At 41.3% G+C, this 72,089-nt stretch overlaps 3 protein-coding genes and 2 long non-coding RNA genes across 8 annotated transcripts in view; 2 read left to right on the top strand and 3 right to left on the bottom strand.

Annotated features, from left to right (window-relative positions):
- Positions 1-2,851: 2,851 nt before the first annotated feature.
- On the bottom strand, positions 2,852-8,542 carry LOC125301753. Of its 2 annotated transcripts, XM_048254472.1 has the most exons (3): positions 4,750-6,266; positions 4,361-4,503; positions 2,852-3,853 (listed from the first exon to the last, which is right to left on the bottom strand). In XM_048254472.1, exons 1-3 carry the CDS (start codon positions 4,884-4,886, stop codon positions 3,105-3,107), a joined length of 1,029 nt encoding a protein of 342 aa, XP_048110429.1. In that variant the 5' UTR covers positions 4,887-6,266; the 3' UTR covers positions 2,852-3,104. The 2 variants fall into 2 exon arrangements, 1 of the variants encoding a protein (XP_048110429.1); XR_007194796.1 differs by lacking the exons at positions 4,361-4,503; positions 4,750-6,266 and adding an exon at positions 8,506-8,542.
- A 24,041-nt stretch (positions 8,543-32,583) lies between these two features.
- Positions 32,584-42,516, bottom strand: LOC125304314. Its single transcript, XR_007195221.1, has 3 exons — positions 42,440-42,516; positions 33,014-33,120; positions 32,584-32,729 (listed from the first exon to the last, which is right to left on the bottom strand). It is a non-coding gene; the product is annotated as an uncharacterized LOC125304314 (long non-coding RNA).
- LOC125304306 (SLAM family member 7-like) lies at positions 40,524-51,459 on the top strand. 2 transcript variants are annotated; one of them, XM_048258451.1, is made up of 6 exons: positions 40,524-40,580; positions 41,760-41,839; positions 43,417-43,728; positions 44,258-44,509; positions 50,636-50,766; positions 51,104-51,459. In XM_048258451.1, the coding sequence occupies exons 2-5, from the start codon at positions 41,791-41,793 to the stop codon at positions 50,740-50,742; spliced, it is 720 nt and encodes a 239-aa protein (XP_048114408.1). In that variant the 5' UTR covers positions 40,524-40,580; positions 41,760-41,790; the 3' UTR covers positions 50,743-50,766; positions 51,104-51,459. The 2 variants fall into 2 exon arrangements, with proteins under 2 accessions (XP_048114408.1, XP_048114417.1); XM_048258460.1 differs by having other exon boundaries at positions 51,107-51,459.
- Positions 51,460-54,095: 2,636 nt separating this feature from the next.
- LOC125304341 lies at positions 54,096-56,909 on the bottom strand. 2 transcript variants are annotated; one of them, XR_007195226.1, is made up of 5 exons: positions 56,870-56,909; positions 55,855-55,949; positions 55,111-55,256; positions 54,519-54,649; positions 54,096-54,285 (listed from the first exon to the last, which is right to left on the bottom strand). It is a non-coding gene; the product is annotated as an uncharacterized LOC125304341 (long non-coding RNA). The 2 variants fall into 2 exon arrangements; XR_007195225.1 differs by having other exon boundaries at positions 54,096-54,339.
- A 4,838-nt stretch (positions 56,910-61,747) lies between these two features.
- pcm1 (pericentriolar material 1) overlaps positions 61,748-72,089 on the top strand; it is a 33,089-nt gene continuing 22,747 nt past the window's right edge. The window contains 8 exon segments of the mRNA XM_048252785.1: positions 61,748-61,935; positions 63,728-63,848; positions 64,503-64,748; positions 65,776-66,069; positions 66,707-66,877; positions 69,764-69,886; positions 70,948-71,125; positions 71,911-72,020. Of these exon segments, the coding sequence (XP_048108742.1) occupies positions 63,747-63,848; positions 64,503-64,748; positions 65,776-66,069; positions 66,707-66,877; positions 69,764-69,886; positions 70,948-71,125; positions 71,911-72,020 (1,224 nt within the window). The 5' untranslated portion in view covers positions 61,748-61,935; positions 63,728-63,746.

Genomic DNA, 72,089 nt, shown 5'->3' on the forward strand with positions numbered 1-72,089 from the left:
GGACGGGCACAAAGATGAAGCAAAGCAGGCTGCAGAAAAACAAGAGGAGAAAGAACAAACATTTGTGTTCAAAGTCAGCCAAACATTTCTACCAGACAATATCACGAGAAATGGACTAATGGTAGACTGCGGAGCAACATCCCACATCTTAACGGAGAAGAACGATTTCACGAAACTTGATGAGAGTTTCGACCCAAAGTCACACTACATGGAGCTGGCGGATGGAGCCAGGATGAACAACGTGGCATTAAAGCGGGGTGACGCAGAGGTGTTGCTGCTGGATGTGGAAGGGAAATGTGTCAGGATCACTCTAAAGAAGGCCTTGTTCATACCATCATACCCACAGAGCATAATCTCCGTTCAGGCTGCTACAACAGATGGGGCCAAGGTGATCTTCCAGGAAGGACAGAATGAACTGATAAGCAAGGATGGAGCTGTGTTCCGCATAGAAGAGCATGAGAGACTGTACTATCTGAAAAACGGTAAATAACCACAAACAATGTGTTGATGCATCAGTTACTGATATGATGTCCAGGGACAAAGTGAGTCTAACTTGTGATGTTAAAACATGGCATGAGATCATGGGACATTGTAATGTTAGTGATGTGTTGAAATAACCTGAAGTGGTAGAGGGTATGGAAATCAAAGGTAATACCAAACTAGACTGTAATGTTTGTACTGAGGGAAAGTTCATCAACAGCAGAAATAGGAAAACCGACACAAAAGCTGGTGAGGCCCTAGAGTTGGTACACACTGACTTAGCAGGTCCCATTGAACCAACTTCTCAAGATGGCTATAAGTACGCAATTTCATTCACAGATGATTTTTCAGGGGCAGTATCTGTTTACTTCCTTAAGAACAAGAGTGACACTACTCTAGCGACAGAGAAGTTCCTTGCAGACAGTGCACCATACGGTAGAGTCAAATGCATAAGATCAGACAATGGCACAGAATACACAGGCAATGCATTTCAGTCACTTTTACGAAAAAGGGTATAAGACATGACACATCATCTCCGTACTCTCCTCATCAAAATGGTACAGCTGAGAGACAATGGCGAACCATCTTTGAAATGGGAAGGTGTCTGTTAATTGAGAAGGGATTACCAAAGGTTCTGTGGCCTTATGCTGTTCAAACTGCAACTCACATCCGAAACAGATGCTATAATGACAGAATTAAGAATACTCCATACTTCATGTTGACAGGAAGAAAGCCAGACCTTTCTAAAATGTGGGTTTTTGGATCAAAATGCTATGCGTACAAACACAAACATAGCCGCTCAGATCAACTTCTTGGTTCATCAGATGGACGTAAAAACAGCATATTTACATGCTCCAATAGAGGAAGACATATACTTAGAACAACCAGAGGGTTTTGAAGAGACATCTGATACAGGAAACAAGTTAGTATGCAAGTTGAGGAAATCTCTGTATGGCTTAAAACAGTCTGGAAGAAACTGGTACGAACTTTTAAATGATCATTTGGAACAAAACAACTTTGAGAGAAATCAGTCTGATCACTGTGTGTATAGAAAGCAGATTGAAAATGAGACAATCATAGTGATCATCTGGGTAGATGATTTGATAATTGCAGCAAGCAGTGAGGATCAGCTCAACAGCTTTAAAGAAATAATGAAGTCTAAATTTAACATGAAGGATCTAGGGAAAATATCTTATTTTTTGGGGATTCAGTTTGAGCAAAAAGAGGGAGAAATTAAAATGAATCAGAAAAGGTACATTCTCAAAATGCTTGAAAGGTTTGGAATGTCAAACTGTAAACCAAAAGCTATCCCATGTGAGTTAAAAGTGGAGTGTAATAGAAATGAGGAAGAAAACAATAACGAGATTGAGAACCCCAAAGAATACCGTGAACTTGTTGGAAGCTTGATCTATGCAAGGACCTGTACCAGACCAGACATTAGCTGGATAGTCAGTAAACTGTCACAAACCCTTGCAAAGCCTAAAACACATGACTTAGTAGCTGCTAAACATGTTCTGAGATACCTAAAAGGTACGGCTGACTATGAGCTGTGTTTCAAGCAAACAGACAAGACTTTAAGTCTAATAGCATTCAGTGATTCTGACTGGGCATCTTCTGTAGAAGATAGGCGTAGCACTTCAGGATACTGTTTCAGCCTGACAGAACAAGGCCCTGCTATTTCATGGAAGTCTAAGAAACAGCCAACAGTGGCACTGTCAACCTGCGAAGCTGAATACATTGGTCTAGCAAACACTACTCAGGAAAGCATGTACCTGACTCAACTGCTAAATGGCATGGACAGTAGTGTTTACACTTGCACCACGATGTATGGTGATAATCAGGGGGCCATTGCACTGAGTAGAAATCCAGTGAATAGATCAAGATCTAAGCACATTGATGTGAAATATCACTTTATCCGTGATGCTGTCAGTGAGGGAAGAATACATATTGTGTACTGCCCAACAGAAGACATGGTGGCAGACATTTTGACAAAATCTATCAAAAATTAAAATTGTAAAGTTCAAAGGTTTTCTGTTTGGGAACTAAATATTGGTGATGACATTGTACATGGCTTAAGATGATGAGAACAAGTGGGGGTGTTGAGTTATATGTTCTCATTAATCATAAAAATGTATATTATGTTATGTTGCTTATTATTATTTTGTATTTTATATTATGCTACTGCCTGTTGTATGCCAAAATGTGCAAGAGTTCGTTGTGCGCATGTGTGAACAAATGGGACTTTTATTTTGACTTGAGTTAAGTGAATGTAAGAACTTCGTACTTGGAAATGTGTTACCGCTCCCTCGGGTACTGATGTTATGCCAGTGCTGTGAGATGTAGGCTAAACCAACAAATAAATATAAAGATATACTTGAATTATTCTTTAATGGATGGATTACAACAATATATTGAACATCATGGCGGATAGAAATGAAACCTTAACAGAGGTAGAAACAAAAACATAACATCAGAATAACAAGGTCAAAAAGAACTCACGAAAACCAGACTTGATCAGCATTTTCACCCGAGTGACAACTCAAGACTGAGCAAAGAACAAAGGAAAACCAGTGGCTTAAATAGTGAAGTTAACAAGCACAGGTGAACACACTAATGACTAATTATCAAACATGGAAGGTGAACAGCAACAGAAAAACCCAACAGTGACCCCTCATGGACAAAACTGGAATTACAGGCACAAACTCATAACAGGACCCCCCCCCTCTATGAACGTCTCCTGACGTTCCCTCTGGGGCAACTTGGGTGATCCCGATGAAAGTCTTTAATGAGGCCAGGATCCAGAATATCCCGAGCCGGAACCCAGGAGCGCTCCTCTGGACCATATCCCTGCCAGTCCACAAGGTATTGGAGACCCCTTCCGACTCGACGGGAGTCCAGAAGGCGATGTATAGTGTAGACCGGTTTCCCGTCAACGATCCTAGGAGGGGTGATGGTTTAGTGGCAGGTACCAATGGACTGGTGGAGACTGGGCGAAGGCGGGAGACATGAAAGGTGGGATTAATGTGCATAGTCCGTGGAAGCTGAAGCCAATAGCAGACAGGATTAACCCTCTTCAAAATCTTGAAAGGCCCTACAAACCATGGGGCCAGTTTGCGGGACTCCACCCGCAAGGGAAGGTCACGTGCTGAGAGCAAAACCCTTTGCCCAGGACGCAATGATGGAGCAGATCTGCGTCGACGATTGGCCTGGAGTTGGGAGCGGCGAGCAGACCTCTTCAGAGCCAATGGAACCTTGTGCCAGACACACCTGCACCGTCTGACATAGTGATGGGCAGAGGGAACACTGACATCTGCTTCTTGGTCAGGGAACAGGGGAGGCTGAAACCCAAACTGGCACTCAAAAGGGGAGAGACCTGTAGAAGAACAAGAGAGAGTATTATGTGCAAATTCAGCCCATAGGACAAACTGACTCCAGGAAGAGGGATTAGAGGAAGCCAGGCAACGGAGAGTGGACTCCAGGTCTTGATCAACCCTCTCAGTTTGCCCATTGGACTCCGGATGAAAACCAGAGGAGAGGCTGGCTGTGGCCCCTACCAGCTTGCAAAAGGCCTTCCAAAATCGAGAGGTGAATTGGGGCCCCCGATCAGACACAACATCCAGAGGCAGGCCAAAAACCCTGAAAACATGGTGGCACACAATTTCTGCAGTCTCTCTGGCAGAGGGGAGTTTGGGCAGTGGAATAAAGCGACAAGCCTTGGAAAAGCGATCCACCACCACTAAAATGACTGTGTTACCCTGAGAGGGGGGGAGGCCAGTGATAAAGTCCATGGAAATGTAGGAACAGGGGCGCTTGGGTATAGGCAGGGGGTGGAGGAGGCCAAGAGGAGCAGTATGGGGGTTCTTGTTTCTGGCACACACACCGGACAAGCAGCAACAAAAGCCTTTACATCTGTGGTCATCCCTGGCCACAAGAACCGCCTCTTCAGAAACTCCAGCGTTCTTCCAGTGCCAGGATGACTTGTCAGCTGTGAAGAATGCCCCCACTGCAGGACCCGGGAGAGTACTGAGGAGGGAACAAAGAGACAGTTAGGAGGCACATTACCTGGACTCGGCTCCTTCTGCTGAGCCTGGCGGACCACAGTCTCAATTCCCCAGCACACAGGAGCCACAATCTTAGAGCTTGGGAGAATAGGTGATGGCATACTCCCCTTCTCTGACTTATAAAAGAGTCTGGACAAGGCATCTGGTTTTTGATTCTTGGAACCAGGTCGATATGATAAAATCAAAACGATTAAAGTAAAGAGCCCACCTAGCCTGCCTGGAGTTGAGACGGTTTTTGTGGTCTGTCCACACAACAAAAGGGTGTGCCCCCTCGAGCCAATGCCGCCACTCATCTAAGGCCAACTTGATAGCTAGGAGTTCCCGGTCACCCACATCGTAATTCATCTCAGCATCAGAGAGGCGGGAAGAGAAGAAGGCACATGGGTGGAGCTTGCCATCTGTAGGACACTGGGAGAGGACCGCACCAACTGCAACATCCGAGGCATCTACTTCAACAATAAACGGAAGAGATGGATCAGGCAGTGTCAAGATGGGAGCTGAAGTAAACCTCACCTTGAGATCTTGGAAGGCTCGTTCTGCCTCTGGAGTCCAGATGAATGGGCCAGGCTTCTTCCTAGTGAGGTTGGACAGAGGAGCAGCCACAGACCTGAAGTTCCTGATGAATTTCCTATAGAAATTAGCAAAAGCCAGAAAACGCTGAACCTCCTTGACAGAGGTAGGTTGAGGCCAGTCTCAAACAACTTGAGTCTTCTTGGGATCCATGCGAAGGCCTCCACTAGACAGGATAAACCCCAGGAATGAGACTTCGGAGACATGAAACTCACATTTCTCTGGTTTGACAAAGAGGTGGTTGTCAAACAGAAGCTGCAGGACCATTCTGACATGGTGAACATGTTCAATCAATATATCATCCAAGTAGACAAAGACACAGCGATTCAACAACTCTCTGAGGAAATCATTTATGAGCGCTTGAAAAACAGCCGGTGCGTCCACTCATCGCCTTCGAATCCGGATGGGAACGGCCTTTTCCCGTAAGCTCAGGACAGGAGGAACGGAAGTGGTCAGGTTTACCACAATATAGGCAGCACTTCTCCCTCATTCTACGATCCTGTTCAGCTTGAGAGAGACGGGCTCCACCTAGCTGCATAGGTTCTTCTGTAGCAGGAGGTGTGGTTGGGACCTCATGGGACCACTGCTTAGAACTCTGGGTGGAAGGACTGGCTCCAGAGGTTGGGCGAAATTCAGGCTGTCGTTCTTGATTCCTCTCCCGGAGTCTGTTAAGCCGGATGGTCTGATCGATCAAAGTCTCTAGGTCAGGAGGTGGATCTTTAGCGGTCATCTCATCCTTGATACCACTGGAAAGACCATATCGGAAAGCTGCCATGAGAGCCTCCATGTTCCACTTGCTCTCTGCTGCAAGGGTGCGGAACTGAACAGCATAACACTGGAGGCACCTTGACGCAACTGGAGCAGTCTGTTGGCAACATCCCTGCCCCCTACTGGATGGTCGAACACCCGACGCATCTCGTCTGTGAAGCTTCTGTAATCACTACAGGAGACCCCCTGCTGTTCCCAGAGGGCCGTTGCCCATGCCCGGGCTTTCCCGATAAGTTGGGAGATGATGTAGGCGATCCAGGACCGATCAGTAGGGAAGGAGGAGGGTTGGAGCTCGAAAGTCAGAGAACACTGGGTAAGAAATGCTCAACAATCCTTATGATTACCGTCATAGCTCTCAGGAGAAGAGAGTCAAAAAATACAATTCCACAGCAGCAAAAAAACAAGTTTTGAGGTAGAAACAAAAACATAACATCAGAATAACAAGGTCAAAAAGAACTCACGAAAACCAGACTTGATCAGCATTTCCACCCAAGTGACAAATCAAGACTGAGCAATAAACAAAGGAAAACCAGTGGCTTAAATAGTGAAGTTAACAAGCACAGGTGAACACACTAATGACTAATTATCAAACATGGAAGGTGAACAGCAACAGAAAAACCCAACAGTGACCCCTCATGGACAAAACTGGAATTACAGGCACAAACTCATAACAGGCATACATTTCCGTCAGTCCACAGTCTTTTAGCCCATCTTCACCAAGATAACCCAGATAGAACTCACCGCTCTACTTTGAGAGACCAACCAGCACTCATGCCATCGATGTTGAATTTTGGGCGTCTGACGGAAACTGATGAATCTGACCGACAATTAACGTCGATTTGACACTCTTTGCTGTCCGGGTTTGCAAATCATTCATTTAGAAAATTTAAGTTGCACTATTTGTTATTATAATCACAGCACAACCTTACTATAATTAGGCCTACCATTACAATATCACAATTAATAAGTCATCATAATCATCATCGTCAGCATGGCATGTCATAGGCCTACCTACCTGCTCCATCACTGAATTGTTATCATGTTGCTCTACACTCCACCACCTGCTCAATGTCCCTCTGCTCTATATGCTTGCTTAGCCTACATCTCCTCGTTCAAACTCAACGAACTTCATCATGTTGCTGACATATGCTAGCCTACTTGCAATATTGTATTTTTTATATGATATTGTAGCTTCTACATTGGTGTTATTTTGCACAATTGGCACTACTGGCACCCGCCGCAATTTCGTGTAGGCTACTTCGATTAACTTTAGATGCGCTCACAGAATCCTGGCTCTGAGCCAAAATGGGAGGGGCCTGACGTGAGCTGTTATTGGATCAGTCCAGTGTCAATATGGAAATGTAACCAATGGGCCGCTGATTGTCCTTCTTTTGGGCCGATCGTTGGCCAAAATAATTAAATTATAGCTATCGGCCCAAAAGGTGCGTCAGCCCACCGGGAAAATGCCCGGTATGCCAGATGGCCAGTCTGCCCATGTATCGAACCGTGGGTCAAAAATTGTGATACAAACCGAATCGTGAGTTTGGTGTATCCTTAGTAGTTTTGTTTAGTAGATTAATAGTTTACACGTCCATGCTGAACATCAAAATTGTTCCACACATGAGCAAAATTTTGGAATTGGGTCACAATTAACTGATGTTGCAAACATAACATCAGACAAAAAAAAAACGGGAAGTAAGCAACCACAGGATAAAAACAGAAATATAGTTAGGGGGAAAACATGTTTCGTTTTTCACACTCTTTTGTATTTGACAAGACACACAGAGAGACATTTATTCATGTCCTCTTCATAGCTTGTGAATTAATGATTAATAAATTAAGAATTCAGTACCAAAATCTTTCAGGCTCCTCATTATCTCATTTTTGACTGAGGTGGCCTTTAGAGACTTTTGCATCTAAACTCTTCAAATGCTGAAATGCATGTGAAAGGGATATATCTTCTCATCTCCTTACCTCTCACAGGTATGACTACTTTCTTTGTAATGTCTTTGTCAACCTTTTTAAAGTTTGAAGTTTTTTTAAAGACTTTTATATTGAAAAAATCAACTGTTGTGAAAGGTAGCAGCAAAAGTAATGACATCAACTAGCAACACTCATTCATTAGAGCTACAACCCCATTTTTCTCCATATCTCAGAAACTAGCGAAGATACCTAAACTGTTGCATGGTTGTTGTTAGGTACAATAAGATTATTAACATAAAGAAAACACAGGCCATAGCATGAAAAGCTTTACATAATTGAATGGTGTGACTTATTTGCTGGCATTTACAATCCAATTAGAAAGTACATTTGTAATAGTAAAGGGTCATTCCATGCCAAATCAACAGATTTCAGAAAATGTTCACACCTGACCATCTTGGATTTGCTTAATTTACATTAGGTTTCACTTTAACTTTAAGTTTAAGTTTCACTTTAAGTTTCTACATGAGAGTGACATGACACTGTCATGACACTAACCCTAACCCTAACTTGTCATGACAAAAACCGAATGACACTTGTCAGAAGCAGGTGACAGAAGTGTTGTCATAAATGTTTATGACTTGTTTATAATGTTTGACACATTCATGACAGTGTCATGTCACTCTTATGTAAATAGGCTACGTACCTTGTTTCGCCCTGAAGGGACTTATTTTCCCATAATGACCGGCGTTCTATACATTATCCCGCTTATTATACGGCTATATTATATTGCCAAAACGAAATAATAAACTCCCCACGATATGACTAGCCTACATAGCCTAGCCTATTTGTTACCGTTCATCGTGGCATTTGCTGAGAAACAAATAGTTCGCAACACACGCTGCTGAACTTGAATCAAACATTCTTTAGAACACAGCTGATCAACCGTCTGCTTTCACATTTAAATGAAGTTCCAGTCCTTGCGTAGTGATATGAAAGACGTTTCAGAAGCAAAACCCGTTGCCATTGACAACGGTAATTATATTTTTGCAGCGGTTTATTTTACCGTAGAACGTTGGGAAATCCCATTCAAGTCAATAGACAGAGCGTTCTACTAAACAGAGCGTTCTACTAGCATTGTGAAGAGCCGTAGCCTATAATAACTTCAAGTAAAGTGTACAGTAACCCAATAATGTTATTATACCCTGTGCAAAACTTTAAGTTTCTATCTACTTTGTATCCATTCTGAGATATGGATGTTTAAAAAACAGGGTTTTTTATGTTCATTGGGTAATTACTTTTTCAAGGAGTATTCAACTTGTAAAATAATAGGCCTAAAGTTATATATTTGCCAAGCTATGATTTTTTTGACTGAAATTTGCAATAAATTGCATTCATGAAAAATTTATGTTTTGTCCACAATATCTTCACAATGAATCCCATCAGATCTTTTTAATTTATTAATACTATTGTTTTAGTACTTTCTTATCAGGGCAGTTCCAGCATTATGGATGTGACAATTGGACTCATATTGGTAAACAAAATGCCTTAGAGTGGGGGCAAAATTAGTATCAGTGAATTAATTTGCATAACTTTTAATGCAACCTCTGTCCTCTGAATACTGAGAAATCCTCAAATTTCATATAATCAATTAAATTTCATCCTAAGAATACAAGGCATTTTATCAGCGTTATGGATGTGACATGAAATGGACACACTTTTGTGAGATTACAGGTTTTCTACAAACTCTGTGAATTTTGAAGGAAACTGCCGAAACTATGATATATGTACCATGAAGGAGACTTGAATGAACACAAAAAAGTGTGTTTTGAAACTATCGTCATTTTCGTAATGCATTATGTAGGAAAAACTGGCGTTATGGATGTGATGGTTTCACGTTATGGATGTGACGTGTCTGAACCAGTCCTCGACAAACTACATAAAATACATAATTAAGTAGTGAATTTTGATATGAAACAATTGAAATAGTAATCATGAAAAACTAGCGATGAAATTATTGCTTCCTCAGTGCCCACTAAGATCCACAGGAAGAATCAGGACAACAAGTCATTTAAAATATAAATTTTTTTTTTCTTTTTTTCTTTTTACTGTCATCAATTTTGGTCAGTGATTCCTGGGTTACTGAAACACCAGGAAACATGAAAATTGGTGGCCACTCCCCTAAATAACTAGCCCTACCTGAACCGTTGCACCCAAGATGACAAAATATTTATGGTATGTTAGTCTCAAGAGCCCGCATGAACCTAACCCATACCTACTCATTTGTGATTTGTACACATAAAGTACATGCACGCGCACGTGCACACGCACACACACGCACACACACACACACACACACGCACGTACACACATACAGACAGACAAGCACACACACACATAAACACATACAGACACATTAAAAATTAAACTGTGTTAAGCAGACGTGAACGGCAGGCTGAACAGATCTGCAACAGAAGGAGGTTGCTATGTTAACTCCAGCTGCAAAGTCAGGCATCTTCACCAGCTAACACGATAATCAAGTTACTGCACAACATTAGTATGACAGTTACAGGAAGATAATCGCTCAGATTTTCGTTATTAGGCCACTTGAAAATAGGCTATGGCTTGGCTAATCACTGGAGGTATTTTAATATTATGTTTGTTTTGCTAATGGTTAGGCAAAGGCCTCCTGTGGTTTTGATCAACCTAATAATCTTTGAAATGTCAATTGTAAACACTAAGTTGAAATCGTTGAAACTGACATGCCACCAGAACAGACGTTTTATCGGCTTTGAGGTATAATAAAGTCCCCAGTCTTGTAAATTCACATTATGTAACATCCATAACGTCACATCCATAACGCATCATTAAAGGTTTTAAAAGTAAGAAAGGGGCACAATTTGGTCATCACACTTTACATTGATATAAATCAGCTTTGCACAGACACTATGGACATTGTCGCATCAACACTGTATGTGTAGCATAAACATTTCCTATAAAACGTTATGGATGTGACATGGCCATGGAACTTGCTGACTTAAAAACAAAAGCCTTACAAATGTAAGGAGTTGTGCTCTTTGAGCATAGACATTACTTTACCATTCCCTTGTCAATCTAGAATATGTCAAATGATACAATTGGTTTGAACATTGGGTCCATTTATCCACTTTTGAAATATGTATAATATTACCATGTGAAATATGTTGTTTCTGTATGGTTGCACACCATATTTATGATGTAAAAAGAGTGTCATTCTCCATCAAATTTAATCAGATCAGTTACAAACAATAAAATATAGACCTAAATGAAAATTTTAACAACAGTTCTATTTGCGTATGCACAACTTTTTTTTTCCATGGTAAGGATGACCTTTGCATGGAATTGCCCATCAACTAAGTTGCATGTCTGAAAGAAATTAAAATATCTAATTTATAGAGCATTTCCTCAAACTATATCAATTAAGGTATCAAACATGGCTTTCATGGCTGAGTGTTATTGTTATTTTTCCTGGTTTCCTATGGACATTTGTTTACTTTGTTTACTGTGCTGTTTTGTTCATATAGTCACTAAAACCTAGCAGAGTATAACCTACACGCATTTACACTCGTCTATTATTTAAATTCATTGGCAAAGGGAAACTAACTTCACCGTGGTGTCAGTCAACGTCAAAACAAAATACACAGTTAATTACTTTTACTATTGACTGACAATGGGTTACCATCGAAAACATAGACTGGAAAAAGCAACACTTTCCCCAATAATGTTTGAATAACTGAATAAACCATGTTTATGCTGCAGAGGTGTTGCTTACATCTCGTGACAGTGCATCTTTAGCTGTGCTTCATATTTGCCTCTCTGTCATTACCAATTTGCAAATGATGGGGAATAACTTACTCATTGTGAAATGTATTTTTATAATATCTTTATTTTAATTATGTTTCCCATTGTAATCGTGTAATATTTATACAGAGGCTATACTCTGCTAGGATTTAATAAAGCATGGTTTAGTGGGTTAACTGTTCCATACGGTCTAGCGTGCAAGCACAGATTCCTTCAAATGCGCCACTGACGCATGAAATACCGATGTGCTTTTTAAAGTTGCACTGCTCGCTGTTAAAGGGAATGACAGATGTCATTATCATTGGTTTGAATGATGTTACGCCCAAAACACACCCATTACTGATTAAGAAACCTAGGAACACCTTGTTACGCCATCGGGCCGACGTTTGATAATGAAAACATGCCCAATGTGGACTAGACATCCACTTTTTTGTTACAACAACCATGTTTTTCTGACTAAAGGTATACAGTTGATGCTATTAATACAGAGCTTTCATTACTTCATTCAATTCAGAAAATGTAAATTAACTTATTTATTTTATTGAAACATATTGATCATTTGAATTCACTCACTTTTCAAAATTTCCTGCCACAGTCCATACAAGGTATAGCCTCACTAACCTTGGTAACCTCAGACCAATCAGATCAGTCAAAACACATCAAGTATCATTGTGGCAATAATTTAAATGTCTTGAACTGTGACTGGTTGTTAAAACTGAAAGAGATATGACACTCCAACCTTATCTGGCCCAAATAGCTGATGGCCCAATTTCCCCCCGTGTGACACAAACAATGTTAATGATTGTGGACTAGTCACTTATAGACTATGAATAGAGCTGGCAAAAAATCCTTATGAGAATGTGTAGACTAGAAACTCTGTCACTTTATGGGTGCACCATTTATAAATGAGTTAACCAACATCAAATTATATTTTAAAATAAATTATGTCAAAATTTAAAAAATAGATACTTAGGTTAATGAGTTATTTGTTTAATCGTTTGACCTAATGACCCAAGGAACTTAGTCATTTTAGAAAATGTAATTTTATTGACTTGACCCTGGTGTAAAATAACATTATTTTGACAGTTGTTAATAACATTATTGAAGCAAATCCAAGATGGTCAGGAGGCATCTGTTGATTTCACATGATTTGTTGGGATTTTCCCTAAATAAACTCAACTGAATGTCTGCTGAATAACCCACCACGCTACCTAGCTCTTGGTACAGACCATGGTTAAATCTCACATTGAGGCACATTACCCCCGCTGTTCATTGAGCTCCACTGGCTACCCATACCAGAATCAAATTCAAATCACTACATGCCTACAAAGTGATTGATGGGTTTGCTCCATTTATATTTATTAATTAACCACACACTTTTATCCAAAGTCAAGTTTATTTATACAGCGCATTTCATACACAGAGGTCATTTAATGTGCTTTACATACATAAAAGCAAACAGTAATAACAAATAAACGCATACAAGGGCAATATAGTCAAAGAATAGTTCAAAAGGTAAAGATCATAATAAAAAGAAAACACACAAGATAAACTCCCTCCCTCCCGAGAGCAGCTGCTGTTAGAACTGGAGATCAGAGACGCATCGCGTGCTGAGCAGTTTACAGTCACACTACAGGAATCACTGCTGGACCAGTTAGACACCACAGTCAGAGAGGGGGACACTACAGCCTCTGTAATGAAAGTGACTAACAATAATAGGTACTGCTCCCACTTACTTTAGTGCACTTATAAAGAATTATGTTACCTCTCGGTGCTGCAGTCCTCCAAGGAACATTATCTTGCACTGCACCCCTACACATATATTCTAATGGCTGACTGTCTCTTTCTCTAAATGTGTGATTGTCTGTCTCTACAGTAATTTCATATGAGGTGTTGGAGGTGCTGAACAGAGAATCAGTGACCCTGAAGATAACAGGACGTGTGGATGAGGAAAAATTAAGAGCAATTGAATGGAGCACTAACAAAACAACTATTGTAGAATACATGTATGTTGGCAAGACTGTTCATGTTTCTACACGTTACAAAAGCAGAGTAGATTTTGATGTGGACACCTTCTCTCTGCGGCTGAGAAACCTGATGAAGAAAGACTCTGGAATATACATGGCTATGAAGAATGTAGAAGGCAGACCCAAAGAGACTGTTGCTGAATATCACATTTCCGTCCTAGGTGAATGAATCACAAGTTGTCTATTAGCAATATTGTTTACAGGGTTAGAGGGGTTATTGAACATATCCACATTCTTCCAGGAGACTCTGTGTGTGTGTTCTGTCAATCCATCCTCAAATGTGTGTGTGTGTGTGTGTGTGTGTTTATTACAGAGGCTGTTGATCCCTCTTTGACTGTGGTGTCTAACTGGTCCAGCAGTGATTCCTGTAGCGTGACTGTAAACTGCTCAGCAGGCGATGCGTCTCTGATCTCCAGTTCTAACAGCAGCTGCTCTCTGGAGGGAGGGAGGAGTCTCTTATCCCTCTCTTTCAACCACAATACTGTCTCCTGTACCCATAGCAACCCTGTTCGCTGGAGGCAGGACACCATGGAACTTAAACCACTCTGTCCATTGAATAAGGGTAAGTCTGGGATCACACCTGTTTCCAATGAGGTATTCAAGAATAAATATTCAATTTGCCTTTCATGTGTTTGTAGGAAATCAAAACCAAGAGTCGCGAGCCCAGTGTTGGGTGTGGCTACCCATTGCATTGGTTTTGTCATTAATTATTCATGTTGATGTGTGGAAGAGAAGAGAATGGTAAGAGAACTGTTTGCATCACCTCTTTTACAAGTCAACATGTGTCCATTGTCCAGCTAAAGTCCAGTTGGTTACACTGATTGGGTTTTAATATCCTCTTGCAAACTTTCAAAATGAATACATGTAAATGTAAATGCAAACATCTGCCTGCATTGTCCTGACCAGCAGATGCTGCAACTGGCTAGGCTGATTGATTATAGTGGGTGAAGACCAGGAAGTGGAAGAACATGGGGTCCAGTGGTGGATTTAGATATAGGCGACATGAGCAGTCGCCCAGGGTGACAAGTGGCAACCTTCCTTGCTGCCTCTTTATTTAGGCGCAAGATGTGACATCACCGGAGCACCAGACCCATGTTTACTGGCAAGAGGAGCAGGGATGTAATGGAGGCTAAACACACGTAAACACCGGTTACGCACCTCCTGAACTTCGGAAATAGCGTTTATGCACCTCTAACTTGTGTTGATCTATCTTTAAATAGCATACCGTTCTTAAAGGGACATTTTATCCATTTGCATTTTGAAAATTTCCATATGAAGAACAGGACCTTCAATATATGGCGACAAAATTTAGTGTAACATAAAACAATGATCGTTTTAATTTTAGAATCCTTATTAATTCCAAAATGTTACAGTAATGAGTCCCTCTGTGTGCTTGTAGCTAGGCCATGGCTACTTTCTGGGGGAGTGGCTTGGTAGGGCAGCAAAGAGCAGTGAAAGGCAGCTTTCAGCAAGCACACTAATGATAGAGGGGAGTCTTTGCGAAATGCTACTGGCACAGACGTGTACTGTATTAGGTCAATTAACTTAAAGGTGTAGGTAGGCTATACCATTCAGACTAGACTCCTACACATTTAATGCATGCTAAATACATTGTTATATATTACTTATTACTCTTACTTTGGTGGTGATTAGGTCATTTTGACATACTGACTACATCCTGACATTTTTGTTCTCTCTTTATTCTGATTTAAAAAAGCTTTATAGACTTCAACCATATTTATTCCTTCTGGAGTGAGCTTAGATTAATGTAGGAATTAAATAGTGATTGTGTGGCCTATGAGGGAACACCCAGTTAATGGTAGCCTATAGCGGTGTGGTCAGGTGTTTTTCCATGATTCAAAGGATGCATTCATGGTTTCATAAGTTTTAATATTGGGTAATGCTATTTGCACCCCAGGTACAAGCAGTGTATGCTATTCGTACCCTGGTGCAATTAGAAGTGAATTCTATTCGTACCCCGGTGCACATAGCAATGTGTTCTATTAATACCCCATCTGGTACAAATATCAGTGTGTGCTATTTGCACCCCTGTGCATATACTCAGGCATATTGATCACATAATGTAATAATAAAATAAAAACGAGCAACATGTTTTTGTTTGTTGACGTCACAGGGTGTGAATAGCTCAGCTGTGTAATAGACACTCTGAATAAGGTATGCTGTTTGCATCAATGTATAGTTAGAAGTGGATGCTATTCATACCCTGGTGTATATAGTAATGTATGCTATTTACACCCTGGTGCGTGAACTAGCTAATTGTTGCAAATCAAAACTTCCGTTTGAGAACCGATTTCTTGTTCAAATTTCGTGCCTTCTCTCCAGAGACATTAGTACACATGCACACTCATTCTGCCAAAACACATCATGCAGGAATCAAACCCCAGTCTCCCACGTACTAAACTGTGTCTGTGACCACTGCACTATCTACTTCCACAACTGAGGGGTCTTTGCAGGTAAGCTTATGGTTTATAGGCCTGAGCGTCATATTCACGAAATGTCTGTTAACTAACAAACTGACAGTTGTATGTGTTCACTAAACGAAGATTATGAAAATAAAACACGACTTTTCAATCTAAAACTTAATTTGAACAGATATTAGTGCAGAAACCTTTCAGAATTCTTCACTTTGTGCTGACGAAAAAACGAATGTCCGCCATGTTTTTTGTGCACGTGAGCAACGTCTTTTTGTTATGTCATAGGGTGTGAATAGCTCAGCTGTGTGGCCAAGGCTATTCGTACCAGGGGTGTAAATAGATACTCTGTTTAATATTACTGCATTTATTGTAAGCGTCTCAAGGTTATTACATATCTTGAGCAGACCAGACCAACAGTCAGAGGAATGGGGTGTGGGAAGGTACTGCAGACATCAGGAGAAGACATCCTTTCATTAGATGGTCAAGGGAGAGGTGATGGTATCAGCTGGTGGGGACAGAGCAAGGACAAGTACCAGGTGGATACTGTCTGCTATGAACTAAACAAGATAAGAAAACTCTTCTTACATCCAACTGGAGAGAACCAGAAAAACCCAAGGTTACACAGTTTTGCATATATTTTTATGCATGATAGGAAGATGGTTTCCACCAATATAATTGATCCTGCTCGACGCTGATTGGCTAACAGGTGTTTTTGGGGATGGCGCGAGAAGGGGGCACTTCTTGAGGGCCGAGGGGTATAAAAGATAGGCCGCAGCCATCCATAGGGTCAGATCTCATCGGGGGCGCCAGCTGATGACATCTCACCTTCGCCCTATTGCTTGATATTTGGTCTGGACATTGTTTGGGCTTCACCATCAATGCAATACGGTGAATAAAGATCAGCAGTCTTCAGAGATCTCCTGTCTGCATTGTCTCCTTCGGACACCTTGTTCCAGAGTGCTAATTAGTAAATAGCCAAGTGTTTTTGAAACTGGACATTTTCCACGACACCAGCCTTACTGCGTCGTGGTCCACCTGATCACAGAATTTATAGTTTACCCACTACCATATGTGTAGAAGACTGCCATGTTTGTGTTACAAATTAACCCCATACATTTCAACGGGAGATTCTTTGACTGCTATGTTTCCTCATTAGAAAGCGGACTTTACCGACTCCACACCGTCGAAGGAAAGAATTCAAAGAAACGGACCAGCTGACAGTGCCTGCCCCGAACACACCAGCTGCAGTCTACCTGATGTGACTCAGGAGAGATATCGCAGAATTTTGTTTACAATAGTTTAAATTTCCTTCTTATTCATAAAAATGAACATGATGATTAACAAATTTCTATGACGTAGTTTTAATAAACATTTGTTGTCATACATTTAACAGGCCTGCATTGTATTTGTAGCACATAAATGCAGTATTAAGTGTTATTTGTGTGTCATCTATTTAACCAACAGCATAAAATAACAGAATATCAAAAAGTTTTCAATACTACTGTTGCAGACGTCACATATGAAACTTGTCATGTTCGTCAAGGGAGATTCCATCCAACCAGTTTGTGGAGATTGAAGGCGTCTTTCTCCCTCGAGATCTTAATGTCATGTGACATGGTGACATCATGGTAACTTCCTGTCCCTCAGGTGGAAGTTGGACAACATTTTTAACCAATATGCATCACGTCAAGTCAGACCTGCGTGACGCTGCATAAAGTTGAATGAGCCTATTAACTTCTCAGACTGAATATTCAAACTTCATGACTGTACAGTTTACAAATTAGCTCCAATTCTACCACAAACCACTTACCCTCTGATCCCTATTTTTCATCTTTCTGTTTTCCAAATAACTTATCTTGATTATTTTACTTCTTTCATTCACATTATGCTAGTTAAATAATAATAATAAAAAAAAGTTTTGTATTTCCTTGTCTATATTATTGTCTGTATTTCCTTGTCCTTGTCCGCCAGGGATGTAGTGGAGGCTAAACGCAAGTAAACACAGTTTATCCACCTCTGAAATGTCAGATAGAGTTTACTCACCTCTTATTAGAGTTTATCCACCTCTCAAAAAAGTTTATTCACTTTTAACATTCAAAAATCACACTGTATTATCCAATATCATCCTTTATTCCCAATATGTAGGCTACACTCATCAACACTCTAGGAATCATTTAATACCACTAGTATTGTTATAAACATTGTACAACAACCTCCACCATCATCAAACATGTCCTGAATGCCTTTTTTAAAAATTTGATACGGCATGGCGCAGTCCACCTCACCGAGATCGCAGAATTCATAGTTCACCCACCTCTTATTTTACCACTACATCTCTTCCCCCCGAGAACGGAATTCCACAAAACTTGGCATGCATTCTGAGGTTGTCATGATCCTACTCTTCAAATTTCGTGCAGTTTTGAACCTGTCAGCCAAAGATACCTGCGATTATAACGGCATGTTTTTGCCTTTTCATATTTAACTATGTTAATGTGTTAACATGGGCAAAGAGATGTGTTAACATTGGCAAAAATAATTTGGTCATCCTAGGCCCTACAGTTCTCGAGATATTCACAGAAAACTGTCTGGCCATCTACAGGCCGATTGGTGTACACCCCCCCTAAACGGAATTCCACAAAACTTGGCATGCATTGAGAGGGTGTCATAATGATCCTGATGATGGGTTGACATGGCCCCTTGAGACCAACAAACAAAACAAAGTTGGTCATCCTAGGCCCTCGACACATGCCCACCAAGTTTCGTTCAGCCCGGTCTTTCAGTGTCATGGTAATCGTTGACAAAATTACTGAAGGAACAAAAAAACACACACACAAATCATTTGCCCTTGGTGTTATCTTAACTTCTATTCTTTTGTTCAAGCAACTTAGAAATCTGTGTTATTGCCTGTAAACTAGTGGCACAGTTAATACAAAATAGAATTTGTTGTTATTTCCACTCTGTAAAATCATAGATAGCTAGAACATGTTTGAAATGATTTCCCTCTTCTGTTATTGTTTGTAATGAGAAAAGTTTATTCTTTTATGGATTTCACAAATTTCAGCATGAAACAGACGCGTCCACCTTGCTTGCAGCCGGATCCCTTGGCGTTATGCCATAAACCGTTTCAATCTGAGCATGTGCAAGTCCCAACTGCACTCGACTCATATTGGGTAGCGACAGCGCTGACTGATGGGAGGCCTGCACACTACTGTATATGCTGGCTTCTAGATCAGGGGATCATGGAACTGAGGACTTCTACACACAGATACAGAGATACATCAGTGATGTGGGTGAGAAGCCATTTTGTTTAAATTGCTAGGTGACCCCTTACTGACAAAGACCTAAACCTTCAAACAAGGTAGCTCAGAGTCTCCTTTTTTTTGTAATAGCATCATGTGTGTTAATTTACCTAGATTTACTTTTTTTTTGTTAACATAGCCATTATCCAACCACTCAAAGTTACATTACACCTTTCAGTTTAAAAATTAAATGTATACATATAATCTGATCCCAATTGGAAGAGTGTTTTGAAATGTAATGTAATATTCATAACAAACACAAACAGGGCTGGACACTGTGTAGCATTCACAAATCAGTCCTATGGAGTAGTTCAAGCCCTAGTAAGAGTTACAGTTAAGGTAGTTACAGTTTTTTAGCTATATCTTTATAGTTATATCTTTCTTTAGCTATAGTTATATCTTTAGCTATAGTTACAGTTACTCATATGTAAATGGTTATGTGCAGCTGTGCAGTGGATTACCGTGACTTCAGCATATTCTGTTTGTACATCTCCTGTAAGTACATTGGAAGTGTGATCAGTTATTTTTTTAAACTTTGGAGATGCTACAGCCAGGCTACACTGACCGTGCAACTGTAGCATTTTGTCTACTGAGTCTGTGCTAAAACAGTTAAAGGGGTATTCCATCATTTGGGAATTACACTCATTTTCCACCTCCCCTTGAGTTAAACAATCGATTTTTACCTTTCTCCAGTTCATCCAGCCTAGCATAGATCATTAAATGGAATTAGACCATTAGCATCTCGCCTGCTAGCATCACGTTTAAAAGTGACTAATATTTCCGGTAATTTTTCTAGTTAAAACTTTTCTCCTCTCAAGTTAGAAAGTGTAATAAGACCAACGGAATATCAAATGAAGCTATTTTCTAGGCTGACATGGAACTATACTTCAGGGGTAATAATCCAGTCACTAACCAATTTGTCTGCTGCAGCTCAACCTTGTTGCTGGAAGTTAGCCTGCAGGGACTATTTTCAGGTGCTGCATGATATCATTGTGCTGCTGCGTCCATGGTGTGCCTTCAGTGTTTCCCACTGAATTGGATTCAATTTGTGGCGATAGCTGACTTTGACAACGGGAGGGTAATTGAGTGCCTGTCACTTTAAGACGTTTGAGGGAACCCTTGCAATTGTAACCAAGTTGAAAGGCTGCTGATGTGTGGATGCAATTCATAACGTTTTCTACATAGTTAAAATAAAGGTTCGTAGGCTAGTTCTCCTTGGGACAAGCACTTTTGAATTTTGGAAAACACTTTTCCATTTACATCAGGATTTTAAATAAAGGTTCGTACTTCTCCTTGGGACAAGCACTTTTGAATTTTGGAAAACACTTTTCCATTTACATCAGGATTTTGCAAACATTCAGTGTCAGAGTCAATAAAATGAGCCCTTCAACGAAATTGACAAGCAGCTGTAAGTAGGCTAAGCATGCTAAATTCGACATCCAAACAGTATTCTAACGTTAGCTTTGAGATACTGCTTGATTTCATAATAATCAGACCTCTCAAGTCTCACTCATTGAGCGTGAGACACACGCATTTAAATGACTTCACACGCTCACACGCCACACATGGCATTTCTCACTCCGAGAAATTATTAACTTGCCCGCACAGAAATTTCTAAGGGCTATATTTTACAAACGTGTCACACAACTTTGCTGTCTGTGCGCTCATTCAGCTCAGCTGCTGTTCAGTTACAATCAGAAAATAGGATTTCTCAACCAATCATGAAATAGTTTTGTTTTGATGTGGGTCCGCAACGTGGAGACTGCTGGTCCGCGGAATCGTGGAGTGAAATTAGGCCCGGTGCTTCGTCTGATAATTTGGTGCGCAGTTGATCAAGATACCGCGGACCGACAAAAAAAGAAAACAAACGTTTGTGCTATCGATTAAACATGGAGCCATACAATAAAGTGGTGGTATGAGCGTTCATTCAATGCAGGCGTCTGCGCGAGAGAAACTGAAACTAATCGATAACGTTGGTATCAAAGCTCCGCTTCAACCTGTTGAATGCTATTTAATTGTTTAACGACACTTAATAAAACAACGTTGATTTGTGGAACTTCCATAGAAACAGAGCAGAGACTGTATAATACACTGTATAGCACTGAGTATTGTATAGTCAAATTTGAATATAACGTGGCCAAACGTGGCGCCACGAGTAGTTCAAGCAGGCGTAGGACTTTCATGTATTTCGATCGGGGGGAGGGGGCGTGGCACTGTGCCAATGCCACGCCCCTCCCCCCTGAGAAACAAAAGGCGTGTTCGACTTGGACTGAGTCTGACTTGGTCTGGCTTTCTAGGTAAACGTGATCTTCACTTAGCTCGTGCAGCTTGTGGAAGGCAACTGCAAGATCTGACTGCAGGCTAAGACTCCCGCGATATTTTAAGGTCATGTGACATGGTGTCACGGTGGTAAGTCCCCTCCCGGCTGACAGAAGTCGGACAGAATTTCTAACCAGCAAGCATTGCGTCCATCCCAGTATGCATTGTGTTCAACCCAGCATGCATCACATCAAGTCAGATCTGCACAGATCTGCCTCAAGTCGAACACGCCTAAAGTCTCACTCCTTGCAAACTTCAAAACTTGAGAGCCCTGTTTCATAACTTAACTTAGTTTAGTCTCTTCAATGTAGCCTATTATGTTGTGATAAGACCTTAGCAGAGTTCACTTCAATGCAGCAGTTTTGAACAAATTTGCGCAGCATGGTCACGATGCTTAGCGGATTTAATAGCAATTTAGCCAGACGTCTAGGAAAGGCTGCGTGTGTAAAAAGCGCAGCTCAATGGCAATGCAAGGATTTGACCTTATATTGAATTTAAATTAAATTAAATTAAACATAGAATATTCATCTGTGGCGGCCGATTTTTATTTCGTGGTGCCCCGCCACAGATTAGTCAATGTATGGGAAATACTGTCCTTGATTATTACGCTGGAATGAGAGTATAGTTCCATGTCAAATCAGCCTAGAAAATCGCCACGTTTCATTTTCCGTTGGTCTTATTACATCTTATTAAATCTTTCAAACGTCACTTTCAAACGTGATGCTAGCAGGTGAGAAGCTAATGGTCTAATCAGATGTAGTTGGCTGTAATCCGCCAATAAACAAGAAGAATGGCTGAAGCCAGAGCGGTAGAGATACAGCTAATCAAGCTAGAATGCTACGATGAAGCAAAGAGAATATAGCGACGGTGAGACGTAAGGAAAAGTTCATGAACTGCAGGCAGCTACACCTATAGCTAACACTCGAACAGAGTCGCACATACACACACACACACACACATACAACGCGAGTAGTGTCGCGCCATCATTGAAAACAACCCAAACCAGGGAGAGGTGCAATGTAAAGTCAAAAAACAATCAGAGAGAGTAGCACAAAAGAGGCCAATCAGAGAGAGTAGCACAAAAGAGGCCAATCAGAGAGAGTAGCACAAAATACAAGAAACAAGCAAAAAACATTTCTTTTCACGAAAAGCTTGATTTCTCCATTTTTGGTCAAAAACAGGTGTTTTCGGTGAAATCAACATATATTCCACTGCCAATGGTCTTGGAAAATCAGTCAAAATGCTGTAAAACACTCTGCAGTATGGGGTTTTCTGCAGTGAAAATGGCTGGCAGCGTGAGTTAAATGGGTTGACTTCTAGAGCTGGTTACATCAGAAGTGAGAGCACTGCACACAATTGAAAAAGTTAGACCAATCTTCTGAACCTACTTTTACGCTCCACGAACGGAACGCTGCAGTGGCACTCCCGGCTGTTAGAATGTCACGTTGTGGTGAATGTCACATGATGATGATGTGACAAAGACTCGTACCTGTTGTTTCCCTCATTGATCTCTTTTTCCTGACGAGCAGAGCTATGGCAACACACACCACAGACACAGAGGCCACCACCAGAGCCCAGTACAATCCAAACTGTGTTCCCCAAAAGAGTCACCTTCAGCTCTGTGAGGGCAAAAAAATAAACCTCATTATCATACACAGATGGAAAGCCAAGTGAAAGCCTGTACAGCATTGCGGTACAAAAAAAGACCGCCGCTCAGTCCTCTGCATCCGTTCCTTGAAAAAAAAAATCACACTAAACAATTTGTCTCCATCTTCTACTCCATCCCCCACTCTTGAAACATTTGTGTATGCTTGTTTGGCATGCCTGTGTGTGTGTGTGTGCGGGCTGCACAGAAAGTAGCCTACTGGCGCTGTAAAGTTGAATAGATTTGTAGCACTAGCCAAAACAATTTGTAGCATTGTTATAAAACCTTTAAAATCTCTAGACAATCACAAGTAGGGCAGTTCATCCATTGCAACTGGACTGATGAAAGGTCATGTACACCTGTAGGCTACATTGATTTTGGGAAAAGCAGAAGGTATCAGCATTATGTTTTATTTTTATTTATTTATTACAATAAACAAAACAATCCCTGTCAGTTCCATGCAGTTTTCAACAGCTATCAAGAAGAGAGGTCATGCCATGGATTTTTGTGAATGTTTCTTCTTCTGTAAGATTTTAGTCATCTTTAGTTTGTATGATATTCAACTTTATTGTCAATACACAAATTACCAGTAGTCTAAAACCAAATTTTATGTGTATGATTAACCTGACATTCTCTGGGGGTATGCCAAGTTTCGTAGAATTTCATCCATGGGGGGGTCTAAAAAAAAAAGTTATGTGTACATTTAGTGACTGTACACTCATTGGCCTGTAGATGGTGGTGTTTAGCGAAGGGTTGCTGGTAGAGGATATTGTTTCACAAGCAATCTTTCTCGCAAACACACATACATACATCAACACACACATAAACACACACACACACACTCATGCACACACACTCACATCCACAGGCACAGAAACACGCATCCACATACACACACACACACACACACATGTATGCACGCACACATACACACACTTTCACGCCACACCATATGACATTTGAGTCACTAACACAACAAATTAGTGAATAAATATGAATTCCAATACAAAATCTAAAAGGCCATACATATTTATGGGAATGGGTCAGTACAACAGGACTAAGTGATTTCCAAGCCTAATATCTGATTTTTTCCCCGGCCTAAAACATCAACCACCCACACACCCAGACACAAGGAAACAGGAAGAGAAGGTAACCACACGCTCACATAGTGAGAGGAGGCTGTCGTGGTAACATGCTCATATGTCGAAAGTCCAGGCTACACAACAATATACAATGAAAACTGTTTTTACTGATATGAAACTTTGTGTTTAGCCCAGGGTGTGTGTGTCTGTGTGTATGTGTTACTGCAATGTATTGAATGTTTGAAGGTGCTGGTTGAGAGTATTGGTTTAGAACATATGATTTTTATATTCATGGTTTATGTCCTGATGTTTCTGTTATGTGTTTTTCCACATATGAGATGACTGTTGTTATTTAATTCTGTTCCTAGTGTCCCTGTGTATATCTGTATGTGTTTAGAGATAAGCAGGAATATTATGACTGCAATGTTTCACTTTTCTGCATGGCTGCGTCAGTAGCTATCTGCTCTGGATTGCCAGGTTACCACTAATCAGAGTCTGATTCAGTGGGATGACCACCGCCATCCCCTGTCAGCCTGGAAGGATACTTAAACCCTAACTATTTCCTTGTCTAGTTAGAGCAGCTGGTGGATCTTTAGGTGAAGTCTTACTGTCTCTCATTTGATGCACATCATTGTAAATAAAACTCTGTTCCTGATTTTTCCTACCATTGGTCTGACTGGGTATTCATTCATCTGTGGCATCAAAATTACCATCGCCATACAGCAAAAGCAAGTTTTGCCTTTAAACAACACATATTGTTGTCAATTCACTGTGTGATTTCAAACAATCATTACACACTGGACAACACAATGCAAAACACAGTTCTCAAAATGAGAAGTTTAAGCTTTTATTTATACTATGGCTGTGCCATTTCTTTCTCATTTATCTGGTATCAGAAAACTGAAAAGAAAATTCATTGTATTAATTCCTCCCAAGATGTAACTGTCATTGACATGTAAGACCTACAGCAAGCACCTAGACAAGACAAATGTCATTGAACTACAACTTTTTTTCATTGAAATAGACCTACAGTAACCACCTGGACTTGTCAGCTTTTGTACTGTTTAGATCCATACTTGCAAATAGCAAGACAGAACAGACATGGTATCTTTTATAAATAATGAATGATTGCTGATTGAAGAATTGTGCAAAGGAGATCAGAGAGTATCAGATATTCAGATTTTTGCAAGGAATCTCTACCACCTGTGAATAAATGTTTTCTGTTTTTGTTTAGCACAGGGAAACCAACAGAGTTTGGGGTGTTTGAATGACATCTGTGTGAACTGTTTTGCAAAAGGGTGGGTGAAATGTGTGAACCCAATGAAAACGCGTGAGCCCATTTGCAAAAGGTGACGAACTGCTGTGCAAAGAAGGTGTTATTGTTTTCACAAGTGCATCACAATGCAAAATGTGTCCTATTGCATGAGAAAGTGTTTGGAGTTTTGCCAAAAGAGTCAATGAGATCTGGATATTGTGTTTTATGTGAAAACTCTTTAAGGTTTTGCCAAAAGGGGGGTCACTTCAAGAAATGTGTTCGGGCAACTAATAATTTGGCTAGAAAATTGAGTTTACTTTTTTAGCAATTGTGAAAAATTGTAATGTGAAATTCCCTTTACTGGAGACTACGAAAACAGGCATAGAACAAATATTCACATACATACTTGAATGAATGAACAAATTAATTAACATTGAAGAAAAACACAAAAACATTTTCATATTTGTTACTTAATAAATTAACATTAGGTAACAAAGCACAGGATGATAATTAGAAAAGGACACTAAGGCAGTCGGGGAATGTGTTCACAATATTTTGCAGGGCATCTGTGGCCTAATGGTTAGGGAATCAGATGTGTGACCAGTTGCGACCAAGGGTGGCCAGTTCAATCCCTGACTGGTAGAGAAAATGTGGGTGGGGGTAGTGATTAAAACAGCTCTCCTACATCCACATCCATGGATGAGGTGACCTTGAGCAAGGCACCTAATCCCCAAATGCTCCCCGGGTGCAGTCATATTAAGGGCTGTCCACTGATCTTGATGTGTAGGTGTACTCGTCGTGTGTGTGGACACCCAGCTCACTGCTCCAAGTGTGTGTGTGTGTATGAATGTGTGCACACTATATGGGTTAAATGCAGAGAACAAATTTCCTCACAGGACAACCCCCTTCCCCTATTTTAGCAGTGCTAAGCACCCCCTAAAGGACCAACCTTGCAACTACTAGTACAATTTAAATCGTTTGGTTGATAAATCAGACAGACAAACAACACACAACATAAAGTTACAACAAACAACTGCATAACTATGTGCATGTGCAGACATATAATAACAGTTTATCACCCAGAGAGAAGAAATAGCCTCAGCAGGCTTTGCAACAATGGAATCAACTCTAAACAAGCTAACTGTCCATGCTGTTAGGGTCTAGTCCGCTTCTTTTTAAACGGAACCACTTGTTTCCTTTGCATGCTATAAAGGCATGACTATTGCCTATAGTGGCAACCGGTGATAAGCGGGATAACGGCCTGCGAGGTGTCCTGTTATAGGGAATTAATGGACTCAGGCAGAGGAAACTCTGGGAGTTCTTTGCCTCCCCCTTCGTCCATTAATTCTGTATAACAGTTCACCTCAGCGGCCGTTATCCCTCACAGTATGGTCCATGTCAACCTGCCGAGAGTGACATCAATGCAGCCCTGATTGACATGCTGGTCAAAGCACAGGCGAGTCCCAGAGCAGAGGTAGCTATTGTACAAATATGAGTCATATTTCATTCAAAACTGATAAAAACATCATTGGTCGACAAAATTAAATGAGAATTTTGAGCCTTACTTTATCTGATGTTAACATTTCTATCAATAGATAATGCAATATTCTAGAAATTGTCCAAAGCAGAACATACAATTGACTACTACACTGTAAAAAATAACAATACATCTTACTGCAGTAACACAAGTATACTTTACTTACTATAGGCTGACCTAGTGTTCTTACTAGAGTAACATTAGTAATGTGCCGAACTTGCAACAATGGGGTCTAAAACTTGAGATACACGAGTAAGCTTCACAACTCAGACCTGAGTAAACTGGACTCACGCAGTGCACACGCGCACAGTTGCAGAGGGAGCATTCTGGATTCCACAGCCAACGGTCGGCAGTGTTACGGTGTGGCTGACTTTTGGGATGGGAGTGTAACAGCTTCACCAGTGACTTGCTCTGTCCGGTAAGTTTACAGTATGTATTAATGTGTCAAATGTTTACAGTATAGGTTGAACTAACAGCATTTGTGCAAAACTGTACATTCGTTTCATTAACAACTGGGGTAATGTTAAGTTCAACTTGCTAAGTGGCCGATATATGCGCTAGCTGCTAACAGTTTGCAGCTAACTGATAGCAGCTATGCGAGTTAACACCAAAGATCTTTGTTAACACTGCCTCAGACCATGTTGAGCAGAAAACAAATATTCTAGGTATTCAAGCCCTTTGATATTTTTTGTTATCGAAGTTATGAGGAAGTGGTGGCGCCTGGGGTCTAAAACTAGGCTGTATAAATTTGCCAATAGCAGTTGTCTTCATGAGCTCTCTTAATGAAGTTTAGTTCTAACGTTAGCCATTTCTCATGAGAAACGCTTGCTAGCATGCTAAGTTGATTCAAAACGTGTAAAGATTAAACTGTGTATGGTTTACGTCGATATTCCTACTGTATTGATAAAACAATTAGGATAATTGGACTCATAACCTTACTGACTGAGAAAGCCATGGTCTTTTATCTAAAATCTTTAGATTTGTGATTTAGCAAGAGGACTTAGGTTGCAGTGTGTGGAATTTGAACGAATGTGCCGTTATTGAGGTGCAAAATGGCATCATATAATTCCAACGTATGATTGATATTTTAAATTCTATTGTGATAAATGTACTAGGCCTGAAGCAATAGAGAAAATTAAGTTGCCAAATCATAATATTTTTTAACAGTATTAATTAGGTCTCTGGAGAAATAATTTAAATTAACATTTAATGTGATAAACTTAATCAGCTGTTTTAGTTAAACATGGCCAATAGATGCATATTGATAATAATTTTTCCCTCTTTTTCAGTTGGAAAACTGAAAATGCAGAGCAATGAACTGGACATGTACGTTGTGCTTGTTTGGATGTGAAGTCAGAGGTCAGTTGCTCAAACACTACTGATTGAAACATGGAGGTTACACCAGAAGAACGACCGAAAAAAACTGCAGAGGGTGGTGAAAACTGGCCAACGCATCACGGTTCCTCTCCCCTCCATCAAGGCCATCCAGGGCAAGTGATGCTTATGTAAAGGCGCAGCAGCATCATCAAAGACTGTTCTCACCTCAACCACAGACTGTTCACCCCACTCCCCTCTGGGAGGCGTTACAGGTCTCTCTGCACCCAAACCAGCAGGTTCAGAGGAAGCTCCTTCCCTGCGGCTGTCACCCTACTGAACTCTAGCTGTGCATCCCGGTGACAACCAACCAACTAAGCCCCCGCCCGATGCCTCCTTGCCTGTGCCTGTTGAGGTGTCCACCATGACCATGGAAACCTTGACGGGGACACCCACCCCGCTGGGACAATTGCACTACCCTATCCCACCCATAGTGTTCTATTTATTTACAAATGTACATACTGTAATTACACATATAGCCATTCCATTTTCTACTGCTCTTCATACTATTCATCCTGCACATACACGTATTCTTACTACTGTTATAATGTTACTGTTTCTGCACTACAGTACTGTTACCACACTGCACATAGCTGTATACTGTACATATATGTCTATATGGTTCATACCAAATATATCCATATTTATTCTGCTAATACACTGCACATATTTATACCTAATTTATATTACTCTAAACCACCTTCTGTAAACCAACTGTATACTACTGTTTACACCGCATATTTCCTATCCTGTCTATGCACCACCTGTCTTTGTATATCACATTGCATTTTTCTGCTTTTTGCACTTCTGGTTAGATGCAAACTGCATTTTGTTGTCTTTGTACTTGTACTCTGCAAAATGACAATAAAGTTATCTAATCTAATAGTGCCAACTATTTGTGTATATTCTGCAAGTAAACTTTACTATCCAACATAAAGTACCCTTTACAACTCAAAGTAAGGGTAACTCATTTAACAGTAGTAAATACAACTTTGTTTCAAGTAAGCTTTACTTGAGGGCATGAAGTAAACTTTACTAGTTGGAAGTAAGTAACCAGAACTTTAAAGTCTTAAGTAAGGATAACTTCTAAGTAAGCATTACTTGTAGACATCAAGTAAACATAACTTGAAAGAGAAAAGTTTTGTTTACTTAACTTATTTAAGGCAACGAGTTTCCACCCTTTTTTCAAGTAACCATTACTTATTATTTTTTACAGTGTAGGGCATTGTCATGGTTATATCTGGGGAGGTTCCACAGTTCTTTTTCATCCTATTCACCTATAGTACCGGCAGGCATATCATATGGTGACACACAAAAGGCTATTCATCTCTAGTACCGGCAGGCATATCATATTCACCTCTAGTACAGGCAGGCATATCATATGGTGACACACAAAAGGCTGCCACCAGTGCCATTCCAGCATTTATTCTAGGGTTGTGTACCTGGCCCAAAACAAAGTCCTTTTAGGCAAGTCCCTCCACTCGGCGGCCATATAGCAACGCTTTTTGGGCACTCATCGGGCATCCTATTCAGCAGAAATGCATGTGTGCAAGGCTTCACGACACCAATCTTGCTCCAGCGGCAAGTTCACAACACATAATTTGGGAAGATGTCTTCACAACACACCATATGATTGGCTCAATGTATTCACATCACACCACATGATTGGCTCAATGTATTCACATGTCAACGTTTTGCCGAGGAAGGGGTGGGATATGTGTAAACTAACCCCATGCATTTCTATGGAGGATTTTTTTGAGTGCTGTGTCTCCTCATTAGAAAGTCTCTGCCCAAAATCACTAAGCTAATGATTACCCCCAGATGGTCCCAAGTAACAGCACTGGCTCATGGACTATGCAGGTGAATGTACAGTGAACGGGCTCATGGACTATGCAGGTGAATGTACAGTGAACGGGCACACCATCATTTTGAAACATTTGTTTCATATAACTCCCCTGAACAGTGGTTTGTCTGAATGACTCTGTGCCTTCTGGCTGCTTATTCTTTTTATTGGCCTGTCATGTTCTCACGCTGTGGTTCAGGTTTCCCCCGGTGCTGTGCTTCCTGCCCCTCACTGATTACCGGAACCTTTAACTCTCTTGTCATACTCCTGTGTGCTTAAATCCTGTAATGTTTTCTGTTATCTTTCCCTGAGCCTGCTTGTCATGGTTTGTTCCCTGTGTCCATGTCCTCTGCCTTTCTGTTCTTGGCTTGATGTGTGGACCTACCCTGCTCTAGTTTAATTGTGAGTAACAACATTGTGAGTCAAATTGCCTCAGGAACACAGAGGACATGGGTTTGATGGCTATTGATGTAAATGTAATTGAGAACAGACAGCTTCTATTCAGAGAAGACCAGAGAACCAATATCAATGCTAACATGTGGAAGCTTTCTGCACTGACATGCTTTAGTGCTCAGACGACAGACTTTTACAACTCTGGTGCCGAGTAATACTATGATCATATTGGGAGTTTAATGTCACTTATAAAAATAAAATAAACTATACTTTGGGCCTTTTCGTCTTTAGATAGGACAGTGAAGAGTGACATCAATAGAGTGGGTTCTCCCACACGGGGTTTGGGGTGGGATCTACTGTACCATTGGCTGGATTTTTAGCAGAAATGTGTTAAAGTAATCAGTTTACATTTAGCATAGTACAAGGTTTCTCAACAAGAGTGCCAACTTTGATCATATGTGGAGTTTAAAGGAGAATTCCGGTGTGATATTGACCTAAAGTGTGTTGAAACATGATACCGAGTGTGAACGTATGTCTCATAGCCCATCTCGGCTTGTCCCCTGCACTCCAAAATCTGGAGAAGCTAGTCAGCCGATGCTACCAACAGCTTTTTCAATGGTGGTGCCCGGCATCGGCTAGCCATGCAAATAAATCACTGTTTTACACCATTTACGAGGATCAATGTATCTCCACACTTCATTGGTAGACTTCTGAGGGCCCTGACATTTAAAAAGAGATCAGATTCCAAAAATAATTCAGTGGAAATGCATGGATTCCAGTTTCTTCCAGTAGCAGCAACTGGAATCCATGCATTTCCACGGAATTATTTTTGGAATCTGATCCCTTATCATACCTGTTCATTCTTACTTGTTGCTCGACTAATCGTAACTAAATTCAAGATGGCTGCAAACGCTAAACTTCGTGAAGATACTGTCTGCATAAATCGTCTTGTAAGTAAACTACCAGTGCTTTTTCAAAGTTCTCAATGTCTCGTTTTAAATGTCAAGGCCCTCAGAAGTCTACCAATGAAGTGTGGAGATACATTGAGCCTCGTAAATGGTGTAAAACAGTGATTTATTTGCATGGCACACCGGAATTCTCCTTTAATATCACGAATATAAAACAAAAACAAACAAACAAACAAACAAAAGATAAGACAGTGAAGAGTGACAGGAAGTGATTGGGAGAGAGATGGGATGGGAATAAAAGAAACGGAGAGAGGAGACATCTTCAATGTGTCTGACATGTTGTCTGTATGTCCATCTGTCTTGTATGTCTGATCAGCCAAAGAAACATTTCCACCATGGTGAACATTAAAGATTTATTCTATTCTATTCTATTCTAATTGAGGGCTGATCATGATGCGTAACGTTAGAAATGTAGGGATGTGCGCTCTCGCAAAAACTCGTCTGAATAAGACAGGATATCATGTCTTGGTCTTACACACTCTCACGATAAGCAGCACAGATGATTTGTATATCAATAGTGGCAACGTGGTGGGTTAGGAGGGTCAAAGTACTGATCACTGAAGTACACCAGTGGAGAGGTCATGAGATTTTGACCCTTTTTCCCATCGTGGCATTCTTTTTTTTTTTTTTTTTTTTTAAGTATATTTTTGGGCTTTTTTTTATGCCTTTTAATGTGACAGGACAGTAGAGAATGACAGGAAGCGAGTGGGAGAGAGAGTCAGGGTGGGATCCGGAAAGGACCACGGGGCAGGAATCGAACCCGGGTCGCTGGTGTATGGTGCAGGTGCCCCAGCGAGTTGCGCCACAGCTGGCACCCCATCGCGGCATTCTTAATGAAAATCCAAAGAGTGCATTCTGATGTTGATGATGACATGCCACGTGAGCTTAGCCACCGAAACCTTCCAAATGATCTCTGTCCAACATAGATTTACACAAAGAAACAGTCTTTTAATTTACATGGCAGGTCAACAAGTAAACAAGTAGCTAGACATACTGCACTACCACAATCTTTCTTCTCCTCATAGCAGGCTTACATATAACTTTAATTTCTTTACAATTTAGCTTTATGTTGCATGTTTTCCATCTGTCTATGTCTGTAATATAATCATTATGTACATTCACTGAGTCAAGGTTGAGCAGTTGTATGATTTCCCAGCAGGGGGCGCTAAGATAACACTGTCAACGCTCAGAATTTACCTTATTCACCCAGCAGCCGGAGTGTTGCTACAGGGTACACTTGCCATCACATTTCAGTCCAGCAGATGGTGGTAATGCACTCCATTTGCAAACTGTCAAAAAAAAAGCTGACACAAAAAGAAGGGTTTGCTTAACCTTCTTCTTCTTCAGTGAGTTTCATGTTAAGTGTGTGTGTGTGTGTGTGTGTGTGTGTGTGTGAGCATATGGTGTGTGGACATTGGTGCAACATAAAGGAAATGGCTTCCTCCAAGAGAGAGCATGTGCAGTTATCTCCTCTTCCTTGTGCCTGTGTGTCAGAATGTGGCATAACTTGTTATTTATAAATGTAATTTTAATGAAACACATTTGAGGAGGAAAATAATCTGCAGCTTTATTATTTCTTTGTTTCAACAAAGTTTCCATGGGAACTTGGTCAACACACCAACCTCTTGAAGATGCTACAGTAACTGCAAACTGCTTCTTTTATTGGTCTTTTGCACAGACGTGTTTTAGCGCAACACCTTCTTCAGAGTAGATGAGGCTTCTATCAGGCCAGAGGATGTGGGGGGAACTGAAAGTCACGTTTACATCAGACACAGAAGCAGCTGTCATATTTTCTGAAAAGCTCCTTCATGTGCTACCGGGCCATGCAAATGTTGTCATTCAAAATGAATGAGGATGTGATGACACCTGAAAACTGTTTTTAATCGCACATTTCAGCTAGACCAATTAAGCTGTTGCTAAATTAAGTTGTTGTGTATTTCTATTGTTTTATGTTGTATGTTTATCCCCTTCAACTAGGTGCTGACTTTCTTGGCCAGGGTTCACTTGGAAAAGAGACAGCTGTCTCAATGTGACTACCCTGGGTTAGCATTGCAAACAAAATAGACCACTGAGAGCATTTTTCGACCAACAGAGAATAGGATCTTGAACCGGTTCCGTTCAGAATTCTTTGAACCTTGGTGCTATCTAGTGAGGCAGCCGATAAACCAGAGGACGCTTCTATAGATGTTTATGTTTATTATCAGACACTTTCTCCAAAAGGACATACAACAACAACAACAACAATAATACACATTAAATTAGCATTTCAATTAATAGTGTGAAGTAAAGTCAAATACATTTTGAAGTATAATATACGTATATTAATAAGAAGAATTATGACAATAAAAGCAAGTCTTCACACAAGCCATGACTCTGTAAAGACAATAATTTAAATGTAAGTTAAGTTTTTAAATGTTTCCTGAAAATCCTCAAATCACTGCTAGAACGGAGAACACTGGATAGATCATTCCAATGAAGAGAAGAGACAAATAGTCTTGACAGTGACCTGTTAGTAAAGCTAGCAGATGCTAATCAGAGGAACACAGTGGAGGGGAATAACTATGAATTATCTGTAAAGGTCTCATTACAAATGCAGGCCAACTAGCAATGCATTCATCTACTGGTATACCATAGAAGAATGGCAAAGCCTTCATGCAAGAGGCTCTATCTGCCTGTCTTTGAACTAACTGCCCGCGTGTCTGTGTGGCCATGTGTACGTGTCTAGGTGCTGCGCAGCCAGTAGAAAGTCTTGCTGTTTGTCAGTGTGTATTTGGAAAGGCACAAGCACAGACACTAGCCAACATGCATGTGGAATGGACCTGTTTTCTCCTTGCCAACCTCCTCACATGTAATGATCCTGTTATACCTATATGTGTTTGGACAGTGTTTTAAAGGAAAATTCTGGTATTTAGCACTTTGAGTCCCTTTTCTGGTTTGTTTTGATGAACTAGAGTGGTGGACACCGAAATTTTGACGATTGGTCCGGTCTCGACTTTTCTGACTCATTTTGAATCGCCTTTACTGCTTCAGAGTGGCTGCAACAGGCATGCACAAACATGTCCTAAAACAACCCTTAACGTTCGTTTTCAAAACTGTGCAACTCACCGAGTGGTTAGTGGTGTTCGTTGATTATTATAATCAAATATATCGGCGCAATGTATGATTTCCAGCCGTCTTATTTGCTATTGTGTCAAGTCAAAGTCAAAGTCAAAGTCAGCTTTATTGTCAATTTCTTCACATGTTCCAGACATACAAAGAGATCGAAATTACGTTTCTCACTATCCCACGGTGAAGACAAGACATATTTTACCAATTTAAGTCCACAGACAAACATAACATTCAAGTAAACAAAAAAGTAAGTAAATAAGTAAATAAGAGGGCACAAATAATAATGAAAAAAATAAGAGCAGCAAAATTTGGTTGAAATTGTGCATAGACAGTCAATAAAATACTAGTGCAAAGTCAGGCCAATAAAAGGCTTGGGTAGTTCTGTTTGACCTAAGTAAGAAAGAAAGTGGCATAGTGGTGCAAGTTATGTAAGAGCAGCAGAAGTGTTGTGTTTTCAGGACAACAACAACAAGTTGTAAAGTGTACAAGTGTGCAAGTGGAGTAGTGCAGGCGGCCATTGTGGGTCCAATGTCCAGGATGTTATGTAGCTGAGGGTGGAGGGGAGAGGAGGAGAGAGTTCAGCATCCTTACAGCTTGGTGTATGAAGCTGTTGGTGAGTCTGGTAGTGGGGAGCGCAGGGCTTCTGTACCTCTTCCCAGAGGGCAGTAGATCAAACAGATTGTGAGCGGGTGACTTGCATCACTCACAATTTTGGTCGCCTTGGCGGGTGAGGTGGGTGGTGTAAATGTCCTTCAGAGAGGGGGAGTGAAGCACCAATAATCCTTCCAGCTGTGTTCACTATGCGCTGCAGGGCTTTTCTGTTGTATTCAGTGCAGCTTCTGGCCCCACACAGCGATACAGCTGGAGAGGGTGCTCTCAATGGTGCCTCGGTAGAATGTGGTCATGATGGCTGGGCCTGAGTTTCCGCAGAGGAAGTACAGGCGGCGCTGAGCTCTTCGCCAGTGATGCAGTGTTGGTGGTCCAGGAGAGGTCTTCGCTGATGTGCACCCCCAGGAATTTGGTGCTGCTCGCTCTCTCCACCACAGCACCGTCGATGGTCAGTGGCAGGTGTTGGGTGTGACCTCTCCGGAAGTCAACAACAATCTCTTTGGTCCCTGCACCACGTGGTCAGATGGTCGACCTCCAACCTGTATTGAGTCTCGTCGCCCTTGGTGATGAGACCCACCAGAGTTGTGTCGCCAGCAAATTTCACTATGTGATTGTTGCTGTAGGTTGCAGTGCAGTCCGCGCGTCAGCAGGGTGAAGAGCAGCGGACTGAGCACGCAGGGCCTTGGGGCCCCTGTGCTCAGTGTGATGCTGCTTGAGGTATTGTTGCCAACACGTACTACTTGAGGCCTCTGACAGAGGAAGTCCAGTAGCCAGTTGCAGAGGTAGGTACTGAGTCCCAGTTTGTCAAGTTTGCAGATGAGTTGTTGTGGTATTATGGTGTTGAATGCAGAACTGAAGTCTATAAACAGCAATCTCACATATGAGTCTCTTTTTTCCAGGTGGGTGAGGGCTGGGTGGAGGGCAGAGCAGATTGCATCCTCTGTAGACCGCTTGGCTCGGTATGCAAACTGGAAGGGTCCAGGGTGGGGGAGAATGGATTTGATATGTGACATGACAAGCCGCTCAAAGCACTTCATGATGATGGGTGTCAGTGCCAGTGTCAGTTGTGGAACTATTTTTTCAGACACCTCACAACCGCGTATGAACTTCCGCTCAATATTTCAGCCTGAAGCATAGACAGTGGCGCAGTAATATCAACGTGCAATGAGTCTTCCAACAGAAATCAATGGGATTTTTCAAAATGCCAAATAAAACACGACAGAAAGTCGCTATGCTATTTGTCAACGAACACCACTAACCACTCGGTGATCCATGCAAATAACCAACTGATCTAAATATGATTATGAATGATGTAAATGTGTTATGCATTCTATGAACATATATAAACAATATTTTTTCTAACTTATCATCAACATTTTTAATTCTCATTTGAATGAAAGACTTGTGAGTTGACAGTCCTAACACAGTGCTTTAAGTTCCATTGAACTATGTCTATTTTACTTGAGTCAAGTTTAAAGCTGCAGTTGGCAAGTCTGACAGATTGATGGGCCAAAATTTTGAATGTTTACAACTCTCATGCCCCTCCCCCACTACCACCGAGCACCCTCTCATCGAGTTTGTGCTCGTCATTGCGCACCAGACTGCACCAGACTGTGATTGACAGTCAGATCTCACACAGCCCTGCTCTGATTGGACCAGAAGAACCGGGAGCTGTGGATTTTTGCAAAACAAATAACAGGCACTAGGTGGAGGTAGAAGTGCGGTTTTTTTTCTAATACTGGCTGATTTATGTTGTTCTGTCAGAGCATAGTGTTGGTTTCAGTGAATATGATCAAAAAAATCTTGCAGCTTTAATGTTTTGCGTTTACCTCTGTTTTTCAGTGTAAAACATAATAGCGTTCTAGTAAGTAGAATTCAGTTTTTGTCATTTGTTGAGATTACTTGCGTAAAATGAGTGTTACTTAATTTTGTGGTAGAGTAAGTAAACTATACTTGAATTGCTGAAGAAAAAAAAAAGTAAACTATACTTGAATTGCTGAAGTTTGTGCTACAATGTAAAATTAGTTTGTAAACCCTTTAGGCGCCAGGTTTAAAAAAATAAAAAAACAACATTGGATTTTTACATTAACATTTCAAAAGCCCATGGCTTCAAACAAAAGTTTATGAAGAGGGTTAATTTACTCATCTAATTAGCATATTATGACGTCGGTACATTAAAGGCACTCTCCTCCTCTCTGGTCAGGATAATATCAACCCCCAATCCCTTTGTTACATTATGGATACACTGAACTGCAGGAAACGGGCCTTTGAATGCAATGGTAAAATTAAGTCCTGACTCACTGTGGACATTAAAGATTAGGGTGATCCCTGGACCACTGGCCAAATTCCCAACATGGCTCCCTCACTCTCCACCCCATGCTGGTGTGTTGTAGCCTGGCTAGCGCCACCACTTCTCAATGAGACGTGGTCTGGGAACCAAACGTTAATTTTCTCGTATTTGAAAAAAATGCCCAGATCCGTTTATTGGGTGCCACGGATGTCTATCAAATGCATCTGTGCATAGCTCATCATCGTCTTGCTTTCCCCCTTGTTCTGTGATTGGTCCCCTATCTCAGGCGAAAATTTGCTCCATGGTCTCCAGGCTGCCTTAGCAGCGTGAATCAAATCGCGTGCAAGGCAGCATGGGAACACCCAGGCTACAGAGTCATGCTGCTTGTGATTCCTCTTGTCCAACCCCTGCTAGTAGTAAATCATTGATGCTGTCTATAGTTAGCTCCCCCACACCAATGTACTTCTGTGCTGCTTTTATAATGATTTTGATCCTCTCAGTCTTGCTCGCTGTTTGAGCAGAGCAATTGATAACTTCTGCTATGAAGGCTATAAACTTTACATTGTCCACTGCGATATATTTTGACTTTACCTCTTTCCCAATCTGTCTTATTTCCTGAGAGTGCCAGTGCTGACTTCGTCCAGGTATTTCTGGACCAGCTCCTGCTGTTAACACTGCTTCCTTTTTCCCTTTAACTTGTTTAATTGCTTCAGCATATGTCACCTTTTCCTCTACTTTAACTCTCTGTACCTCTGCTGCGCTGCGTTTAGGGCCTCCACAACCTTTTATATCGCAGCACTGTGTTCTCCTCCACAATTACAGCATTTAGCCTGAACACCTTGCTTACATTTACCATAGTCATGATCCTCCCCTCCACACTTGCCACAACTTGCTCTCTCTCCCTCTACATACTGCTGCTATGTGCCCATACTTTTGACATTTAAAGCACCTGAGTGGTGGGGGGATGTACTCACGTACTTGGTAGCTCATGTAACCTACCCTTACTCTTGTTGGTAATGTTTCCTCTCTCATAGACAACAGTATAGACAAACTCTCCTTTTTAATCCGTTTTTTTTGTTATCAACCAACCTCTTCACTCTTTCTACCTTCACATTTCTCATAATCTCATCATCAGCCAACTCCGTTGGGACCCCTGTGATCACTCCTTGCACTATTCTTTTCTTCTCCCATACACCACACTTGACATTCATCCCCTCCAAGATAGTAATTTTACACAAAATGTCTCTTTGTAATGATTAAACTTCCATCTCTACATGACACATGTAATGATTAAACTTCCATCTCTCAATGGCTTAACTGACACAGTTCCTACAGCGTCATATAACGCTTTTGATAGCCTCAATGGGTTCAAAGAACATTGTGAATCAAACTGAAGTTTTACCTTGATCTCTTCCATTTGTCTTACGTTTACTCTAGTATCTTCCTCACCCAACTTCAGAGATTTAGCACTTAAACTACTACCACTATTAGTTCTGCTTCTCTTTTTTTCCATTCCTACAGATAACTTTCTCCCATCCACGGTTTGTTTCTCCCGCTTCCTCATTCTCCATCTCACTCTCACTCGTTTCTGCCACGTCACTTCCTCCCATTGCCGTAAGTCGGCGCATCAACCCAGAACGCACCTCAGTCCGCCACTCTTCACTCCATCAGTGAATCTGTGATCGGTGGCGGGGTCTATTAGAGCAGTGTTTCTCAAACTTTTTCAGACAAAGGACCACTTAACCAATAAAAACAACCTCACGGACCACCTAGCTAAAAAAACAGTAGTCCTACTTTAACAGTATATTACACAGTAGGCCTACTCACTGAACCACCTTGCTTATTGTATTTGCACCTTGCTTATATTGTGTGAGAAAATTCATTTAAACTGGCGTAGCTTACATAAGCATTGTTACAGAACTGTTTGTATTTACATACAATTTGGTTCAATATTGCAAACAACTCATTTATACTATATTTTACCACGTCTGCTCGCGGACCACTTGGGTTAGCTTGCGGACCACCAGTGGCCCCCGGACCACACTTTGAGAAACACTGTATTAGAGAGTGCCGTGAGCGCGCACTTATCCAGGATAGGTTTCACCTGGCTTGATGAATCTGTGTCTGCTCATCCTGGCGTGCTCGTTGTGCAACCAATTAAGCCTGTATGCTCTTGTTTTGGATTCATTGAGCGCAGCTCAGTAACTTATCCTTAATTCTGCTTTTGTGCAAAAGGCCCCTGGTATACAATAGTGCTTTTTAGACAATGCGCTAAGCCACTCCCTAAGTTCTTAATTGCCACACCCCTGGGCACAGTGTTTAAAAAATAAACATGCAAAACATTATTTTTTATTCACACCCAACTGCATTTTATAGTGATATGAATTTCAAACCAGTATATGTTCATGTAAAAGTTAATGTAATTTGCCCCCCTTTGACAAAATGAAAACATTAGATTAGCCCTCTCCTCTCTGTGAAAACGTTCCCATCCGACACACAGTTCTTACAGCTTCACACCACCGCTCTATTTTTGGTTTTGGTTTTAAGCTGCATTCAGACAGGAAGAGACTACAGTAGCACGTTTTGTATCGTGTGCATAATGGGCATGGTATGAAAAAAGTGAAATGTTGTCGGTATGTCTTTAATAGCTAGATATATAATAGATGATGTAAGTATTATGTGGGTACAAAAGTGTTGCTGTTCTTAAATCTACAATTCTGGAAAAGAGGGGACGTCTTCTTGTATTCCTACACAGAGGTAAAAACTCTATGATTACTTAGGGGAGGATGGGCTAAGTTGTACAGCTTTTTAATTAAGATGACCTCTAAACATGGGGATACAATAAGTTAATTAAACTAATGCATACAACACAAGATTGGGATGTTTTTTTTTTTCATTAGTTGAAACCTTAAAAAATATTTAGGCCTAGTGTCATGCAGTTGGTAGCACCACACATAGATATGGCTACTACAGGGCTCAGGGACGGACTGGGACACAAAATCAGCGGCCCTCAAATCGGTTGGACTCAGACTACCTAATTAAATACAAAGTCCTTGCATTACCCTTAAATATGCATTATTTTCAACTAAGTGTTGTGGAGCACTGAAAGTGGACATTGGCTATCACTCTAATTGATCAGAGGTAGCCATGGAGCACATGATCTCCATATTCTTAGTAGGCTATACAAGTAATTATGAAAAAAGAGTTTCTGCTTGAACTCAAAGTATAATTTAAAATTACTCAGCTACATTTAAACTATACAATGCTCAATTGATAGCAGCACCAAAAAAATACTAAAGCCTATGTGTAAAGAGCTAAATTATCTAGATTGTGGTAGACCTTATTGTAATTTATACCAGTTGTATGACAACTGAAACCACACAAAATAAACAAGGCAACTTTATTGCCTGTTACTGGAAATAAAGGTACGCTATACTACCTACCTACATTGTTGGTACACTTTAGAACAGTACAGCTACATGAACTTATTACCTTGAATGTCTTCCAGTAGCTTATAGTATAGGTTAGGCCTAGCTTAGTTGGCTTGTGCATGAATATGACTTGACGTTTTTGTAGCCTACATTTCCGTAACCCTTTCAACACTACTTTGAGAGACCAACCACCACTCGTGCCATCGATGCTTAATTTTGGGCGTCTGACGGAAACTGATCAATCTGACCAACAATTAATGTTGATTGGGCACTCTTTTGCTGTCCGGGTTTGCAAATCATTAATTTAGAAAACTTAAGTTGTACTATTTGTTATCATAATTAAGTCATCATAATCATCATCATCAGCATGGCATGTCAAACGCATACCTGTTAGCAGGAACTAGATTTTCATGTTGGCGAAGCATGGCTTCCTACAGAGATGGTTGACAGTTTTAGTGTCAGTTGCTACTTCAGAACGGCTGAATGACAATTTGTTTCATTTCAGTTGAGTGAACTTGTGCCTCAGTGAGAAGAAGATGAGTGTCACTGTTGTGCTGCTTTTTCTGGTCTACACCCTTCAAACAGGTTACCTTCACTATCTTACAGTATTTGTTATTGGCTGCTACATGTATGTATATCTGTAGTCCGCTGAACATCCGGGATTTCGGGCACTAAGCTCAATAAATCGCTTCTAGGATTGGTCACAGTTCACAAAGGTACTCCAATGAGAGCTTGTTTTGTTGACAAGACCTTCCTCTTTTCAATGATGTATACCGGAGACGTAGTGGTTACCGTCTCACTCAATCATCCTGGCGTAAGTGTAATAGCGCGCCGATCCTGAGGGGGCAGACTGTATGGAACAGCGTGAACTTTGTCCTTGAAGTTAGCTGGTAGTAACAACAGACAATACTTTTCAACGACAAGTCGATATTTTTAACTGTAAACTTACACAAGTTAAAAGGAGGGCATAAAGAGGACTAATTGATTATAAATTATCTCGATGAGGACTAGATGATTAATTTAAACAAATAGGCTATGCCTACCGTGCTGCTAAGCCAGAGACAATACTTTGCTATCGACACCAGCTTTGATACCAGCAAACAAGCTATGCTCGTCTTTTTACTAAACAAAAATCTACACAATGCTGGGGTAAAACTACTTAATGAATGCGAAAACCAAACTCACCAAATGTCAATGACTTGCGCTCATTCCACTATGGGTCATGTCTTCAGAAGAGGAGTAAAGTCGTCGGTTGGAAGAACCGATTCTCGATATTACAGCAAGGTGGCAGCAAAGTTACAGTATGCGGGAAAATGTACTGTAATATATTCCCGCGTCAATAATATTACACAGAATGCAACATTAACTACAACACTGTGCTGTAAAGACATGATATTGTATCATACTGTAGAATTTAGCTGTACTGTACTGCAAAACCTACAGCCACATTTAACAGTGTAGGCTAAAAGCAGCAGGTTTCCAACACTTTAAGAGACACACTGTATCTATATTGCATCTGTATTGCAGGGAGTCACCAGACACACACACACACACACATGCAAACAACTTAGCTGAATAGTAACCTCTTTTTTATTTAAAGATGAGGTGCAATAGAATGTCTTTTCTAAAACAGATAGTTTCGGTCCCTGATTATGTTTGGCTGAAACGTGTTCGATGTCGTTGTAAAATCCAGCACAAACATACACCTGACGGCATTTCGTTCTATATTACTGCACAACTCGATTCAAATGTTAAGAGTAGCTGCGTCTCGAAGTGCTTGGCAATCCTTCTGGTAGAGGAAATATATTTCTTGGCAGAAGGATTATTATCTATAAATTGTTACATAATACATTTCTCGTTGCTGTGCCTTTATTTCACAAAATCTTGCCATTTATATGTAGTAACTGTTTTAGAAAAGCAATAAGCCACTCAAGTCCGTAGGTTACACTGATTTTAGAACAACTAAGGGCAGGGTTGTGCGTCATGCCTAATAATGCCCCTCAGCTGTTCTACAATCAGTGTACCACACAGCCTCTCGGGGCTTATTGCTTAAATTTACACTTGTATATGGAGTTATTTCTACACATTGTAGGCCTACACATTGCACTGAAATAACACTCATGACAAAGTACATAAACAAACGTTTGTTTGTTCTCTCACAGCTGGATCCCCTGTGTATAAACCAACTGGAGGATCTGTTACTCTGGAGTTCCAGCAGCACCAGCCCCTGAAGATGGGGAGTATAGATTTCATAAGGTGGCACTTTGGCCAAAATAATATAATGAAATATGTACCTCGCAAAGACACTGTTGTAGTCACCTATAAAGGTGGTTATCGTCATCGAGTGGAGTTTAATAATGAGACCTTCTCTCTGGAACTGAAGAACCTGCAGAAGAATGACAGTGGACTCTACAGTGGAGAGCTCAGTGCTGGAGAGACAGACATTAAGGTTGAGCATGAACTCTCAGTTCTGGGTGAGCATTATGGATGATCAAATGAATAATACTGGTTATTACATTACATTACATCACATTTGACTGATGCTTTTTTTAGCCAAAACGACTTACAACTAGATAAACAGTTTAAAGCTTTTTAAACAATTCTCCCAACAATTCTAGAGCAATTTAAAACAATTGAAAATGTAGAGTAGCCTACAATGGGAAAAGTGCATCAGTGAGTGCTGTTTTAATATAGTTTAGTGTCAGTTCTAGTCCGGTGATAAGTGCTAGAATTAGAAGGCTAGTTGTAAGTAGTGCTATGAGAGGAGATTCTTGTAGCACTATATACAACATTCTCTGAAAGTGTTTTAATATATCAGATTAAAGTGAAATTTTACTTTGGGATAACCATTCACATTTATCTATCAAGCACACACACACCAGCACACATGCTTACACACATACCTTTAGTAACATCAGTAGGAGAAACGCAGATGGACTTCCTTTCCCAAAATATGAAAGTTATGTTTGTTTGTGTGTTTGTTTGTGTGTGTGTGTGTTTCAGATCCAGTGGAGGCACCTGTCCTGTCTGTTGTCTATAACCAATCTTGTGGTGATTTCTTTAATGTGACAGTGACTTGTAGAGGTCATGACCTCTCTCTGACCTCCACCTGTAACAACATCAACTGCACTCCAGAGCGAGAAACCTCCACTGACTCCAACCTCACCCTCTCTTTTAAAGATAATAGCATCACCTGCAATCATAGGAACCCTGTTAGCTCTAAAACTGCTAAAATGGAGTTCACACAGTGTCCAGGTAAAAAAGACATGAACAGTTTCACAGTTATTCTGTCCTCAACTTTTAAATGAGGGCCATCTTACCAGTAATATTTAATCAATTATTCAATCAATTATTGTAATCAATTGTTTTATTTTTCCCACTAGCCTTTAAAGTGTTTAAAGTGATGAGTTTGAAAAGATTTGACCAATTTTGCAATTTTGTACCGCTACTGCTGTCTGTACTATCTGGATCAACAGATGCCTCCTGCCATCTTAGATTTGTTTCATACTTTCATCATTGTTGGGTTCAATGCCATAATTCACATAAAGTATGAAGCAAATTCAAGATGTTTAGGTGGGAACATTACGGTTTATGGTTCCGTCTGCTCTCTCCCTTAATCTGCCAGTTGGTAAATCTCCAGTGTAGTCATGTCTACTGATAATCCAAGCACAACACTTAATACATGTATCTTGTGATACGTTATTACAGCATACCAAACACAGGATACTTCAAAAGTATGTTGAAAAGGGCCAGTCATCCCAGAGCACTTTGGGTTAAAGGTTCTCTAAGCATGGTTGGCAACGTCACTTCTGTTGACGTTTCAAACAAAACAGACGGCTAGCTAGCTCGCCCCTCCCTCCCTCCTGTACAATTGAAACTGACATGAACGTGCATCTTGTCAGTGATTGTCTGGAACAGTTTGTTATGTTTCATGGTCCAGGCTGAACCAGTCTGTTTTTGTAGAAGTTTTTGGAGCCTGGGCTGTCCACAGAGACAGCGTTTTTTTGTACAGTGTATTAAGGCTAGCTGATCGTGAGGAGATGTTTGTTGTATGTGACAAAAAATGTTTTAGCTTAGAAACCGCGTAACATGACTTAGAGTTTTAATGACGTAACATGGCTTAGAGATACTTTTAGTACTTTTCTGGCTACTGAGTTTACTTTATGCTAATTATTTATGCTAATTACTTTATGCCCAAGTTTACTAGTATAAATGTACTTGTGGTACACTTGTACATGTACTTATACTTATACTTTGTTTGACTAAATTGGCCCATTTTCAGTTTATAATAGTAAACTTGTATACTGAGAACTATACTGTAAGTAAACTATACTAGTTACTTCTAGCACCTCTTTTAGTTTATTGTAGTATATGTTAAATATATACAAGGTGTAAAAGTAGTAAACCTGTAGGGTGCAGTACAAGTGAACTTATAGGTGTACTGTTCACTAATAAACTGCATTTATAGGGGAGAAGGTAAGAGGAGCCATAGGGTAAGATGAGCCATTTGTTTTACATTCTTCATCATTCTAATGTGTCAAAGAGGTTTTGTTTTGTAATTTTCACACCAAACAAAAATTCAAAGTGTTCTACAACTTCTGTAACCAACAACTCTTTGATAACTTATAAGGGTAAAGAGATGCTCTCTGTAAAAAAGTTGGTCTCGTGGCACAACTTCCCCTATGTGGGGTAAGATGAGCCTAGGTGTGGGGTAAGTTGAGCCAACACAAAGATTTCAGAAAACATTTTTATTTTCTTCAAACAAATTTAATTTAATTTCTACAAACAGTAACAAACACCAACATTTAACTGAAAATTTGCCAAATAGATTCAACTGAAAATTTGCCAAGACTCATTTCTCACCTGTTTACCTTTGAATTCACTTAAATAAGTCTGATTAATTTGCTGCCTAGTCTCTTAAGTTATTATAACACTAAGGAACCATATAGAATGAGGTCACAAAATCAAGGCAAACTTTTTTTTTACAGATGCAATACAAGTACGACTGTAGTTAGCTGGCTCAACTTACCCCAGCCCTGGTGACTCATCTTACCCCACAACCACCATTTTGAAAAAAAAATGTTTCTCACAACAAGCTAAGGTAAAATTCATGATTACGGTATGTTTAGCCCTCACATCATAGCTTAAAAGGGCACCAATTGAGGTGTAATACATCTGAATGTTGTTCTATTCACGTTTTCTCTAAATCACCCTAACTCTGGACATGAATGGAATCCACTTTGAGAGTAACAAATCATATTTTTACACACATATTTTTTACCACATTTGCCATGTGCTGTACCTTTCCACCTTTCCACATATTGTTGTTTACGGTTTCCTAGAAAAAAAGGTGTGGTTCTCAAAGTCAAAGTCAAAGTCAAAGTCAGCTTTATTGTCAATTTCTTCACATGTTCCAGACATACAAAGAGATCGAAATTACGTTTCTCACTATCCCACGGTGAAGACAAGACATATTTTACCAATTGAAGTCCACAGACAAACATAACATTCAAGTAAACAAAAAAGTAAGTAAATAAGTAAATAAGAGGGCACATATAATAATGAAAAAATAAGAGCAGCAAAATTTGGTTGAAATTGTGCATAGACAGTCAATCAAATAAAATACTAGTGCAAAGTCAGGCCAATAAAAGGCTTGGGTAGTTCTGTTTGACCTAAGTAAGAAAGAAAGTGGCATAGTGGTGCAAGTTATGTAAGAGCAGCAGAAGTGTTGTGTTTTCAGGACAACAACAACAAGTTGTAAAGTGTACAAGTGTGCAAGTGGAGTAGTGCAGGCGGCCATTGTGGGTCCAATGTCCAGGATGTTATGTAGCTGAGGGTGGAGGGGGGAGAGAGTTCAGCATCCTTACAGCTTGGTGTATGAAGCTGTTGGTGAGTCTGGTAGTCGGGGGGCGCAGGCTTCTGTACCTCTTCCCAGAGGGCAGTAGATCAAACAGATTGTGAGCGGGGTGACTTGCATCACTCACAATTTTGGTCGCACGGCGGGTGAGGTGGGTGGTGTAAATGTCCTTCAGGGGGAGTGAAGCACCAATAATCCTTCCAGCTGTGTTCACTATGCGCTGCAGGGCTTTCCTGTTGTATTCAGTGCAGCTTCCGCCCCACACAGCGATACAGCTGGAGAGGATGCTCTCAATGGTGCCTCGGTAGAATGTGGGTGGCTGGTGGATGGCTGGCTCGCCTGAGTTTCCGAGGGAAGTACAGGCGGCGCTGAGCTCTCTCTTCGCCAGTGATGCAGTGTTGGTGGTCCAGGAGAGGTCTTCACTGATGTGCACCCCCAGGAATTTGGTGCTGCTCGCTCTCTCCACCACAGCACCGTCGATGGTCAGTGGCAGGTGTTGGGTGTGACCTCTCGGGAAGTCAACAACAATCTCTTTGGTCTTGCTGGCGTTCAGCAGGAGGTTGTTGTCCCTGCACCACGTGGTCAGATGGTCCGACCTCCAACCTGTATTGAGTCTCGTCAGCCTTTTGGTGATGAGACCCACCAGAGTTGTGTCGTCAGCAAATTTCACTATGTGATTGTTGCTGTAGGTTGCAGTGCAGTCATCGTCAGCAGGGTGAAGAGCAGCGGACTGAGCACGCAGCCTTGGGGGCCCCTGTGCTCAGTGTGATGCTGCTTGAGGTATTGTTGCCAACATGTACTACTTGGGGCCTCTGACAGAGGAAGTCCAGTAGCCAGTTGCAGAGGTAGGTACTGAGTCCCAGTTTGTCAAGTTTGCAGATGAGTTGTTGTGGTATTATGGTGTTGAATGCAGAACTGAAGTCTATAAACAGCAATCTCACATATGAGTCTTTTTTTCCAGGTGGGTGAGGGCTGGGTGGAGGGCAGAGCAGATTGCATCCTCTGTAGACCGCTTGGCTCGGTATGCAAACTGGAAGGGGTCCAGGGTGGGGGGGAGAATGGATTTGATATATGACATGACAAGCCGCTCAAAGCACTTCATGATGATGGGTGTCAGTGCCACAGGGCGGTAGTCATTGAAGCAGGATGGAGCAGTTTTCTTGGCACAGGTATGATGGTGGCAGCTTTGAAACATGATGGGACGATGGCTTGCTTCAGGGAAGTGTTAAAGATGTCTGTGAAGACATCCTTAAGCTCCCCTGCGCAGTCCTTCAGCGCACGACCTGGGATGTTGTCTGGACCTGTTGCCTTATGGGTGTTGATAGCAGCAAGTGTCCTCTTCACGCTGTCGGCAGAGAGGCACAGGGGCTGCTCATGTAGAGGGGGATGGGTCTTCTGTGGGCAGGTGCTGTTTTGTGCTTCAAAGCGAGCAAAGAAGCGGTTCAGGTTGTTGAGCAGAGGGATGTTGCTCTCACAGCTCTGTGTGGCTGGCTTGTAGTCCATGAGGGCCTGAATGCCCTGCCATAGGCTTTGTGCGTTCCTGCTGTCTTTGAAGTGGGTGGTTATCTTGTGAGTGTATTCCTTTTTTGCTTCCTTGATGCCACGGGACAGGTTGGCTCTCGCTGTTCTCATGCCAGCTTCATCCCCAGCTCTGTAGGCTTTGTCTCTGGCCCTCAGCAGCCTGAGGACATCCCCTGCCAGCCATGGCTTCCAGTTAGCCCAAGTGATGATGTCTTTTGTGTGGGTCACATCATCGATGCACTTGGTGATGTAAGAGGTTACAGTGTCTGTATACTCCTCTATGTCTGTCCGGTTGTTGTAAGTGGCTGCCTGCTTAAACATTTCCCAGTCTGTTGTGTCAAAGCAGTCTTGAAGAGCATCGGAGGCTCCCCCAGGCCACACTTTTACCTGCTTACGAACCGGTTTGTTCGCTTTTACCCTTTGTCTGTATGCGGGCATTAGCATAACAGTGATATGGTCTGAAAGTCCAATGTGGGGAGGGGGGTGGCTTTGTATGCTCCTTTGTGTGTAGTGTAGACCAGGTCCAAGATGTAGGTCCAGTTCTCTCCTATTCCTTATTTCAATCACACACACACACTAATGGCATAGACTGCCACAGAGGGCGCCAACTGGCACATCGGGACCACTTTTGGGGTAAAGTGATTTGTCAGGAGGAGCTGGGCTCAAACCTTCAACCTTGCGATTCCTCTACCTATTTTCTGTTCATTGGTTTTTGTGTCTCCTACATGGTTTAGTTATGGGCTTGTGAACTTTGACAAAAAAAGAGGCCGAGCAAATGGACACGCCCTTCCCCCTGTAAAATTGGCTGTATCTTGGAAAGTATTGATCTTACATAATAGTAATTTTACAGTGTGTCTCCTGGGTAACATAGGTACACCTGGTATTTTTTTCAGAATTTGTTGGGCCCTGGTTGAATTGACGTGGAATGACCCGTATGCAGAAAGTCGAAGACAATCAAGTCTATTCTTTTAAATCTTAGAAGTTACAGCCCAAAGGCAACCAGTTTGTCATGCTCTGATGCAGGCTGTGATGGCGAAATGTGTAGATGTAACAGAGGCGAACTGAGCTATCATACTAGTTGCCCGTGTAAATCCTCACACCCCTAACGTTAAGAACGCTTCTAACCGCTGATCTAAAAGCCTGGGCTTTTAGCTCAGTGGTTAGAGTGTTTGACTCCCATGCCGGTGTGTGTCGAGGTGGCGGGTTCGAGGGCGTGGCGGCGGGCCAATTCGACCTCTGTTACAGTGGTGCCGTAGACCGGATCATGGGAGTGAGGATTTAGGGGAGGTGAGTGTAACGGAGGCGAACTGAGCGAGCATGACCCCTAACCTTAAGAACGCTTCTAACCGCTGATCTAAAAGCCTGGGCTTTTAGCTCAGTGGTTAGAGCGTTTGACTCCCATGCCGGTGTGTGTCGAGGTGGTGGGTTTGAGGGCCGTGAGCGGCGGACGAATTACGACCTCTGTTACAGTGGTGCCGTAGACCCGGATCATGGGAGTGAGGATTTAGGGAGGTGAGTGTAACGGAGGCGAACTGAGCGAGCATGACCCCTAACCTTAAGAACGCTTCTAACCGCTGAGTTGGAAGCCTGGGCTTTTAGCTCAGTGGTTAGAGCGTTTGACTCCCATGCCGGTGTGTGTCGAGGTGGCGGGTTCGAGGGACGTGAGCGGCGGACGAATTACGACCTCTGTTACATAGACATGCTTTAGCCATTTGAGAATTTTAAAATAGATAACCCTTGTGAGGGCCTCAGATTTCCTTTAAAACATTTTTCAATTTTTTGCATCCCTAAACTGAAGAGCACCAGAGGGTCACCCGCAGTGTAACACACTAGCAGCACGCCTTGCAAATCATTGTGGCTATCAGAAGCCTCTGCCTCATTACTATCTCTGTTCTCATTGAATGCCAATGGGGTGGAGAGAATGAAAACTGATAAAAAATTACATTTGTATCAGCTCCTTGTTTTTAACACAAATTACAGTAAATGTCTACATTTTTTCACAGACAAGAAATCTCCCTCACAACAAAATGGAGCTTTGCACTTGAGCATATCTGTATGCCTATCCGTCTATGTCCCGGTGGTGTCTGTTATGCTGTTGGTAAATGTATAATGAAAAGAAAACCGATGAAAACAGGTATGATGATGCCTTCTTTCACTCTTTTTTCATTTATGTTACTTACAAAGTACCCAACTTACATGCATGCTCTTCAGACAAATACATTATGTTTTCACTCAGTACATGAAATAAAAAAAAAAAAAATATTTTAACATGAAATATGTAAACTCTATTCATATTTCCTTCAGTGTTCGTTTATCTATCTAACCATATTGTAAAATGTTGGTCTTCTTAATTGACAATGATAGAAACAATAACTAAATCAGGCTTTTTACCACCTTAATAACTTTGCTGAACTTAGAGGTCTGATGTCCAAACATGATTTAAATAAACTCATTCAAGTATTTATCTCCAGCAGGGTTGATTGCTGCCGTGGGCCTTTCACAGCCTTCCTAAAAAACGCCATCAAACATCTGCAGGTGATATAAAATGCAGAGTGGTTCTAACAGAAACTAATAGAACTGACCACAAGAACTGTCTTCCAACTTCCAAAATGACATCAAAATGCCCCAACTGTTCCCAGTTTCAAATCAAGACAAGACCAAACTGTTAGATGCTTTCTGCCAAAAGCTCAGCACTTCCTTCATTTTTAAGCTAATGAACAATTATGCTTCCATTTACTATTATTTTCTGTACTTTGCCTTCATTTATGTAGAGCACATTGAATTGCCCCTGTGTGTGAAATGTCCTATATCAATAAACATGCCTTGCCTTGCCTACAACTCAGATTTATTTAACAAGTATTAAAATAAGTATAGTAAAACCAAATGTCCCCATATCATGTTAAAGGTCCCCTGTGTAATGTTTTCAGTTGTTTGTTAACAAAATCAACATTTCCCATTCATAAATGTGGCCCCATTCATGTTTAATTACCACCACCACCAAATCGAAGCATACCTATTGGCTCATTTACATTTACATAATGCAGTGTCGACTCGCCGTGTACGTGCACCATTTTAAAATAACAGTGGCCAGCAAGGGACATATGTGAAATACAGCTCAGTCTTTGCCGTCTGCAAGCATAGAAAAAACATTAGCTTGGATTCATCTGTAGAATTTCCCTATATTCAGCAATGTAAGTTACGAGCCCATTTTCTACTGTCATATGTCTTCCTAACAATCCGACATTGAAATTGTATTTTCCAACTAAATAAATAAATAGAAAAATAACTTTGGTCGTGATCTGTCACCGTTTCACTTGATCTCTAGTTTCTAGACCCAGAGACAGTTGACAGACTAACCTAACATAGTTTTGCGTGTGTTAAAGTTCAACCAAAGTCCTTAGCTGCTACCTAGCTAGCGAACATAACTACCCGTTCCCATTTACTTTCCGTTTACTGGTAACTGGTAACTGGTAACCTTAGGGGGCAGCCATGGCCTACTGGTTAGCACTTCGGACCTGTAACCGGAGGGTTGCTGGTTCGAACCCCGACCAGTAGGCACGGCTGAAGTGCCATTGAGCAAGGCACCTAACCCCTCACTGCTTCCCGAATGCCGCTGTTGATGCAGGCAGCTCACTGCGCCGGGATTAGTGTGTGTTTCACGGATTGGGATAAATGCAGAGACCAAATTTCCCTCACGGGATCAAAAGAGTATATATACTTATATTTAACAGGCAAAAAACTATTCATTCCGTGTCCGATAGTGTTTCGTTGGCATCACATACAAGCAATGGCAATGAAATAGTACACAAAATTGTATTATGTTGTTATTGCAATCCGTAACCGCAACAATAATAATAATAATAATATAGTATGTGCCTTACATGACAACTACCCATCTTACAGCACTTATACATTGACCAATTAATACCTGTAAGAACAGTGAACGCTTCGATTTGGGTCATATTACTATTCCCATGAACTTCAGACTACCTATATAACATCAATTCACATTATCATGACTATCCATTTTGCTATTAATTACATACAGGCTATATATGAACTTACCTTTAGTGTTGAGCTGATTTTCAACCATCCATGCATGACAGCTTACATCCTCCAACAAGATACATAAATGAGGTGTTAGCTGGAGTTTTATACTGGGTTAGAACTAGTAGTTCTATCAGAAACTAGTAGTTCTATCAGACTCAGGGGGGTACAATGAAAGTTAACACATATTTTAACCCATCAAAGGATATACAAAAGACATAAGCAACAATAAGATAGTCATTGGCATAGGTCCCATCCTCGGTCCAGGTCACTGAGTGTGCAGACCCTTGCAGATCCTGCCGTAATGAGACGGCAGAGGGCGGAGCCTACCCCCAAAGAATAACAAACTAGATGTACCGCAGAGCGGTACAAAATATGACCGCCGCCCAGTCCAGCACATTTTTTCCACAAAAATAAATCACGCTGAAAGGCCTATATGATTCTAACTGTCTCACTAAATTGCATTATCCACACTCAATTCTCACTGGTATCTGCTAGACAACAAGTACCAAAATATGATTAGTTCATAGATTTCACATGTAAAATTAATTTTATACAACTCCACCGCCATCTTGCCTGTTCATAATTCTGAGAAATTCTTGAATGGTGTGCATGTGTGCGTGTACACGTTTATATTTATGTGTGTGGGTGTGTGTGTGTGTGTGTGTGTGTTTGTGCATGCATGCGTACATATGTCTACTGTGTGAGTATGTGTCATACGTATGATTACTGTGAATGTATGTGTGTGCGTGTGTATCTGTTTATGCACGTGTGCACATGGAATGGGTTAACATGACCCCTGGAGGCAAACATACGGAAAAAATTGGTCATCCTAGGCCCTACGGTTCTCAAGATATTCACAGAAAACTGTGTCTGCCCTACCCTCCTTTCAGGGGTCCAGTACAGCAGGGGGGGGTTACAGATCAAAATGAAAACGATGGTTCCATGGTGGGGGTCACTAAATGTACACATAAATTATTTTATTGTAAGGCCCCCATGAACGAAAAGAGGTTCATTTAATTTTTAACTACACTGTAAAAAATGACACAGTAGGAATGCATGAAAAAAATGAGGCAACTTATTACACGTGAAAATATCAAGGAAAAATATAACCCTGTTATTTTTAAGAATATAGACTTTAACAAATCATGGAAATTTATTTAAATTATTCATGTATACAAAAGAAAATGTGTAAAATATCTCAATGCAATTAAGCATATTCAAAATAAATCAAGGAAATTTCCCTGATTTTTTTTGGTTAATTTCTCATGATAAAATCACGTATAATATAGTTGCCTCACTTATTTTGAGCAGTTATGCATGTTTTAAATAAGTCTATTACCATACATTTTAAAGGATGTGGTGTATATACACAATTAGAGAATCAGTATTTCATTTAACAGCATTTATTCAGTGTAAATTAAACCTGACGTTGAGGAAAAAAAAAAACAATAGCTTGGGCATTTAAAAATATTCAGATGACTGACAGAGATATAACAAACATATCATCTTCATCAACATCTACACAAAATCCTCCAACTCTCCGCAAAAAAGCAGTATGGTGTCTGGCCGCTCAGCCAAACTGAGTAATCCCGGACAAAGGGGCCTTGGTCAGACAGGTAACCAAGGACCCAATGGTGATGAATGAGATCCAGAGTTCCTTTGAGAAGATGAGAGAAGTGTAAAAAGGACAAACATCAGTTCAAAATAGTTTTTACACAACAATTCTACTACCAAATTTAGGTTTTTCTTGTCACGCTGCAGGCAAGTTGTGTGAGAGGCTATATGTGCACAATAATGCTTCTACTTTGTTTTTTCACATTACAAAACAAAACATACCCATGCATTTCAACAATGTGGCTGACAAGGATATGATGCCGTCTTGTGCAGTGTGTCAAGGTGCTCAATCTCTTATACTCCTCCATTGTTTCCTCTCCCCCTGAACTCTTCTCCAGAACCTCCTGGACCATCTATGGGTAAAAGAGAAACAATAACGGTGATACACTTGTAAAGAGAAAACTTACCTGCACCCTCTAAAAACACAGGAGATGTATTAAAGAGATGAATATCAAGAGTACATACAACCTAGGACCCGCAGTAGCGCGGAGGTACATTTGTTTTTCTAAAGTATTATAAACTTTTGAAAGTGTACAGGGAGATTATATCAAGACCTGTATCTGAAGGAAGAAAATTGCCTAGATTCATGTTCCGTTAACGTCAAATGAGCGGGCGCGTTCGATCTGGCAGCACTGGATCTGCAAGCAGATCTGGCTGAATCTAAAAAACATGCCTTACGTTCAGCCAGATCTGTGTAGTGCTGCAAGATTGAACGCGTGCCTGATTTGACACTACCGAATTTCTGAAGCCAGGCTTCGCATTTGGAGGACAGACAAGGATTTCTCCTAGTGAGACTTTACTTTTAAATGCTCACCCATTTGACCTTTTCTGCTGCATCCCCTATGGCAGAGGTGTTCTTTCCTGCACCAGTAGATTGATGTCCCTTGTTTGAAGAGGACCTCTCCATATCACTTCAGAAAAGTGAAGAATTTAGAGTAGAAGAACCTGCTGGCACAAATTCTGCAAAAACACAAAATTGGAATCTTAAAGGGACACCAGGCAAGCCTGATGCTTTTTCTCTACGAAACTCCCCCTCGCTCGGTCTGAAGCTCTTTTCCTTTTCTTTGCATCTTCCGTCAAGGGTTTTCACTGCTTCTTCGCCGGCTCTGCCATTATACACATGTTTGCAACAATCGCTAGCGTTTCGTTAGCCTCCCTCTGTGCTGTGGATGCAGGATGGAAACTGAAACTGCTTCGGTCGCCGGGTACGATACACTGAACTTGCAAGCGGGATATTCTTCCTACAGGCAGTAGGGGCGGGCGGGCGAGAGAGTCTTCATTCGCCCTGTAATGAGTCATTTAACCATATACCGACTTACGAAGATGAGTAATTAACACGAAAACATTGCCTGGTGTCCCTTTAAAGGGTTGCTTTAAGAGTTTAAGAAATTCAGTTTCCAATTTTAGTTAATTTAATTCAACTAAAGGGTAACAAAATCTTTTTTTTACCTTACCCACTGGCCAAGTGATCTGATATCAGATGCATGCAGACATTGATTTCAAATTTATTTCATTCAAATACTGCATGAACACTAGCTAATCTCACATAAAACCTCACCTTCTTCAATGAAACTTTCATAAGAAAAACCAGGCTGCAGTTTGAGGTACTTTTTTAGTCCACGGTACTGGACCTTGATGAGCATTTTGCCAACCCTGTTAAAACAAACAAAATCCATAATTATATAAACACAAGAACCACAATTGACTATCAGCAGTATCAACTAACTTGCTAAGGACTTCCAAAATTCATTCTGAAATCATTTACCATGTAGGCTACAAAATATTTTAATAGCAGACAGACAGAAGTGTATATGTGTTCAAATATGTTAACATAATCGCTAAATCACCCAAATAAAATAATATCAGTGGCATACTATTGCTGAGAATGGACAATGCACCTAACCTTAACCGACAACACTAACAGTTACCTTACACCACGTGTACTGTATGCTACAAATGCCTAATAGAATGCCCTGGTGGTCTCAGCTAACGTTAGCTACAAGCAAAATATATAACCCGAATTAAAAGCAAATAGTGTTCAGTTCAAATCAAACGTCAATTAGTTGACAGACTGCTTTAATTAGTCAGTCAACAGATCCCTTAGTGCCAGACAAGCCTTTGGCATCACACTAGATCGCTTAGAACAGTGGAGTCCTGGCTAACTAATGTTAACCAGCTACGTTAGCATGTTAGCTATTCCCTCAGTGGCTATTAAAATTCCAACCGTCTTTTCAAATTCGTTACAGAAAGATTAAGACGTCGTCGACTCCAATATTATATTAATGTCAGTTTAGAGTGTCCCAAGTATTACAAATGATTATAAACTTGGCCATTTCAAATTAATAAGGTTATAATATAACCTACCGAAGTTAGGGTTAGCTTGCTGGTTAGTTTACCAACCATCTAGGTACAGCTAGCAACCTGGCTACTGTTAAGCTAACTTCACCAATATTTCCTAGTAGGTCAAACACGTTGGTATGAAAATATATACCTGTGATGTGACATTACTTAATTGTATATTTGTAGTAGTTTTCATCCTAGCTTTCACAAGTAGCAGGAACAAATTACTTTACCTTTTACTATTCCATGCTGAACTTCAATGGCGTCCGTCTTGAGGCATTCTTTTCAAAATCTCAACTGAAGGGCGTTTTCAGATGTTTAAAATATTTGAGGAAAAAGGCTGCACATTTATCAGCTTAGAAATTGTGCAACTTCCCACAATTCTTTTAGGGAGCATTTTCTCTGATTTTTTTTCTCGCAAATGTAGTTGATTTATTTGGGGAAACACATAATAGTTATTTTTTTAAGGCGACTGCTTCAAGAAATTAAGTCATAGGACCTCCTAGGCCCTACGGTTCTCGAGATTCTATATGGTAGGGTGGGGTGAGAAGTAGTGATGTCCCAAACAAAGCTTCAGACGTCACACTCATAAACCGAGGCCTCGTTTATCATCAGTCACATGATTTTTATAGAAACGACACAAGCCTCGAACCGGGGATTCATCTGGCACGCCCCTTTCTGCTCGACACAAGCTCTGAAGCCTCGCTTCATTGGGCACATCATTACTTCTCACCCCACCCTACCCCTTTTTACTCCTGTTAAATACATATACTTTACATTTGATGTTTGTTAACATTGTTAAATGATGGTGATTCACTAGTCCCCTACAGTATTTTGAAGGACGGAACCAGTTCTGTATGCATTATTGCAGATGGGCTAGGTTATTGGAACAGCTCACTACACATGCACACACACATACATGCACACACACGAAATGCACACAAACACACACACACCCTCACACACGTGCACCCACAGATACAAACACACCTACATACGCAAACACACACAAAAAAAACTAACTTACGTACATGCAGGCACACACACTCAATAAACACACACAGAAGCACACATATACACAAAAACAACCACACACTCTGCACACACTCAAAGTAGGAAATGTACACAATTGGACAAACGTGACTCATTTTTGTGGAAAAAATGTGCTGGACTGAGTGGGTAGCGGTCATATTTTGTACCGCTCTGCTCTACATCTAGTTTCTGATTGATAATTGATTGATTGAGTTGAGTATATGACAATTGAGAATTTTGGTATTGAGATTCAGGGACATATGGATCACTATACCGCTGCTCCTACTGTGATGGGATAAAGACATGAAGACATGAAAAATACAGGGTTAGCGTATTGTTTAGATAAGGAGGTAAGTAAATTGACACCACATGACCTGGATGAAGTAAGATTAAATATGAACCAAAGCACTGTCCCTCAATGAACATTTTGGCTATACGTGAACCAGCCAAGCATCCCTTTGTGAATAGTTACAGTGAATTCGGGGACTGTTACTTCACTGCCGACAAATGCATACCCTTAAATTAAAGAGAGCGAGGCATTTACATTAAATGAAGAGGAGCTGCTCCTGAAATTTAAATATTAAGATGCTAATGTAATGAAGAACTGGGAAGGTATGTCATCCCTGTGCTTGCGGCTGCCATGATGTAATGGGAGACTACAAATGATGATAAGCAGAGCGCATTGTGCTTGGAAAAAAGTGAGTCACATGTGTCACGTCACCTGGAGAAATAATCTTTGGTCACCGCTATTTGCCGATTTCCGGCTCCTATTGACTTCCATTCAACACATGTATACAAAACTACATTTTGGTACAACATATAAAGCAGTGAGGAGAAATGTGATGCAAAGTGTCCGCCCCTAAGCCCATTGGCTAAATTTGTGGTCGTTTAATGTCGAATGTCAGAGTAATTTCATTCGAAGTTTAAAAAGAAAAACACAACATATCAGATGGATTACACAAATAATTGACAAGGAAGTACAAGATTATTCGAAGGTCGCTTCAGGGGCGGAGCCAGACATTTGAAACATTGGGGGTTTAGCCCAGTGTCACACACAGGAAGGCTAGGGGGTCTGGGGGCATGCCCCCCCGGCAGAACATTTTGAAAAATAACCTCTTAAATAATGTGTAAACTTGAGAATGTGTAATCTTAAATTCTGTGTAAACTAATGGACATTGAGACTTTAAAAATGTGAGACTTAAGGTATCTGACTGGCACTAGGCTACACTGTGTAAAATTATAGTTTTGGGTCTTTCGAGAGGGTATAGCATAGCCTATCTGATCAGCATGCACTTAGTTAATTAAGTGTTTCTTATGAGTTATGGTTTGTATATTAGGCTATAGGCTAGTATACTATGCCGAGATAACCCTGATGGGATGCTACCTTGTCTCAATACATTTTTACTTTGAACTCTGGCCAAAGTACATTATGGTCAGGTTTAGCACAGCCCCACACATTGTGAACCCACTGATTATAATGTTCAGTGGAACACATGAAGCTAAATTTAATCCAGGGCTTAAAATTCATTTTTTCAAAATGGGGGGGAATTCCCCCCTTCAGTGCTTCACATAGGGGGATTAATTCAGTTGGGGGGGGGGCATTTTCCTTATAGGCCTACAGGCATCAATAAGAGAACAACACTTACACTTACATGATTTTGGTTTCGATTTTCTAATTGGTCTTTGTGAGTAAAGTAAGTCTTTGTGACAACACGTTATGATACATTTGATAATGTTTGATCGTTGTTTTGGTATGAAGCATCTTTTACGTAATGAATGCGCAGTCTAGAAAGTGAAAGTATAGCCTAACCTAGGCCTGCTATGCGCTCTGTGTCTGTAGCTGTCTGTGCACCTCCGCAATTGATTAGGCTAGAGAACACATCAATGTCCCCTCGCGTCTCATGGCCACTCTATGTAATCCTTCTGTGTTTGCAAAATTCTTGACAGTTCCTGATCGCTAAACCTTTGTTTTCTTTTCCTGAGAAGTTGATGTAGATCGAAGCATGCATAATTTGACATCTCCGTTTCATATTTGCCTAGGCTAGCCTACAATACATGAATTGAACGAACTCAACTGACAACAGGTAAATCTACTGATTCGGTCATTGAGACAATGAATACAGTACAACAAACTTTCTGTCTTTCTTAAGTTATTTTCGTATTCCGGTGTACAGTAGCCTAATTGCCTAGCCTAATGAACTTAGGAACTAACGCTCTGAACTTTCCTGCCAGGTTTATGACGTAAACCGCTTCATCTCAATACGGCTGGCATTGCCTAAACTCATCGTGTGGGAAATCAGATTAGGCTATCTGTCAATATTGGGCTTTGATAAAGGGATATTTGCTCAGCAATAGTAGGCTACATTGTGTAACATTTATAGAGAAACTGAGGGGAAGTTAAATTAGAATCGTTGGAAATTGAAAACACATAGGGCCCTACCAAAAAAAAAAAAAAAAAAGATTCGAGGCTTTTGAAAATGTATTCGGGGCTTTTAAGCCCCCAAAGCCACCCCCTCGCTCCGCCAATGGGTCGCTTCTTTTTTAATAAATGTAATGGGCTACATTACATATTTCATGGCACTAGATGGCGGCATTTCACTGTTCACTGCAAAAGCAAGCAGTGAAATGGCGTCATCTGGTGGCCGTGTAGCGCAATAGCGCCATGAAATATTTAATTTAACAGGAAATCATGGTAGAAATAGTTTTTTCTTACTAATTATTCGTGTAATCCCTCTGATATATTGTGTTTTTCTTTTTAAACTTTGTTTATTTATAAATTGTGATGTAATATGAAGGTATGTTTTTTAATGAAATTACTCTGACAAGTAAATAACAGCCGCCAGATTAACCTGTTAATACGTGACTCATGGACAAGACCGCTGACACGTCATCCGGAGAAATATTTGTTGGACGCCGCCATTGACCGATTTGCGGCTCCCATTGACTAACGTTGAACACATGTAAACAAAACGTCAATTATGTGCTCAAACTAATGCCGCTGACTTATGCCATCATTTCTCCGGATGATGTGAAAGTGGTGGTGCAGTATAGGCCTGAAGGAGACTTTGTGCCTGCTATAAAAGAGCTTGTGGAAAGCTCTAGTCCCTACAGCCTGAAGACCTGCAAGGAGGAATGGAGTGGTTAGAGGGGAGACATAACATAACAAGGACCTAGCACGCAGGCAAATAAACAGCCATGATACATTTAAGTTGCCATCAGTTAAATCAACAAACACAATGGGCCTACATATTACATTTAATCAATGACAGTAACATTGCAGACAATAATGACCAGCCAGACATGAGATAATGAAAATAATCTACGGCCTTCAGGTGCATCGGAAATATTATGGGTTAATGACATTATACATTCCAGCAGACAATCCCAACAGGCCTTCCATACTCTGCATCACAAACTAACATCCCATCTCATCAACTGAAACTGCAGTCACTGAGAAAACAGACTAGTGCTGCAGGCAGCCAGCAAGGAAGAGTACTTTTGGCCTTGTTGGCCTTCCATACACAACAGTAGCCTGATCAGCTAGACAAGTTCCTTAGGATGTTGACCTAGCAAAGCTGTGTCATGGCAAGGAAACCATCGCGAGTGTCGATAACAGCATAACTGAGGTTTAAGAAGTTCGTGGGTTTGTGGTAGCGTAACAAGTCGTACGATTTTCGCCTGAAAAGTTTAGCAACCATATTTGCATTGTTAGCGACACGAACGTTAACATCATTAAGCAACTAATCTAACTTGAGACTTATTGCCTCCTTGCACAAGATTTGGGAAAGATTCTTGAAAGATTGGTCTTTTGAGTAAAGCTTGAATGGGGGCGTTAGTTAAAAGACTACAATCTTTCAAGAATCTTTCCCAAATCTTGTCAAAGTTTTTGGTGTAATGTGGTCATACGTTGAAAACCTTTAGAAGCCGTGTCTCTTTCCGTTGATAAGACCAGACATTCTCTGATAAGACCGAGCCGACAGCCCGAACAGGTGGCAACAATGAATCGGTTTAGGAAGGCTGAATCTGTCATACCCAAAAGATCAGCAGCGGTGTGCAAGTGCAACAGTATTTATTAGTGCGCGTGCTCAGCTGTCCAGTGAAAGATGGCCGCGAGCTGTGTGGCAAGCTCTCTTTGAGGGAACTGAAGTCTTCGACAGACATTTGAGGCATTTTAATTAGTACGGAAAATCCGTTGTCTTTAACGGGGAAAATGCTTCTGTAACCATACACTTCGTTCAGAATTTATTTAAGAAGACTAAACACTAAGGTAACTGTCATCTGAACGCTGTTTTCTATAGCTAACGTTAGCTTTGGGTTAACGTTAGCTAGCTGCCTGTCTTGGAGCAATGCTAGCTAACGTTAACTTCGCAATGTTATGAGGTAACGTTAACAATGAAAGGTTTGTTGAACCGTCCCTATCCTAACAAGATATCATAACGTTAGAGGTTACAGCATTCCAGACTGGCGCTTATTTGGTAGCTTTGTTAGCTGAGATGCGGTAATGTTAGACACTCGTAAGTAAACGTTAACGTATGTAGCAGAGGCTTGCGAATGTAGCTTTGCAGAAGTAACGTCAGTGATGGCTAGCTAATGTTCGTTTGTTGCGTTGATTGGAATGTGAAGGAACTTTCTCCTTTTTGGGGATAACTTTTGTAACTTAGATCTTTGGGTCCTGAAGGTAAAAAATACCTGTCTTGCAAATCCTGTTTTTTAATATCAGTAATGCAATGATGGCTAACAAGCAACAATCCTTCATGAAAATTGACGTCGTGATTTTAATAAGCTTGTTTGGTAACATTAACGTTTATGCTATATCAAGTTACCAATGTTGCCTTGCACTAGAGGCTGTATGTTACGTTCGCAAACAAGAAATTGTTGCATTCATTAACTAACGTAAAGTTAACGTTATATGCTATATGTTACGTTAACTTAAACTTGATGCTTTCTATCGAGGCACCAACCGTTTTTAAACTTTAGGCGTGCTCATATTTAGTCAATAATTTCATCAGTCTTTCAACGAATTAACTTATGTCTGACCAGTGTGATGGCAGGTCTATTCGTCATGAACCTGTTTTGTCTTTGTCACCTGTTGTGTTATCTGTTACTTAGTGACGTTAGTGTGTGTGTGCGTGATGTAAACTTATGCTTGCAGTCAATTTCCCGGGGAAACGCTAGCTTTGTCGGGAGTTTAGCGTTACCATGGTGACGGCAACAAAACTGCGTTGAAAAAGTTTTTAAACTCTAATCATCTTTGACTACCTAAGGTTTTACTTTGACAATTTATGATCACAAATCTTATGTTTTCAGTAGATAAGTATGTGAAGAGCTGAACAGTATGTACAGTCAGCCCTAATCATCCCCATAAAAGTTGGATGTTGTCTAGGCCCGATGATGTTGAGAGAGCGGTTTGATAGGGAGACCAGTGGAAATCAGTAAAGCGGCTGTCCAGTTGGTAGCCAAACCATTCGACATTTGGAGGGAATGCTTCTAATTTGCCGGGAAACTGGAGCTGGTCAAGTGCAACCGTTGTAGGTCCGCCCCTTGAATAAACAGACCAGTTATTTAGTTATGATCTTCAGTAATACATCTCACAGTGGTTACACCTTAGCTCTTAGTTACGCGTTGTCTGTTCGCCAAAATAGTCTTCTCCATTCAAATAGGTAAGACACACTTTTTCAGTAACCTAGTTAGCATAAACCGAGTTGTAGTTTTTTGTTGACAACGGGGCCATTATTTTATGTAGTGGTTTAAGGCAGTATCCATTAGTTCATTAGTACTTGCACTGTGTTGTCAAGGCAAATAATACCCATGTTTGTGCATTTTCCCTGAGATTATGAGTCTTGTGACAACGCGGTGCAACGCCCGCGGTGACTGCGACTGAGTTCGTGTTCTCAGAGTGCTTGACTGTTGACCTCTCAAACAATCTTAGCTGCATTCTGAGAAAATTGCACTTTGTACGTTATTCTTTCAGACATCGCTTGCTTCTTTATTGACGTTTACTCGGGTCGTATTAAGTGTGGCAGTCAGTATCGATTGTCTGCTCATGATTTGTTTCTCAGCAGGTGCTGAGTTGTCGGAATGGCGACTGGAGGTGCTTCGTTTGATGATTGCGCAGATGAGCAGGAGCTACACAACTGGACAGTCACAAATGGAAGTCTAGAGGACCGTCTCAATAATATGGTATGGAATGGCTATGAAGGCTTACAATGTTGTGTGTCACTCAGATTTGGGGGGGATGACTGCTTAAATGGTAGCATTACATGTTATAACTTGTATGCCTGTATTTTAAGTAATTGCACTTTGTCTGGGGTTGGCCTCTTTGTCAACTAAAAAACGATTCAGTGAAAATAATCCACCATCTTTATTGAAAACGAGTTATAGTAAAAAGGTCACTTGAATAGAGTGCCAAACTTCAATAAACTGGCTGGCTGAATGGAGTTGGCTGTGGTAGCCACTACAAGAGTACTTTGCTCTGAAGTGAGCTGTGAACCTTTGTCAAATGTATTGAATCAGTTGGCTCTAAATCTGACAGGTTTGTTGTATTGTTATTCCAGTATTCTCTCTGGTATATCAAAGTGTTTTTTACTTGTATGGTTGTATTGACTAAGAGAAAAATAAATAAATAATGAAAATGGTTTACTGTGCATGCAGACTCAGCGCAGGTCCTTTTCATGTGCCTTATTAAACACAGCCCATATTTTCTTCACAACATTTGTCCTAATAGTTTGACTTGATCTGTTCATCTCAACTTCTTCATGCTCTGTTTTTTTTATTTGAATTCCTTGACCCTGATTGTGGCAGCGATGTTAATTCTGAACACCCTGCTGTCTGCAGGACTGGGGCATTCATCAGAAGAAAGCCAATCGCTCCTCAGAGAAAAACAGGAAGAAGTTCTCCACTGTCTCGGAGAGTCGACTGACCAATGACATCTCTCCAGAGTCCACACCAGGAGCTGGGCGAAGGCGGGCTCGCACCCCGCACTCCTTCCCCCACGTGAAGTACGCCACACAGATGTCCGTTCCTGACCAGGCCGAGCTTGAGAGACTGCGACAGAGAATCAACTTCACTGACCTGGATGAGGTGAGTGGCAGGCAGCTTTGGTAGGTGGTAAGAAAACTGTTAGTCCGTCCAGGAATTCAGGCACCTCTTTGCAGTGTTGTTATGACACATGTATTAAAGTAGGCTAATCGTTCAAATTTGAGTTGAAATCCACGTATTATCTAATTTTACTTTCAGGTAGGCTAAGTTCAAGGATAGTTTTGGATGTACTTAGTGAAGAAAGTGAACTTATGAATTGTCACAATACCAAAATTATGACTGATACAATACCATGCAGACATATCTCTACCAATACTGAAACGATACCATGGCAAAAACCCTAAACATCAGTAATAGAAGTAATCAAATAGAACTAGACAACATAAATGTTTTTTTAAAAACTGAACGGATGGCTTTTATTATTCTTGAATTTTCCCCTTGGGGATCAATAAAGTATCTCTATCTATCTTATCTATCAAAACCTGATTTGAACATCATTCTTAAAGCACCGATACTGATTGTGCAACATTACTTATCAGTCTGTTTTAGTTCAGTGGTTCTCAACTGGTCAGGCCTTAAGACCCACAATTTCCCATGGCCAAAGTTCCAATCCTAATTGTAAATTGTACAAGAATTTGATTCCCTGCTCAGACATGAGTTTGAATATTCTGAGCAGGCCTGTAGAACTAATCCAATATAGAATGCAGCTACAATACAAAGTCTCCCAGTCAAAAACACCCAATTGAAATATATAAACATATTTTTTTTTCTACAATTTTGGCATTCAATAACCATGTTCTGAGTCATTGTACACATTGTGTGTGTACAATGAATCAGTTAATTTTTTAATCTGAGTTTCTGGGTGAAGTGACTGGTGAACCAGGCCATATAAATGTCCTACCTTTAAAGCCTAGGGAGAACGGCAGCAGAGAGGAGACAGATGTTGGTTTGAATGAAAGTGAAACCATGCGAAAAGGACCCATTCTTCCAACCTAGGCCTTGCTTTAGCCCCCCTCCACTCGACTCCTCCTGCATGTCTTTTCACACGCTGCCTCCCTCTCCCTCACAGAGGAGCATTGGCAGCGACTCCCAGGGCCGGGTCACGGCCGCCAACAACCAGAGGCAGCTGGCTGAGAACAAGAAGCCCTTTAACTTCCTGCCTCTGCACGTCAACACCAACAAGAGTAAGGAGGCGCCCGTCACCGCCACCCCCTCCACCCTGGGGGGCAAGGAGCCCAAGAAGCAGAGCCCTGGGAGGGACCTGTTTGCCCCTGTGCCCACCTCCAGTAAGGAAGCCTTTGGGCCAGATAGGGGGGAACCCATGGAGGCTGGCCAAGGGGAGCCCACCATTGACAGCAGTCAGGTATGACGGGTTACACTGTTTAGTGGATCTCTCTCTCTTGCCATTTCTGTGCTGTTAATCACAGGTTGACACATCAGTAGGTGGTGTTTTGTGTTGCACTGTACTTTTGAAGTTGGTGTGTTGCTTACAGAGAAAAAAAAAGAACATGGATATTATTTTCAATGTGAATGCTCCGTTATCAGCATCCACGTAGTTGCCACGGGAAATGTTAGATGGTAGGAATATTTGTCTCCCTCAAAAAACTAGAGCAAGGATGGTGGAAGGTTTCCAATGATGCAACCAGTCTGAATTCAGGGCACTTTAAAAATATGCCACCATCCGCACAGAGGTGTTCAGCATGCTCCTCCTCCCCTCTTCCCCGTCATCTCTCTCTTTCCCTCCCTCCCCCTCCCTCCCTCCCTCTGCCATTCCCTTCCCCTCTGTCTGTATTTTCACTCCATCCCACATTTCTTGGATGTTTCTCCCTTCCTCCTCCATCCCCCCCCACCTCCCCTTTCCTTTCTCTCTAGCTCTACATCTCCTCCCTGCTCTCTCATGCCCTGGATCTATTGGAGGCAGTGCTGTCTCTGAGCTGCTGCTGTATTTGTGTGTGTGTGTGTGTGTGCGCGTGTTTGTGCCCGCATGTTGGGGGCTGCAGGTTGTCAGTAAGCTGGTGCAGATCCGCGAGTCTATTAGCAAGGCCAACTCCATGCGGGATGACATGTTGGAGAAGAATGATGTCCCAGCCAATGTGGAACGCTTGTCTCACCTGATCGCACACCTCAAGGAGCAGGAGAGGTCTTACCTAAGGTTTCTCCAAAAGATGCTGGTGAGTCAGTAGGTTTTTTTGTTTTGTTTGTGTGTGTGTGTGTGTGTGTGTGTGCTGTAACATTTGTCAGTTTGGGAACAGTTGCTTGGCACTTTGTCAATTGATGTGGCTCATTATTATGTTGTAGTTATTACAGCATTATATGGTCAGTTGCTCAAAGCTTATAGTAGTTGTTTTTGTGTAGTTCCAGCTTTCAAATTGGAAATGGGATGTTGGAGATGCAAAGGCTTTATTTATTTTCATCAATGTTGTTGCGGGATTAACGTTTCAATCTAAGATGCATCAGTTTAATTACATGCAGTCTATCCAATTACATAATGGAGTGAACACAGTTGTATCCTCTCTGCACTTGCTTACAAGCCTGTGATTTTGGCTCACAAAGACGATGAGTAGCATTTCCTCAACAGAAGGAAATGTCGGACTGATTGATTGGTGCAGCTCTAGAAATTCTCCTAGAATGGATATGCATGTGTTGAGAGTAATTTGTTAATGTCTCAGTATCATCAGCAGCCTAGCCCATCCTCCATACACCATTGCCATAGTCATGTAGCCAATCGTTTAGTTTTGTTGGTCAGTGAAATTGGGAGTTCAGACTGCTACTCTGCATCACTAACCCTCCCTCCTGTTATCACTCAAAGGTACACTAAGCAGTTTTAGGTATTTTTGGCAACTGTAGAGCTCCCTCTAGAGTCATGATATATTTATATTTTACTCTGCTGTTGTAAGAAGCAAACTTCCTGTGACTTATCTGTCACCTATACACAATGAAAATGCTTTTGTTGTGGAGGCGAAAGATTAACAACAGACAAAAACTATGTCCAAAGAGCTATATCTACTTTCAATTTAATTTCAATTTAATTGTACTTCTAGAGCGCCAAAACATTACATATGTCTCATGGCACTTTACAGAGTAACAAGGTAATGTTTCACGATTCTCGCGAGATTTGTCGGGCCGCTGTTCTTGAAGTTGCATGGCTGGTTTTCTCTGTAGCGACTCGCTACGTCTATGCTGTATAGCTATGCTACGTGAACGATTCGTAATTCCATGACTTTCCAATATGCAGCCTGATGGTTGAAATAAGTCTTTTGATCAGGATGTGTCAATCAAGGTTTTTTCTTGGCCAAGTTTGCAGTCAGTGATGTATTTGAACCTAGAAGTTGTCAACATAAAGGGCATGTTACGATAGTTGTTTTATTGGATGTTATAAATCAGCCAATTGAGAAAAATGAGTGCAAATATGTATTGCATAAGGATGTGGCGGTTCTCTCAGACTAGTTAGGGGTCTCTTTGAGCCGTCTATCGTAATCCTCATTTTGAGTTGAAAACAGTTGTTGGGGTGCTCTGGAAATTGGCTTTATTTCAGTCCGTGTATCTAGGCCTACCTGTCTGTGCAGCCTGGTAGGTTGCTGATATTTAGCTAAATCACCTAACTTAAAGCTGCAGTTGGCAAGTCCGACAGACTGAGGGGACTTAGCCAACATTTTGAATGTTTACAACTCTAATGCCCTTCCCCCACTATCACCGAGCACCCTCTCATCGAGTTTGAAAAAAACGAAAAAAGATAGCTTTTACCTAGCTTGAGTTGCTGCAGCCAACAGTTGGAGTTTCCAGGCAGCTACAGTGCTACACTCTGGGGGCATGTTCATGAGCCCCCATGTTCAGCCACAGTGCTACACTCTGTGGGCATGTTTATGAGCCCCCATGTTCATGCCCCCAGAATGTAGCGCTGTAGCTGCCTGGCTGCTGTTGAGAAAACAGACCCAAAACATTTGCTTTGGTAATCACCCCACAAAACCTCTTTGTTAGTGCATGCTCGGCTTTTGTGAAAGGTCCTGTGGAATGTGTTCTGTGTTTTTGCCCTAGCCAAACGGTAACTGTTCTAAACAAGTAGATTTGGCAGGCTAAGACAGCCTTGATAAGCTAGAAATTGTGGGTAGTTAGGACTACAGCTGAAATTGGGCCTGGGTGCAACTAAGGGGCCCTCATACAAGCCACTGGCCTGGTTCTATCAGCGTCTCACCGGCAGTCTCTGCAATTTGTAAGGGGAAAATCTAGGACATGGAGATTTTTATATATTTAATTTTTAAAGCTTGCTACTGCCCTTGTTGACTTTTGATATGCTTTTATATCATCTGGTATTGACCGTTGTAATGCACACTCTCCATGCTTAGTAAGTCTGCCTTTGATTGATTGTTTGCAGGCAATTCAGAATGTTGCTGCAAGACGACTTATTAGGTCAGATAGACCTAGTAAAAAGCCTGTACCAACGAGCATGTAGCCTCCCCAAAAAAGCAAAATAGTATGACCAATATGTCCTTGCAGGCTGATCCTTTTGGTTTGGTTTGAAGCTTCTTACTTTGTTCCTTACAGATAGAGATAAGGATTTTGTAATGTACTCCCTACCACATGAACATTATATAAAGGGGAAACAATTATTCAGAAAAAGCAATTCAACATATACCTAAATAGGTCCCTTAAACCCTCACATTATATGAGCATTCCCTCACCATATATAATGACTTAACTTTTTCTGCAAAAATCAGAAACCCAAATGCCCTGCGATCCACTCATTGATTCTGCGATACACTAGTGGAGAAACACTGCTGTAGGTGGCTTTGATGGTACGAACAGTCTGCCCTCACTCATTGTTGTTACTGCATTGATAGATTTGGGTTTTCATTCAAGTCTTGCATTAGTGTGTTCACAATGTTGCCATTTATTAATAGGCCACACCAGTTAAATGGATGATCCTAGAAGATGTCATCGCTAAGTTCTAGCATCATCTGCTTCCACATGCTTAGTCTTCTTGTTGTGGCCAGTGGTTTCTCTGCTGGTAGCAGGTGGCCTTGCCATCCGAGCTGACTGTGCTGCCCCCTCCTCTGCAGGCGAGGGAGGAGGAGGATGAGGAGGAGGACGGGGGCACCGTCGACTCGGCCGTAGGCTCGGGCTCAGTGGCGGAGAGCACGTCTTTGAACATCGAGCCCCGCTCCGAAGCCTCTGGCACCACCGTGAGTAGCTTGGTCCACTCTGCTCTGCATTCCTGCCCTCTGTCTCTACCTCCGCAGGGCTTGCTCTTTCAGGCTTCTAAGAGGAAGCTCATTCCCACCATGGCTTCTGTCTGTCTGCATGCTGAGCATAAATCAGTTGCTCATGGGATTGGTAGAGGGGGGCAGAGTCATGGCGAGGGATGGCTGCAGTATCTTCCAATCAGTGTAATCTTTGGACTAGAATAAAAATCGGTGCATTGATACTTGTTTTGACATTTTCTTTTGGTGTTTCCAACACACTTCCCCGGTCAAAGAGATGCACCTATACAGGTTCAGCTGGAAGAAATGCTCTAAAGCACTGTGTCAGCGGCATAGTAGGCTTGACTGCGGCGGTGTTTGGGCTTATGTAGAGGGTTGTTCCATCCTTCCTTTCTCCGATGCTGATGTGCTCTGGTGAGCATGACGCATGAGTGCTGTGCTGGCTGGCTCATCAGGTCGGGTTTGTGCTTGCAGGGACTGGGAGGCAGGTGACTGCCCTCAGGCAAGATGCGTCATTGATTTTGGTGCTTAGAGAGTGTTTTTGTGATCCCTGGGAAATATTCCATCAACATTGCTAATGAAAGCTGCGCCTCACAAGAAAAAGTCTGGTTTGAATTCATCTAGACTTTCACTTCACGCTCAAGCTGTTACATTAATGCAAGTTAGCATACATTTAAACAATAGAGGATCATGATTTGGACCTAATTAAAAGTTTGATTTGTCTTCACATGCTCAGTGAATGGATAAATAGCTCAACCTCAAAGCAACTTTGACATTACTTAAAGAATGCTTAAATATGCTTAATAAAAGGGTTCTCTCCAAAACATTGCCTAGGATTAAATAAATCATAATTAAAATGGGTTCATGTAGTTGACTGCTGTTTTGGTGTCTGACACACTCGGTGCTAGTACCTCCAAACTGTTATGGGGGCTCCACATATGGGTAAGAACATGTGTCCTGCCACAGTTCATTAATTTGCAAGCTAATTTTTGGAGTTGCCACATGATCCTGCCCCTGTCGGTAACTGTGTGTGTGTGTGTCAGGGCCGAGGCGTGCGCGGGGAGCAGAAGGAGGAGCTGGAGAACCTGCGTAAGCAGCACGACCTGCTGAAGAAGATGCTGGAGCAGCAGGAGCAGCTGCGGGCGCTGCAGGGCAGACAGGCGGCACTCCTGGCCATGCAGCAGACCGCTGAGCAGGCCATGCAGGTCATGGACGAGACCGGTGAGGAGTCCTGATGGGGATGTGGGAGAGATTTATAGATCAGTAAAGAGGGCAGTGTTGATGGGAGGGTGAAGGAGGCTGAGTGATTTACCTGCCATATAGCAAACCGTCGATGCAGGCTGAATGGGCTTCATAATCCATTATGCCACAAATTAGCCTATCAGATAAGTGACGGAAGCACCGGACCTAGAGGAGGGAGGCAAAATAGCGGTAGGCTAATTCTTGCCTGCTTTAGCTGCGGCTCCTCGCCCTCGGACTGTTGCCTACCTAGCTTGTCAGGGTGTAGTGTTGCCAGATGTGCACTCAGGCTGCTCGCTGTCGAGTGATATTTGTTTTTTATTTGGGCCTCAGCCTACATATTCTGCAGATTACGACATCTTTAGGCTACTTGTTATTTTTCTGTTTTCTGATGGAAATCAAAAAACTTTCCACACATCGCTTAAATGGTCAGGAGTGGTTATCTTCGTGGGTGTATCGCGTTCTGGCATTTCTAGACTGCATTAGACGTGATTTGCTAAAGCCAACACATAAAAAAAAAAAAAAACACATTAGAATAGTAATTTCAAAATTTCCCCTTAAGGTTATTGGAGAAAAGAGAATGTGCCGAGTGGGAGGGAGGGATTTATAGGCCGTCATGGCTGATGGACTGTGCAGTTGTGTACAGATCAGACAAGTGAAAATGAAATGCTCAGGTGAAATGGGTAAATGGCTGGTGTGTAATGATGAGCCTTGTGGATTTATTTATATTTAAATCAAATGTGCTTTGTTTGTGTGGTGTGTGTCAGTGGTGACGGAGACCACAGGCAGTGTGTCTGGCATCAGCATCACCTCGGAGCTCAATGATGAACTGAACGACCTCATCCAGCGCTTCCACAACCAGCTCCATGACTCACAGGTAACACGTGCGTCGTGCGCGCACACTCTCAGTATGTCACATATGCAAGGCAAGTTGACATGGATACCA

The sequence above is a fragment of the Alosa alosa genome, chromosome 1 (genome assembly GCF_017589495.1).
Source record: "Alosa alosa isolate M-15738 ecotype Scorff River chromosome 1, AALO_Geno_1.1, whole genome shotgun sequence".
Taxonomy (NCBI): Eukaryota; Metazoa; Chordata; class Actinopteri; order Clupeiformes; family Clupeidae; genus Alosa; species Alosa alosa.

Excerpts from the sequence above, each read along its gene's own strand:
- LOC125301753 (XM_048254472.1), bottom strand. The coding sequence starts at position 4,886 with ATGAATTACGATGTGGGTGACCGGGAACTCCTAGCTATCAAGTTGGCC. Across the intron at positions 4,504-4,749 it reads CTCAACTCCAGGCAGGCTAG|TACTCTCCCGGGTCCTGCAG; the intron begins GTGGGCTCTTTA and ends TTCCCTCCTCAG. Across the intron at positions 3,854-4,360 it reads CTTTTGTTGCTGCTTGTCCG|GTCTCTCCCCTTTTGAGTGC; the intron begins GTGTGTGTGCCA and ends GTTCTTCTACAG.
- LOC125304306 (XM_048258451.1), top strand. The coding sequence starts at position 41,791 with ATGAGTGTCACTGTTGTGCTGCTTTTTCTGGTCTACACCCTTCAAACA. Across the intron at positions 41,840-43,416 it reads GGTCTACACCCTTCAAACAG|CTGGATCCCCTGTGTATAAA; the intron begins GTTACCTTCACT and ends GTTCTCTCACAG. Across the intron at positions 44,510-50,635 it reads GGAGTTCACACAGTGTCCAG|ACAAGAAATCTCCCTCACAA; the intron begins GTAAAAAAGACA and ends ATTTTTTCACAG.